Here is a 72,089-nt window from a genome sequence, read left to right as displayed (position 1 = left end):
AAGTGTTTTAGGCTTTAAGAGCAAATAAACTGAGTTTATCTTCCGTTTGCCGTTCCATATCAACATTTATTTTCAAGCAAAACCAAAAATGCCCGTTTTCTGCGGCATCGACAAAGCTGAAAAACACACATCTTTGCTTCCAACTTTTTAATTCAAAATCTCATTTTAAAACCAAAATTCCTTCATGACAGCAAACCTTAATCTCATGACTAAGCATTTATCTCCAATTTTGCCTCTCACGCGTACAGCTGTTCGAACATCAGCCATTTGATTCGAGCCACTTTTCAAAGCCCGTAATTTCCCCTTTGCCGTCCGAGTTGCATTCTGGGTAATTTTGATACAACGACGAAATGGAGGTCCCGCCATTCTGGGTAATTTCGATTCAACGACGAAATGGAGGTCCCGCCATCTTAATTCAGTAGTTTTTTTAGTGTCGAGCCACCCGGTCCTACTGGCAAAATATCGCACACATCGTTTTCTTTGCAAGTCAAATCTCCCCCAAATTGCCTAGGTAGGTCCGAGAATCCACCCACAGAACGGCCAGAGAGACAACTTCACTCGTGAGCCACCATGACTCGATACGAACACTTTTGGCGTCCCAGTCACTATGAAATCATCTCTCACCTCTGGATTCTTTCAGAGGATTGCCTCTACTCTCCATTCCAGCTTTATGATGCCAGCCTGGGAGCTTCTGCAGTGCAAAATGGCCCGAAAGTACACTTATAAACCGACAACTTACCGATTAGAATGTGTTTGTGCTCGCGAGCAAAACAACAACGGTTCAAATAGGTGACGTCACAAAAAAACTTGAGTCCTCGTTATTGCAGAGCAGCGAACATTTCAAAGGAGATCTTCATATAGGACAACTAAATCCGTTTTGGTCAGCTACATCGAGATAATTGTCCAGAGAGACCAAGAAATTTGGCAGTGAAAGGGTTAAACCCAGCGGTCAGCCAAAAGACAGCAGCCTGTGAGGGAAGACGTCATTGTTAGCTGTTGTTTCACCAGCGGCGGGTGAAACAAACCTGTTAAAGGCATCTGCTCTCGCAGTCTAAAAGACAGTAGTTACAGCTGTTTTCTGTCACCATATATGGTAATGTATCGCCCCATACTTGACAGGAGGTCTCGCTTGTGTTTGTTTTCAACTTGGCTCTCATTCAGAAACTGTACTTACCTGGTGATTTGAGCGCATACGAAATACCAACTAGAAACGTTATATCAAATTAAGAGGTTAAATCATTGTTTTGATCGAGAGGGTCATTGGGAAAAATGCTTGGAGTGATTGATTCAGTTTCAACAAGTTATAATTTATATCACTGTTGGTGATTCAAAAACTAAGTTTAACAAAAAAGGAGCAAACAAACAAAAAAAGAAGAAGAAGAAGAAGAAGAAGAAATGTCACTTACTTAGACTACTAAGCTTCGATTGAAATTTAAATAATTTACTATTCACATGTTCGAAGTGACATCATTTCATTTGAACTGTTTTAAATTTGACTTTTAAACAAAATTTCTGATTTTCAACATTGTTTATGGGTGAAGTTACCAACAATTAACCACGTCATATAGTCGAGCGGAATATCTCAGCCTGGGAGCTGGTACAGGGTTAAAAATCCCTCTCCAACCTCGTTTAGACTCTTGTTCACCCGCCTTCCGTCGAGATAGAAATGACCTTGTCGAAGCTGTTCGAGAATTTCTTGAACAAAATATCGCTAAGGAAACAAAGTTGTAGTGTAACGGTTTTGTGTGATTGGTCGTTGTCATTGAAAACAGGCTTGCGGGTGAATATAGAGCTGGACAATGAGGTTGTACACTATTGCCAATAGAAGCTAATAGGCCTTTTGACAAATCTTTCATGTTTTAAAAGCATTTGTGTGATTTCTTTGACATCCGCAACTACATGATAAACAAATCGTACGCGAGTGATTTTGAAAGTAGTGTGGAGTAAGTTTTCTTTTTAAGCAATCCTACGGCCAAAATCAAAATCCCTATTGTTCAAACGAGCGGTCAGAAGGTGAAGTGCTACAAACAGATGTGTGTCATGTGTGGCTGTCACATTTGCTTGACACAACAGACACTAGTTTCAACAAGTATGACCTAGTGTGACTGTACTTGGACATGTCCGAAACGTAGGATTTCTGGATGCTATTTTTTCGATGATTAACGAATATTCATCGTTCTTTCCGTTATCATCATGATAAAGTTTATTTAATCGCGGTATAACCTTTATAAATATTAGTACAGCAGTGACTTTAAAATTGTATGTCCTAAAAATTACAATAATAAATAATCACAAATCTTGTAACACATAGATAGAGTAATCGACTCAAATAAAGGTAGGCTATCAGGTCAGACTGAGGCTGCTGAATCGCACGTGCGGTGGATCAGGCATGAAATTAGCCTGTTCCAGGCCTGGAACAGGCCGTAACATGAAACCAGTGAAAACACATAGATACAGCTATTTCGACAAAGGTTGTCTAAAACAGCGTTAAAGCGTACGCGACAATGCCGAAAGGTAGTCTGAGAAATACCCAATAAATTTCAATAAAAGCGCAGAATCCATAATGTCTCGACCATATAGCGAAGACTTGAGATGGCGGGCAATATGGATTCTGAGCTTTTATTGAAATTTATTGGGTTATTCCCAGACCTCCTTTCGGCATTATCGCGTACGCTTTTACGCTTTTTTGGACAACCTTTGTCGAAACAGCTGTATACGTACTCAACTGTTTGTCGAGCGCGCATGTCTTGTGTCATGATTAATGCGAGGTCAATTGACTTCGACTCCATTGGGAAAAGGCAGAAATCTTCCCGATATTTCAATTGTAAGCACCAGCAGATGTGAAAAGTAAGTGAAAAACTAAACAATTGAAACTGCATGTTTATTGTTTATAAGCTCAGTGATCTAGTCTTTCACTGCTCTGAATTAGTGTATGGGATACGCCAGTTTACCAATTTAAATGTTGTGGAACTTGTCTGATCCTCCGCAAGAAAAGATTCTGGCTTCATTCAAGTAACAATTCATTCAGATAATTCGCGCGTCGACAGCCTGCAGTACCCTCTACCGTATGTCTAGCTCTTTTGGCTGGTCGAGTCTCTTCTATGCCATTCAATCTACAAAAGAGATGAAGAGATATTCAGAACATTTCTTTCCGCATAAATATTGAACGTCCGTCTAAAATATAAAAATAAGTGAAAAAACTGTATCTCTAAATTTAATCTTATTAGAAGGGGGGGGGGGGGGGTAACGTGAAGGACTTTAGACTAGTGTGTACTTGAAATGGGTTGTTTGATTGCTAAGTGACAACCTGACTACTATACAGGGGAATATTTGGAGCTTTATACGGATGCTTTGATGCTTATGTTTTTACCTTCAATTTGAAAACAGAAATCAATAGCAAACATGAGTTAAAAGTCTTTTCAAATTGCGTGCGTGAAGCCTACGTAATCTCGCGTCCTAATCGTGTCCATAAATATCTATTTAATTAAACGAAGAATTCGTTTGTACGTGCTAGTAAGTAAATTATTGTAATTTGTTTGCTAAATGAGCCGTTCTGTGGTATATGTCTGCTTTTCATTTATACGGGTAATACCCGTTGTATTTTTACTTTATTTCATTTCATATGAGTTGTACTTTCATTCAATTCTCATTGCTTCACGAGAACTTCTGCTTTTTGTCAAATTGCTGTAATCTTACCATATCATTGACAACTTATAAAATGATTGAAAATTTACTATTGAAAAGTCACAATCTTAACCAATCAAGCATCTCAATATAATAAATGTGGTGTTATTGGGAGATCGTGTTCTTTGTAAGCATATCTGTTTTCTGGAGGAATGATGGATGATGTCGAAAGTCAATCTGGGTACAAGGTAGTCGCCCTCCCAGCCCGTTTTTTGGGCTGTCACGCAACGCTCCCCCCCAAAAACGGGCAAATTTTGGAAATCAAGCACTCATTTTAGAAATCAAATGGACAAATTTTGGAAATCAAACACTCATTTTAGAAATCAAACGGGCAAATTTTGGAAATCAAACACCATTTTAGCAATCAAACGGACAAATTTTGGAAATAAAAAAAAATCATTTTAGAAATCAAACGGACAAATTTTAGAAATCAAACACTCATTTTAGAAATCAAAAACAAACTTGGGAAATCAAATATGAAACCAAAAAAATTAAAAAAAATAATTCAAGAAAAAATAAAATAAAATGAAAAATCAAATCAAATAAATCAAAGCGAATTTTTTGTAATCAAATTGAAGGAAGTTTGCAATCAAAATTGATATTTGCAGCAAGAAGAAAACAAGACAAGTATCAAAGGAGATAATTCATTTGGTGATACTCCTCGAACACCGTACTAGATATTTAACACGGCGGAAATTGGAGAGTTTCTGGCGAAGGAATCATGCATGCTTTGTTTGACAGTTGTAGAACCACGATGAGACTGAGAAGAGGTCATTTATATAAGCTTACGTAGCCTGCGTAGCTGGCGGTATTGTAGGCACGCGTGAACTGATAAAGTTTTGGCGGCGGAGCTGCTTAAAGCGAGCGGCGAAGCCACGAGAAAGTATTTAAAGACCCCCTCTCCATTCTCCTCGCGGTTTCGCCGCTCGCTTCTAGCGGCTCACGCGCGCCTACAATACCGCCAGCTACGCAGGCTAAAGCTTACGTTATCGTAGTCACTTATGGATTTCCAGTACAACAACAAGGGAAACAACATAACGCGATCATCGTGACTCAAACAAATTCCATTAGCAAGGATAGTTTTATCAATCTGCGAAGCATACAACTGGAATAAATGAATCAGCATCACGCGTAAATGCCAGTATAGGCATTTTGTTTTGGTCAACGCACGCGATTTCTTGCGTCCGGCGCCTACACGTTTCCCAGCTATTCTTTTCAGGATCCTATGGAGAGGCGATCCCTACTGTTTTTAACCAAATATGATAAAATAATATTGTAGGATGAGTAAAAGCATACTCAGAAACAGGTTTCCAGTAAAAGATTGAAAATCGAATAAACCACTGGAGAAGATTGAAGCGGATTTCTTGATGTATTCGCATATACTCACAAAACTAGTGTCCAGGTCAGCACCGTCCCAAAGCTGACAGTGTCCCTTTATGAGTATTTTTGGACTGGATTGTAAACCAAATATGCGCCTATCATTTGGTGTTACTTTCTCAGTTAATTACACTGCCATTACAGTAAAAACCCGCATGTAAGAACCTACATTTCTCAGTGAAGTCTGGCAAAATAGGTTCTTGTATTTTGGGGTAGTGGTTGGAAATTTAGGGTAAGTAGGTTCTTAATTAGGTTCTCAAGTGGAAAGTGGCCGCTTAAAGCTCTGGTCAGACGGCGCATGATAGTCGATGATAGTTGATGATAGTCAAAACCATCATCCACTATTATCAACAATCAAGTGGGTGGTCAAACGGCTCAAAGAAACTCGTGATAACTGACGACAGTTTACCGTGAGCCTCTAATGTCAGGCACCTGCCGAGTGTTGACATCGCAAACAAAACTTCGCAGGGATGGAGTTTTCGCGGCGAAAGAAAGCAGCTGCCTGCTTCGTTTTCCTTCAGTTCTTGGAAGAAGTAAAAATTGATCTTGAAAGCGCTGGTGGAGAAAACACCCGGGGGGGTACCTCCGAAAATTTTCGATAGGGGTGTGCCGCGAAGGTTCTCGAACCCTGACTGGTCCTATTTAAGGGTAAAGAAAGGGAAAACGGATACCCTTTTTAAGGACCGAACCCGAAAAATGACACCCTATTCAAGGGACCCAAACAACGGCTAATGTGCACGGATAAACACAAATCTCTATGAAAATCGCTTTTCTTATTTTTAACACTTCAGCGGACACTTCAGTTTTGAAAAGCCATTTCTTTTTCGTAAAACGTGGCGCTTAAAAGCTTCAATTTAACCGATACAATTTAGGTACCCTATCTAAGGACTAATCCAGGAACGCGTTGATAAATGAGGAAAAAATGATACCTTATTTAAGGACTGAGAACCTCAAAAACCATACTCTATCTCGCAGCACGTACCTACATAGCCCATAGAAACATGGACCAAGGCCAATTAACTGGTGCTGTGTTTATTGACCTTCGTAAAGCTTTCGACACTGTGGATCATGCGGTACTTCTGGACAAGCTTTCCAATTTGGGGATTGTGGATAAAGAGCATGGCTGGTTTACGGACTACCTGTCGAACCGCTCCCAGGTTGTCGAGTTTCAAGGGGTGACTTCTACTCCGGAAGCCATCTCTGTTGGAGTGCCTCAAGGTTCTATCCTCGGTCCACTTTTGTTTATTCTACACATTAATGATTTACCGGAGGAAGTGTCCGAATGCAGTATTTTGATGTACGCTGATGAAATTGTTTTATACTGCTCATCCTCTAAAGTCTCTATTTTTCAAGACAAGCTGATTGCTGATCTGTCTAAAATTGAACACTGGCTTTCTTTCAATAGTCTGTTTATTAACGTATCAAAAACTGAAGCTCATCGCGCAGAATGCCTATTGTTCTCGGGATATTTACTTCCAGTTCAACAAAGTTCGTAGTTCTGTCACATTACGCGCAATCATGCAGAGACTCTATGAAAGCGCTTCAGCCATTGGTTGCCAAGAACGCACGACGAAGCTCATTAAGAGTAAATGTCAGTAAAAATCGAGCAAAATTCAAAAAACGTGGCCACGGTCAAAAAATTGATTTTGCTCATACTTTGTCAGTTTGAAGGCCTAAGTAAGTAACTGAAGGATATGTGATTAGTTTTTTGAAATATTCCATTTAACGGCAGAAAACCATGAAAAACGGTCACCCTACCGGAAGCTCGGATTTCACCTAGCGGAAACTCGAAATTTTACACTTTTCAGCTTCTCGCTACACAGACGTTTACTTAGCTGTGAATCTTTCTTAAGTATAATTGAATACATTGATTCTTCCTTAGTCAAACCATGGCAATAATTTTTATCTCTACTCATTTGTGAGCGAACTGAGACCCGATTAACAAGACACACTTTTCTCATTTACGCGAAGGTGTAAAATAATCCAAACTCAGCGGCGAAAAAAGCTGACCGGTAGTTCTTCAAATCCTCTGATATTATAACCAAAGACAGTTCAGTCATTGATTTTTTGGTCTACGTTTTTAAATCTTTAGGATCTAGTAGCACTTTTGCATGAACGCCGATCAAAATTCGATAAAATTCCAATTGAGCGCCTTTGAAATCTACAACTCTACATAACAAAGCACTATTGAATAAATTAACTCCTCGGCCAAAGTTTGTACATAAAACATGAGGGTTTTACTTTTTTAGCGGTTTGAACCGTTTTAAAGTATTTATTGATGTTAAATATTGTCTACAAAGGTAAAACAAACCATGAAACGCCAAAATTACCACGAGCTGAAATTAAATCTCACAGGCTCGCTCCCTAAACTGTGTCACGCACGAGCGACTTAGCTACAATTAGTACAGTAACAAACAGATATTTACATCTGTTGATTTAAAACTACTCTTATTTTAAAATATCTTACTCAACGATGTGCCAGGTTCCCCAGTTAACTTGCTGAAATAAAAATAAAAGAAAATATCAATTCAAACTGAAAGGATTAGAATTCTCGGTTTTCACTGTCACGCCATTGAAAAAAAAAATCGAAACCATTCCATGAATGAAGTCAAGAAATTGACATGGTATAGAGGATAAATTAATAAGGCATCTGTCCAAGTCTCAGGTCTGTGCGGCATTCCGTACTCGAGTTATTTGACAAAATATTCCACATAAATTTATAGAGCTTAGTATGGAGACGCCATGTTTGTGTCCCTCTGCGGGGCACAAACATGGCGGCCGGAAATACGAAAAAACATCTGGAGTTCACTTTTGCCAGAAAAGAGGTTTGTTTGCCCTTGTGAATTTTCGAATGTTTAGATTAATATTTCTCCTCAAACTTAAATTGTTTAGAATGCTGAAAATCAGTCGAAGAGTCATTTTTAAGATACGGAAAAGCTCTGTCACGGCCGTCCTCCTTATGTCACGCACGATGGAAACTCGGAAATTGAAACTGTTCTATTTTCAAAAGGAAGCACGACATCGAGCTAAGAAATTGTGAACAGACATATTTTTAGGTAATCTTTCCTTGAATGAAGGTAAAAATTTTGTAGGCCTCCCAGTTTTGAATTCTAAAATTTGGTGACGTCACGTGAAAACCGAGAATTGATTTTATTAATGAGAAGCTTTATGCCGTCGATAACCAATCAGAAGTACCTGTTCTCACGAAAATTGCATCGTTCTCCAAATAAATAAATAAATAAATAAATAAATAAATAAATAAATAAATCGAATTAACTTTATCTGTGAAGCATTGCATCTAAAACCAGAGTTTATTGTCGGGGAAGTTCATAGAACAACGATATCTTGTTCGTTCTTGAATATTGTTGATGGGATTTGCGGCGCAGACGAACGCACAAGTTCTTCAACTTCCGTCACGCCAATCACGCGGTGTAACAGGGATATCAAAAATCACAAAAAGTCGTTGAAATTTTCCGGAATTGAAACGGAGGTAGAATTAATTTTGGCGAGATGTGGATGTTTTCAGAAGCCGGCGAATTTATCGGATATGACTATCTGTCCGGTTCATCGTGCCAAGTTAGGTATAGGTTGGCGGAGGACGGGTAATCTTTGCGCCATCCCAGAAGTTGTTTCTGGTCACTGCAAGGAGCTGAGGAAGGCACCCGCACTGGAAAAAGGAATAAATTTATTCCAATCCATGAAGATATTTGAGCTTTCAAAACAGCTCGTCCCTGTGGGCTCAGGTAAGCAACCAACTATTTGATGTTCTACCAAACAGAAACTGTCTCCAATGAATTTTTTTTAGTATATTCATTCTGATAACTTAAGATTATATAAAAGAATTATTTGTTTAAACGACGGAGAGAAATAAGTAGGGGTGGTGAGGGTCATTTCATTACTTATCTCTTCATTCAGTTATCCAATCCAATATTTTTATAACAACCTTTATTTCATGCCTCTCATTTTTTTTTTTTTATGGATTGCGCTTATATTAGTGTGTGCACTGTTTAGTGCCCTACCCGCTTTGTCGCCAGGTATGTGAGTGAGTGAGTGAGTGAGTGAGTGAGTGAGTGAGTGAGTGAGTGAGTGAGTGAGTGAGCAAGTGAGCGAGTGAGTGAGTGTCCATAACAAACAGGTCCGCAGCGCGTGCACAGCACTACCCACATGTACGCAATGTGTTTTTTTTTATCTCTCAGTTCGTACGCGCAGCCCGCTAAACTTTAACTAGTTTCCATTCCCGCGCGCCCGATTGACCTCACACACATAATAAATATCTTACTAGCCTCGTTTCACGGTCTGTAACTTACAGTACGGACCTGGAATTCGGTTAGTAGGAGTTAATGTACTTTGTTCAAATATCTTCATGGATTGGAATAAATTTATTCCTTTTTCCAGTGCGGGTGCCTTCCTCAGCTCCTTGCAGTGACCAGAAACAACTTCTGGGATGGTGCAAAGATTACCCGTCCTTCGCCAACCTATACCTAACTTGGCACGATGAACCGGACAGATAGTCATATCCGATAAATTCGCCGGCTTCTGAAAACATCCACATCTCGCCAAAATTAATTCTACCTCCGTTTCAATTCCGGAAAATTTCAACGACTTTTTGTGATTTTTGATATCCCTGTTACACCGCGTGATTGGCGTGACGGAAGTTGAAGAACTTGTGCGTTCGTCTGCGCCGCAAATCCCACCAACAATATTCAAGGACGAACAAGACATCGTTGTTCTATGAACTTCCCCGACAATAAACACTGGTTTTAGATGCAATGTTTCACAGATAAAGATAATTCAATTTATTTATTTATTTATTTATTTATTTATTTATTTATTTATTTATTTATTTATTTATTTATTTATTAAGAGAAGGATGCAATTTTCGTGAGAACAGGTACTTCTGATTGGCTATCGACGGCATAAAGCTTCTCATTCTTAATAAAATCAATTATAATCCTTTCAGTTTGAATTGATATTTTCTTTTATTTTTATTTCAGCAAGTTAACTGGGGAACCTGGCACATCGTTGAGTAAGATATTTTAAAATAAAACTTGTTTTAAATCAACAGATGTAAATATCTGTTTGTTACTGTACTAATTGTAGCTAAGTCGCTCGTGCGTGACACAGATTAGGGAGCGAGCCTGTGAGATTTAATTTCAGCTCGTGGTAATTTTGGCGTTTCATGGTTTGTTTTACCTGTGTAGACAATATTTAACATCAATAAATACTTTAAAACGGTTCAAACCGCTAAAAAAGTAAAACCCTCATGTTTTATGTACAAACTTTGGCCGAGGAGTTAATTTATTCAATAGTGCTTTGTTATGTAGAGTTGTAGATTTCAAAGGCGCTCAATTGGAATTTTATCGAATTTTGATCGGCGTTCATGCAAAAGTGCTACTAGATCCTAAAGATTTAAAAACGTAGACCTTAAACGCAATGACTGTACTGTCTTTGGTTATAATATCAGAGGATTTGAAGAACTACCGGTCAGCTTTTTTCGCCGCTGAGTTTGGATTATTTTACACCTTCGCGTAAATGAGAAAAGTGTGTCTTGTTAATCGGGTCTCAGTTCGCTCACAAATGAGTAGAGATAAAAATTATTGCCATGGTTTGACTAAGGAAGAATCAATGTATTCAATTATACTTAAGAAAGATTCACAGCTAAGTAAACGTCTGTGTAGCGAGAAGCTGAAAAGTGTAAAATTTCGAGTTTCCGCTAGGTGAAATCCGAGCTTCCGGTAGGGTGACCGTTTTTCGTGGTTTTCTGCCGTTAAATGGAATATTTCAAAAAACTAATCTCATATCCTTCAGTTACTTACTTAGGCCTTCAAACGGACAAACTATGAGCGAAATTGATTTTTTGACCGTGGCCACGATTTCTTTGATTTTTACTGACAATCACTCTTAATATGTTGTAGGTGGCAAACTAAACAATGAATGCAGCACGCTATTGTTTTCTCCTTTTAGCTCTTTTGTTTCGCAAAATCGCGAATATGCGCATATTTCACAGTGAACGTTCACATCCAGAAAATACATACACTTTGCTTTATTTTGCGGGAATTTTGTTCAACAGTTAAACCACAGAAAGAAAGATGAAATTTTCCATTTATTCTAGCGCGTGCGAGATCTCGATTATGTCGTAAATAAACTCGCTGCGAGGAGAGCAAAATTTAACGCGGAAGCCAGAACGCTCGTTGCTGGTTGTAATGTTTTGCTTCTCATTTCGAAAGATGTTAGCTCTTCTTTAGAGCCCCAAAAGCAATTTTACCAAAATGGTGGGTAATGCTTTTCGGAACTGCCCCTAGATTATCTGCCGTAAACTCTTTTTCTATTACTTTAAACAACAATGTTATTAAGCGGGTTTTTCACTTCACTTATCTCGGCATAGTCTTTGATGACCGCCTTAGCTGGAACGAGCAAATTAAGCACCTTATTTCAAAGGCGGGAAAACGCGTAGGAATGCTCAGCAGGCTTCGTAGAAGCCTCACTAGAGAGAGTGCAAATATAGTTTATTGTAGTCTGATTAGGCCAATTTCAGAATACTGTGTAAGTGTGTAGGGCTGCTGCGGACAAGGTCACAAACAAAGCCTTGAAGCCCTCTTAAACCGGGCTGCCAGAATAGTTGCAAGAACTGTGCGCAGCAACCCGGCAATGGACGTTCTGAATTGGCCCGCACTGGAGGAACGCCGTCGTAAAACTGTTTTTAAACTTGTTAAGAAATACCTGCAAGGTCAATGTCCCCAATATTTTAAAGGATATTTTAAACGAAATAATACAATCCATGCGCGCGCCACTAGACAAAGCAACCTTTTACATCCGCCTGCTGTGAGGACTGAGATCGCAAAACGATCTTTCTACTACTATGGTTGCACTCTTTTTAACGAACTATCTTGATGGTATTTCGTATTTATTTGTTTCTAAATTTTTATTCGTACATAGTTTTCTATCTATATTGTTATCGGTATTAGTTTAATGTATATGTATATTATAGTTTTAGAACATTGTTGTGCTCAGGGCTCCCATCGGATAACAGACAGCTCTTTGCATCTGAAGGGGCTACCCTGAGCGTCATAAATCAATAAAGGTTCGTATTCTATTCTTATTCTATATATGGAAGTACCCCCCCCCCCCCCCGGGGAGAAAACAGCTGACCGAAGAACTATCATCAACTATCATGCGCGTGATCAAACGAGAAAAACTATCATCAACTATCATGAAGATTTTTAACATGCTCAAAGTGAATGATAGTTGATGATAGTCGATGATAGCGCATGATAGTTGGTGGTCAAACGAGTGCGCGCGCTTTAACTATCATCGACTATCATCAACTATCATTGACTATCATGCTCCGTTTGACCAGGGCTTAATGGAGAGTGGTCGCCTAATAGGTGGCCGCTTAATAGAGGTCCGACTGTAGTTCCTTATCTACACTGCAAATCACTTTGCCAACGAAAAGCAGAACCTGCCATGCGCCGCTGTAAATTTAAGTCGAGTGAAGTTTGTCAGCACAATCGCATTGATCCCTGGTTTCCAATGGAAGAAGTATTCTAGAAAGCAAGCTTTGCTTTACTCGGCTCTTTATTGATGTTTTTCGTTGATTATCACCCAGTCGTAACGAGAAATTCTGATAGCTTCACTAAATACTTAATCAGCTGAACAAAATTTAAATCCAAGGAGTTTCTTTTCTCTTGAGAATTAATAAAAGATCAAACGTTTAGTGTGTAATTTGCATGGCTCCTCATTGATTGTAAAGCCACACGTATATGTTGTGTTTAATTTCTTAGGCGGAGCCAAAGGTATAAAATAGGATTTCTTCGTAAGTCTCAAGCAAATAGGGGTCTACTGCGCGTGCGCTAAGTATTGGGCAAGTCTGGGCCTATTAATCTCTGCTGTATCCGTGGAGGGATCGCGAACGTGACAAAGTTTAAGTTGTCGTTCTTTTAAATGGTATGGGTACGTAGTAATGTTCATAAACTTCGCAGCAAATATTTTTGATATGTAAGAAACTGGTGTTCCCGAGTGGCGGTGATAATTTTCTGGAAAGTAAAGGATGATTTCAGCCGTTGCGAAATCTGGTGCGTCAGGAGCTTCTTGGTGTTGTGTGATTCAACCAAGTTACTAAAAATTTACAGTGTTGTCTAGCTGAGTGACATTTTAAATGCGGCAATGATTTACGACTTGAAACCGTAAGGGGAATAATTTAATGCCTTTGTTTTGGTGGCAGAGATGACCACGTGACTATGTTTACACTTCATTCGCCGCTCGCTGTTTTCAGTTTCTCAGAAGTAATGCGTTCACATCAAAGGTGATCATCATTTCGCACTATTCTCGTCTATATATGTACTCAATTTTTCAAGAAAACAAAACCGTAAATCTCACGTTTGCTCTCTACAGCGAGCGAGCACGTAGCAGCCAAATACGGTATGAACGGGACGCTTTTGCTTGTTTTGGTGAATTGAACCTTTGAGGATAGTTATATCCTAATATCGCATCGAGGGATACCCATAACACAAGCGTTGAAGTAAGTTGAAAAAACGAATGAATCTATGAGACAAAATTCGATCAAAGCGTGATTTCTGGAGTGATCACTAGTAACGATCAAGACACTGTTTATCTTGCGATTTGAAGCGGCCTCTCATTGGTGACTATAAAATGATGGTTTTTGACACTCAAGCAAGACAATATTTCGTTGCTGTTTTGTTTAGAAGTAGACTGCAAGCAGTCCCTTTCTGGTTAGTCGAGAGGGTGCGCTCACAGCGCGGCGGGAGAAATAAACGAGATGAGACTCCGCTCGTTCCCTCCAGTTTTTTCGCGCTCGGCTATCGCTCGACTATCCAGAAAGGGACTGCTTGCAGTTTAGCTTAGAAGGCGGGACTGAGTTAAAGTGACAAGAAATGTCGTCTAGTACGTTCATTCCACATACAAATACACACGCCGTATGCGGCAGACCCACACTAAAACAGATGTTGAGTGCTTTCGGAACGGGTCGGTGCGCGAACTCAAAGAAAAAGCAAGAGATATTCAATGATACCAAATGGACGAATGGACAGATTGTCAACAAAGCAAAATGGAAAGCAGTTGCTCTACTTTCGTACCTCTTGTGGTAAATGCAGTGATTTTTCTGATTTTTGTGTTAGTTTATTCTGTTTTTTTTTTTTATATAATCGTGTAGTTTGGCATGTTCCACAAGCGCAATATTCGCGATGGTGCGTCATTAGCAAAATATTTTGTAATTGTGTTTGATGACTATGAAGGTTACTGTACTTAGTCTACCACAGGAAAATGGTGCTCTAGTGAAAATATACGCAACTTTATCGAGATTTCCTCAAGCGAATTTATTTTTAGCAAAAATAATTGTGTTGGATTTCACAGGTGTGTGTTGCGACTCGATCGTGCGCCCAGATCGTGTTACCAGTGAAAAAGCTGAAATTTCTTTCAGAGCAAGCCCAGAAATAAGGGTATTAGGCTGCATTAGCTCAACCATTCCGGTCAAGGAAACACCCTTATCTTTATCCAACAGAGCACAACTTAGTTTATGAACAAACTATTCAACTGATATTGTCTCAATCCACCGAAACGCTGTTTACTTACGCCAGACATCATACCGCGAGAGTTCAATTAGCCACTTGGGTCGCTGATATATAGAAGTATTTGGGCTCAGAAACAAAGCAACTTGAATACGACAAAATGTCAGTATGGAAGATATGTCTTTAATCTATAATCTTTAATTTTTATTAAAAAAAAAAAAGACAAGCCGCTGAGGGAGCGTATACTTGGGCGTCGTTGTATTAGGAGTATCTGAGCATGCACGTTAGTTCAGCCTTTGATGACAGGTGAACGAAGAAAGACTCGCTGAGATTCTAAAGCATCACTTTTTATTTGCAATAAACGTGATGTAGTTCAACCGAAAATGTCACGCACAGGATGAACAAACAAAATAAAACATTACTCCCTTACTAAACACGTCGGATTTTGTAACCATGAAGTGTATCTAAGATAATGATGGATTTTGGCGACAAAGGAGTATTTGTGGTTCCAGTGGTAATGATGAATTTTGACAGAGGAGTATTTCTGTGAATACCTTTCCATGTCAAATTTGTATTTCAATGATATTAACTTTAGTCTCAACGATAATGAGTCATTTATTTTTTTGAGGTTCTGGAAATGACTTATCTTGAAAGTAAATCAATCTCCAATAAGAAACATTATTTTCGCATTAGTCCCAATGAAACTACTCGAACCAAATCGAACGTTTCATTAATCGAACTTAATTGAACGATTGGATTCAATTGAGTTTGACAATCGAACACAATCAAACTCTCACAAAAAAAATTGAAGCAATCGAACCCAATTGTCCTTTGATTGAGTTCGATTAGCTTCGATGGTCCAACTTGGCATACATTCCAGTAAAAATGGGAGTATATAGGGAATTTGCGAGTGTTTTGCTCGATGCTTCCTTTTTCTAGGGTGTCTTACGCAGTCTTCCGGGAGTGCTGTCACACTTTTGCGCTCCCCCGAAAAAAAGAACGCCTGATCGCAGGTTAAGGCGTAACTGAACTAACATATCATGTATTAATCGTCGTATTGAATAGCTAGCTAGCTCAGCGGCTCAACAGTGACTTGCGTACGTAGCTCGACGAAAATGTAAAGTGAGAAAACGTAGAACAAATTTTTACCATGAGTAATTACAAATTGTTTATATTCGTAACATTATGTAAGTGTTTAATGTTCACAGAGTCCCATAAATGACCGAGTTTAAATTTAAAATTTCGCACATAATAGTTTTGGTATTGGAAATGGTATTTCTCGAGTATTTCTCTAGTTTGCCGTTGCTTTTTGTCCAGGCTATTAACCGCTGCCACGTTCTTTTTGCAACTTTAAATTTAATTTATTCATAGTTCTTTAAATGCGAAAACTATAAACAGTTTTCATCGATTTCTTCACTCTAACTTCTTCCTAACCAGCGACCAGACATGTTCTATCCCAGGCCTTTGTTTTCTAATCCTCGATGTGTTGTTTAGTTGTTTAATGTTTGGCCAGAGTCCGCAACATCGAAAAAAGTGCTGCTCTTATAAAATTGGTGCGAAAACACTGGACGCGCGCTTTATTTAATTTATTTCTTTAAGTCATTCCACATATCTCATATTTCGCATAATTATGCCATTTCACACGTCGTGCCACATGCCGTTCCGCAAACTCATTCCTCCTCTTACCCTCGCCGCAAAATTACCTTGGCTCTGTTGATAAAACCAAACATTCGTCTCCACTCCCCAACGGACGCAACACCATAGTTTCTTAAGAAATTAGCTTCTTATCCACACTACAAATCACTTTGCCAATGAAAAGCAGAGCCTACGCGCTGCTGTGAATTTTTAAAACTCGAATGAAGTTTGTCAGCACAATCATTTTAATCTCTTGTTTCCAACTTAAGAGGTATTCTAGAAAGTCGCTTTTGTTTTGTTCGGCTCTTTATTGATGTTCTTGGTTGATTATCACCCAGTCGTAAGTAGAAATTCTGATAGCCTCACTAAATACTAAATCAGTTATTTAAATCCGTAAGTTTTTTTTCCCCTTTAGACTTAATGGAAGATCAAACGTTTAGTGTGGATAGACAGATTTTCCATGCCGAAATTTTGTCGTATTTGAGTTGCTTTATTTCCTTAGAGGAGTCTAAATACCTTTATTGGTGTATCAGCGACCCAAGTCGTTAACTTAAACTCTCGCGGTATTACGTCTGCCAAAAGTAAAGCGTGGATTGAGACAATATTGAACAGCAACAGGAAACAGCAAGCTTCAAAGTGATCGCCCAAAAATCCTCATTTATTCGTTCACTGGCGTGTTGGTTTTTCGAATCTTGGCAAACCTTTTTGAAAGAAGTTATTGGTCGTCCATGGTAACCGACGTAAAGACGTGACGAAAGAATTGTTACACCCATAAGCAATGCCTAGTGCAGTGAGGCATTTTAAACGAAAAATCAACAATGACACGCCTAAACCTTTTCTATTCCTCTATGAGTTAACAAAACAGAATCTCAGATCACTACCAAGCCTCGCTTTGGATGTATGATGATGAAAATTTGTGACATCATCACGCATATGTAGTATTAGCTAACCCTGATTACGACATCAGTTAATGAATTATTAATGAGTTTGAGAATTCTTATTTACAGACCGCACCAACCATGAGTCACGAATTAATAATCAACGAATTACCCGAAGTCTCCGATGATGGAAAAGATTTGTGTACCGAAGAAAGGAAGACCCCCTCATCAAGGCAAGATTCAGGTACCCAGCAGTCACGCCTGGAGGTCAGCGATAGCAGTGAAAAGAAACCGTTGAAGCGCCAGAAGACAACTAAATTGCGAGTCCAGAACATTTGTTGCGCAAAGGAAAGAAAACTCGTTCAAGAAACCTTGGAATCACTGGAGGGCGTGGAGTCTACTGCAGTTAATGTTATCGGTCGCGTGGTGTACGTTCGTCATGATCCGGAAGTGACATCACCCACCGAGCTTGTTGGCAAACTCAACCGCGTGCACCTGGGATCGAGCATCATGGAAACCGGTTTCATTCAGCCAGATGGCCGGAGTGAAAGCCTTCCTTTTAAGTTGTCATCTTTTTTAATCTATATTTTGATTCAAAGCGTCTTTTTCATAGTAGCTGTTGCTGCTTTCTTTGCTAAGACATCTTGGTATCAATGGGTGGCCATCGCAGAAATCGTGTTCGGTGTTGCTCCAATGTTAAAAAAAGCATTCATGTCTGTCAAGACTTGCAAAGTAGACATGAACATCCTGATGCTCATAGCCATTGCAGGAACACTGGCCCTTCAGGAGTGGGTTGAAGGTGCCGTTGTTGTATACGTGTTCTCACTTGCTGAAGCTATGCTGGAGTTCAGCATGTACAAGGTTCAACGGACTATCTCTGGTCTCATGCTCGAAACACCTCAAGTGGCGATATTAGTAAGCACAGGTGAATGTGTCCCAGTAGAAGCAGTTACCATAGGCACAGCAATCGCCGTCAAACCGGGTGAATTGATTCCATTGGATGGTGTTGTGGTGAGTGGCCGAGCTGCAGTGGATGAGAGTTCGGTCTCTGGTGAAGCTGTGCCTGTTGACAAAACAATGGGTTCAAAAGTTTTTAGCGGCACTGTCAATCAAAATGGCTACCTGGAAGTTGAGACAACAACTGACTCAACTTCTTCTACACTCTCCAAGGTTGCGAAACTTGTCCAAGAAGCTCAAACTGGCTCAGCCAGGACCGAAATTGCTATAAACCGGTTTGCCAAGTACTATACACCGGCTGTGGTGATTGCAGCAGCACTAGTTGTAGTTGTCCCCGCTATTCTTGGAGCGGCAAATGTGGGCACGTATTTGCAAGAGCTGAGAGAGTGGGGCAGGCGAGCGCTTGTACTTCTGGTTATTGCTTGCCCCTGCGCCCTGGTCATGTCCACCCCGATTGCTGTGGTTTGTGGCATCACTGCGGCTGCCCGGAAAGGAGCTTTGATTAAAGGGGGAGTTCATCTGGAGACGCTTGCTCGGCTTGAAGTTCTTGCGTTTGATAAAACAGGAACTCTGACTGAAGGAAAGTTTCAAGTAGTTGGCATCGAATGTTCTTTTGGGGTGCACGAACGAGCTGCCCTACGCTTGGCCGCAGTACTGGAGAGCAAGTCCAGCCACCCTCTTGCGGCGGCCATAGTAAGCGAGTTTGTTGGTTGTGCCACCGAAATGGCTTATTCGCAAAGCGCCGGTTTACCGGAAGTGTCACGCTTTGAGCTTCACGAAGGCCAAGGCATTTCCGGTATCGTTGATGGTCATCTGGTTCAGATTGGCAACTATGAATTTCTTCATCACATCGCTGGCAAAACACTGAACAGATACATGGAAGACAAGTTTACCATGTGGTGCAACGAGAGTAAGACGGTGATCTTCGTGTGTGTAGACGGTACACTGGCATTGATGATCGCTCTTGCTGATAAGATCAGACCGCACAGTTATGGCACACTTGCTTGGCTGAGGAAACTTCGTGTCCAGTCTGCTATGATCACAGGTGACAGCACGCGGACAGCCATGGCTGTGAAGGGTGAATTAGACCTGGACGAGTGCATTGCTGAAATGAAACCGCAGGACAAGCTAGACTGGATCACAGACAGACAAACGGGATTAAAAAGCACTGGTGACGCGGCGTTTGATAATGATCAGCCCAGAAGGTGTTTTTTATGCAGTTGCTGTTTTTGCCGCCGCTACAATGTTATCAAATCAAGTGATAGGAACAAGAGCATTGTGGGTATGGTCGGTGATGGCGTCAACGATGGTCCAGCTCTTGCTGCAGCGAATGTTGGGATTGCAATGGGCGCTGGAGGAACAGCTTTAGCAGTGGAGGCTGCGGATGTAGCTCTGATGAGTAACAACTTGGCCAAAATTCCAGAACTGGTTAAACTTGGTCGCTTCGTTCGCCGTGTAGTGGCTGAAAACATCGCCCTCTCTGTGGCTGTCAAACTAGCTATCGTGATTACGGCGCTTGCTGGGAAAACTTCGTTGTGGATGGCTGTTTTGGCGGACATGCTGAGTTTGTTGTTCGTGATATTAAATGGTTTGAGGCCGCTTTGGTGGAAGGGTGATGAAAATGGTCGGCGTGTGCATGCTTATGAGTCTCACGAGGAACACGACTGATCACGAAGCGACTGTTTGCCACTATTCCAAGTTCAGATATCGCTGTATTTCTCTTCAAGGTGTACGTTAGAATAACATGACGTAGATCTTTAGCATCACTGGACAGCGGAACACGCCTACTCAACACAACCTATAATCTCTTTCAACAGCTAAAATTTTAACAACTTGCAAAATCATATTTTGACCTATGCACTCTATTACTATCTGGTCCTCAGTGGTCGTCATTAGAGACAGTTAAGCACCCCGATTACGGCAAACGGTAGAGATGACCATGTGGCCATGCTTATCCTACATTTACCATTCGCTGTTCTTAGCTTGAAAGAAAATTTGAGAAGTCTTGCGTTATCATTGAAAAGCCAGAATTATTTTGCACTATTGTCATATATGTACTCATTCATTGAAGAAAGCATAAATGTAAATTACATTTTTCCGTTTGCAGTAATCGTGGTGCTTTTCGTTACGTGACAATCATTGCTATAAATACGTTTTCCGGGCACACACCGTGTGTTTGTGTGCGCCCGCGATCCCTCCTACTCTTTCCCTCTTTAGTGTTTACAATGCATACTTAAACCCAGCGGTCAGCTAAAAGACAATAGCCTGTAGTAGTTACGACGCTGTTTTCTGGCACCATATTTTTGGCAATGCATCGCTCCTCGCTTGACAGGAGGTCTCGGCAACCTCGCCCTCATTTAGGAACTATACTTGATTGATTGATTGATTGATTGATTGATTGATTGATTGATTGATTATTTACCCATTAATAAATCATTTACAGCGTGAAATGTGACAAAATAAGATAACTATTCGGGAGGGAAACTTAAGAAATCCTTTGCAGGATTTTACAAGGCAGTCCCCTTATTAAAAACGCATAATTTTAAAATTAATTAATAGGTATCGGTACGTACATTGCTTGTTAATGGTATTGTACGTATACATTAACTATAAGTAGCCAAGGCTTAATCTAATCATTGTTTCAGTATTACCAGTAGAGAGAATAATAAAGTAAAATTGTCCAACAGCGTTAACCACCAGAAATCAATAACTTATTCTTAATATTATTTGATTGCTTGCTTGGTGTAGGAATATTTTTCCAAGTATGATCTGCTTTGTTGCGAGTTGAATAAACACTATAATTTGTCCTAGTAAAAGTTTTATGTAGCTTTCTTGAACTTCTTGTTGATAATTATGAAGTTCTGCGTTAATAACACAAAAATTATTAAAATTAGGTGGTAGGGCGTTGTTGACCATGCTATATCTGCATGAAGAAATCAAGAGATCATTTATTTGGTGTATGTTTAGAATTTCCAACTTATTAAAAAGTGGAAGAGATGGTGTATTATAAAGAAAAAAAGTGATGATTCTTAAAATTTTCCTTTGGAGCTAAATAATTTTTCCAATTGTGTAGGACTGAAATATTAGCCAAAACTATATTCCCATAGTGTAGGCAAGGGTATATTAAGCTATAATATAATAATTTTAGTGTTGATTGGTTAAGAAGAAAAAGAATTCTTTGGAGAATTCCACAAATTCTTATTATTTTCAAAGTAACATAATCAATGTGATTTTTTCATGTCAAGTGTTCATCTACTATGATTCCCAAAAACTTCGTTTGTTTAGCTCTTTCCAAAGTATTGTTATTCAATTTAATATTAAGCTCCTTTTTGAGCTTTTTATTACGAGATTTAAAGACAATAAAATTTGATTTCTTAACATTTAGAGTAAGTTGATTGCTTTTAACCATTTTGAGCCTTAATTAATTCTCTATTAATGTTTGATTCTATCTCTGATATATGTCTTTCCCGGAACTAAAAAGATTCGTATCATCAGCAAAGAAAATTGTAGATAGGTCCTTCGTACAATTAGCCAGGTCATTGATGTATATAAGAACAGTAAAGGCCCATGATCTCTATCCCACGTGCGCGTGATGCAACCAACTCATGAACTTCCATGTCGGACCGAACGCCCGGCCGAGGCCACGATTCTTGATGATAACCAAAATTATTCCCGCCTCTGAAAACTTGATTGACAATATCTATGAAATTGTTTTAGTTATTTGCTGAGCTTCAGACAGTGAAATGACGAAACAAGGCAGGTGTATTTTCCCGTTATGACCCCGTTATCATCAATTTATTCCTTTCCTTTTATTTTGGCGCAGAGCGTTTTCAAAAGCGTGGAAACCGATAAACGCCGCTAAAAAAAAATATCTTTTCCGCATTATAAACAATCTAAAAAAAAAAAAATCCCATTTTCAATTTCCCATCCCCCATTCCTCATTTTACTGACATCCTTTACCAAGGACAAAAGTACCGTTGTCTACTTTAGCGCACTTGCGCTTTCGCATTAGTGACATTAGCTAACCTTTAATTAAGCATATGTCTTCATCCAGTAAAAGGAGGGCAAGTGGATCACGTGTCCCTCGCCTGCATGCAAGTACCCAGGCTGAAAACCAAAATCCACCCCAGGGTTCCTCGGCTTTTTAATCCATCGCTGTCCGCCGGAATAAAAACAATCACAAATTCAAATACGCCGTTAAATGAGGTTTAAACTTTTAACTCGTACTGATTTCGATTGGAAATGAAAATAGTGAACTGAACTGAAGCAAAACACCTTTTGTTAATCATATCAAGAAGCAGGAATCGGTCAACTTATTAGTTTTGCCTTGTTTCGCTTTGTTAGAAATGGCAAATATTCTTGTTTGTATGGAAGACAGCAATTTGTTCGGTTGATGAATGGTGATTTGATGAGGTTGAAAAGATCGAAATAGGTATTTCATTCGCCATCAGCGACTAAGCAAATTACTGAAAAAACGAACAGAACAGGTTTGCCTGCCGCAAGACAAAGCGACGAAAAAAAAAACTTGCCCGGCTTAGAAGAGAAATGCCCCAAATTTGTGCATTAATCAGTGACAGGGTTGAGTGTGTACAAAACTCAGTTGTAGGATCATAAATGACAGAGGCAGTATAAAAATGCAAAGTGGCTCGTGCTTAAACACTTCAAGTCCGGAAACGTTTCGTGCTGTCCCGTTAAACATAGCTGTCCCGCTAGAGTTTCGAAAGGTGGTTGTTTAAGGAGGTTCGATTTTATTTTTAAAATCCAATCTAACCATATGGAGGATTGAGATTGATAGAAACGGAAATGCCAGTTTCTTTTTACCATAACGAAACCTATACGTCAGCTGACAAATAACAGAAAGGTGTTTACGGTGAGACAAGCACCAGGAATGCATTTTTTGTTCAATGGTTGGTTGCTCCGGCCGTATACATCTAGAGATTAGTTTGCTTATCATTTAGAACTCATTACTGACATAATGACAGAGCTAAGTTTCAATATGATGTTTTACGAAAAAAAAAAAAAAGAAATTTTTAGACGCTTAATTTCGACACGCCGATGTGGCGTGTTTTGTGTGGGCGGCGGTAAATTTCTTTTCATACATCACAGCGTGGAATTTCCTGAATGCTTTGAAAGGTTGAACACAAGTTTTTTACAAAAAGGTTGCTGACGCAAATAAAATCAAGCTCTTCAGAACGATGGAGAAACAAGTATGCAACTCTGACCAAAAATACGAGTATTTTCAGTGATATTTTGAGAAAAAATGCCGTTTGTTTTTCATTAATAGCAAACAACCGACCATCAGATTTATTTCTGGATCAACGTTTCCCCACCGGCTATTTAAAAAGATAGACCGCTGTGAAACAATCAGTATACATATGTTTAGGTTCCGAGTTTTAGCCTTTTTAAATCATTATCGGCAACCGAAACAGCCTTTTCAGATTGTAAAAAAAAAAAATGTGGACTTGGATTCAAATTCAGTTGTGTGCCAGCCATAATACTCGCTAAAAACATCCCAAAAGTTAAACCCTTTTATTATTCCTTATAAATAGAAGTTATCTTAACAACTAACCGTTTGATCGGCTCTCTGTCGCTGTTAATAAGCAAGAGGAATGGCGTTCAGTTTATCATTCGCACAGCTCGTCACGTTGAGTCTTAGACGTCAGTTTCCGGCGTTTTTGCAAGCGAAATTTACTGAAAATCCTGGCTTTAGAGCGAGCTTCGAATAAAATTATAATTATTTAAGACACCATTTCCGGTGAATTCTCTTTTTATCAGATCCAAATTGTTTTTTTCCGGGTTTCCAAAATCATGAACGCACACCGAATGGTGATCATAAACGGCAAGGCAGGCTTTTTCTTTAGAAAAAGCTTTAATAGTATAATTTGAGTCTTACATATCGCAACTACAAGAGATTTTATTTGACATCCAAGATACACCACTCCGCGTTGGTATACTAATGTGATTGTCACATAATAACAAAGAGTTCCAAATATCCGGCGCCTATGAAAAAGTCAGAAAGATATGTAGCGAAAAATCTTCGCGTCCGTAGGTTTATTTGAACAAGATGGATTGTTCAGTTCAGTGCTGTAGACCAGGAAATCACCTGCCATGTTGAACTGACAGCCTCGAAGACTTATTTGAAAAAAAAAAAAGAAAGTCGATCCATAGTTCCCTCTAGGGCTCAGTGAAATTACAGATTTACAACATATAAGATCCCGGCGATCCGGGCATTTTTAAAATCATTTATGTTCAACTAAGCTGTATGATTTTGCTGTAAGAACAGCTGTTATCCAGTCATTTCTCTCCGCTTCACTGTTACAACTTACAATAAACGATTCCCTGTTGTTCGCTCGAAGTCGCAAACCAAATTTTTTTCGTCGAAAACCGAAATCTTCTGCCATCAGCGAAACGATGTCCAAGATCTGAATAATTTTTGCCGAAACGGACTCCTCGCTTTTCTCCTTCAAGAAATATAATTTGTCCCCAGACAGGATGAAATACCTCTTCTTCCATCGACGTTTCAACGGAGTGGACTTGCTTTGTTTCCAAATGTAGCCTTCCTTGATCGAAGGATCCTCGTTGCCGGTAAATTTTTCGCTGTATCCAGGTCGACGAAAGCGCCAGCTTCCCGAGAATGGTGTGATACGAAAACGAAGTGTGCCGAATAATCTTGACAGCCCCATAGGCACAAGAAATATTTCTTCGATAGCGTAAGGAAATCGTTACTGAGTTCTTCTGTGTTCCTTTTTCAACTACTGCATTTTAAGCCTGGTCGACAGGAACAGAGGATTGCGTAAGTACATGAATGGGCTGAAATTTTTCCAAGAAATGTTCGTTGTTCGCTGGGATTAGTCCATTGTATTACACGGATGAAAATGCATATGTATTCTGGCTCCCTTGCATGGCCTTAATATTTTATGTCCCGCCTCCCACGCACCCGAATATCAATTAAAATTCGGATGGCAAATTTCGAAGAGACAGATCGCGAGCGGAGAACCTCGGGAAACCTATCCTGAATGGCGGACAGCTGGTTGGGTCTCTGAGAATTTCGAAATCTTGGAAGAAATAAATTCAAATATTTAAAACTACTGACCTGAAATACGACGTTGAATAAACAAAAAATAAATAAATAAATAAAATTAAAAAAACAAGAACTGTTCGTTTGCGTTACCAGTGAATATGTCCTTATCTCAGATGATTCACTGACATAAAATACTCCAACCGAATGACGTCATGCATTTAATAAAGGTCTTGTCGCATACTGAACAGATTGAGCAATAGTCACAGGAAAATAACTCAAGTGCGCTGATAAAAATAACAAAAAAAGCGATGACAAATTCACACCATATTTTCAGTGTATGTAGGCTTATTTGGTTCACTAAAACGATGGAATAAACTATGAAATCTGAGCGTAAATCGAGAGCAAAAACGATTGTTATTAGGAAGCCAGTTTGAAAATTTAAATGCAATCGGCTTATGATAATTTTTCGGATGTCTAAATACACTTTTGGCCACAGAGAAAAACGCAAAAATATATTTATTCCGGTATAAACATATTTTTCCAGAAACCCAATTTCTCAGTTTTATCTTCAAGCGAAACGAATCCAAATCGAAAGTGAAGTAACAAATATTATTCTTTGACTATAAATCAGTGATAGATGCCGATTTGTTTAACTGTATCACAGTAATCAGTTGGGGTTCTCTGAAATTGAAGCACCATATTTAACTGACATCTTGCCAGAGTTTTTAAATTTTTTATTGAAAGATGGGATTGGTAAACACGTATTCAAGGTAGTGGACTGCGATGCTACGCTCGAGTAGCCTGTGAACAGGCTCCCAAGTGGGATATAAGGTGAAGACAAAAATCGAGCTCGGAGCGCGCTCCGCTCGCCCAGCTCGCCGATTTTTCTTTTAGCGTTATACCCCACTTGGGAGCCTGTTCACAGGCTACGCTCGAGACAAACTAGTACAAGGATTTATTTTGTACGAGTATTAGGAAATTTACGCGCGTCACCAAAAAAAAAAAAAAAAAAAAAAACAACTTAAGGCGGGGGTAAACCTTAAAGCCGTTTTCATGCCGATTAAAATCGGTTTCATGGAAATATCTCGTTCACGTTTCAAGCAATCCAAAAACTCTCTGCTTATCCCGTAAATCTATGTTGTTGGGTGTTTTGTGAATTTTTAGGTGAATTTTGGGTATATTTGGGAGGAGATAGTTTTTCTTGAAGGATTGGTAAAATTAAGAGAAATAAGAAATATTGAAGATTTAGTGAGGTTTTAAAATTAGAATTTGTAGTTAATAATTAATAGACGGATACCCAGTTAGTCCACTAGCAACCTGGGGTGCTCTTGCGTGGTTATCGACTGTCTGTTGGTGTTTTAAAAATCATTTTCTTTCTTTTATCTCTTCTTCAAACCTCTAAAAATCCCATTCAAATTCACGTTTACCCCCACCTTAATACACTCTCCACCTCTCGTTTTTAAGTGGTCACTTTGAGCAGTATCAAAGGACATCTCAGCGATCGAGAGGACTCTGGGAACTACAGAGGATCCTGAACGTGAGGTTAGTATCATGCATCATTACGTCACAAGATCAAAACATAAGACCGCACAACAAACACAACCGAACAAAGTTATCCGTTCGTAACACCAATGCATTAGGCGAACGTGTTATACTTATTTTCTTCTGAATCAGGCTGAACCCTCGAATAGATGTTTCCGCTCACTCGACGATCTGTATTGAATGTGTGGACTGTCTAAGTACTGAGGATTCTTTTAAAACGGGTCATCTCAGAACTGAGTGCACTAAAAATTATTCTCAAACTCATTAATAATTCATGCAGTCAAAAGCCAATAAATGACCTCCATTTCGGTCAGGTGGATGAATCTTGATACCCCAATGAAACACCAGATGAAACACCACCAGGTTTTCATCTGAGATGAAACATGTTTTTCATCTGAGATCAAACATTTGCATTTTAATGAGATTAATTTCTTATTGTTTCATTTGAGAAGACATGTCAAAAACTCGGGCTTCGTGCTTTATCACGGGTTCCAAATACCTCGAAACAGATGAAAGCACTCGGCCGCTTTCATCTGTTTCTCAGTATTTGGAACCCGTGATAAAGCACTCGCCCTCGTTTTTGGCATATTACGTACAATATCGCTCACTGGTGAATGTGCCAAGGTCACATTCCCGCTTGCTTGCCACCGTTTTTTTTTTTCGGCTTTTACATTCACGTGCGTCAACATTTTGTCGACCAATCCTTGTTTTGAAAATTTGTTTGAAAGAAATAAGCGGCATTGCAAGTGCATAAGATTGCGTTGTTATTTACAGCCAACCCAGGTCACGCGTGAACGGTATTTTCGAAATTTGAACGGAGTTTTGAAATTTACATGTCAGCAGGGGGGGCCAGCAGCGAGGCCTGGATCCGAGTTTGCATGATCGCCCCAGTTAAGAAATTTGGCCGAGCGAGACTAAGTACTGATTTTTTGATAAACAAACATGGCGGCGGTTTTATGTGAAAGCGCGTCTGCGCGGATTCGGAAACAATTTGGCTATTCGACGTCCAAACCAATCTCGTCCCCAGAGCCCGCTTTTCTTTTGGTCAGCACCAAGAACGCGGACCTCTGGGCTAATCCAAATGAGGCCACCTTTGATTGGCTGGTAAAAGCATGTCTATTTCACGGACCGGAAGCTATTTTTCGGCGCGAAATTGAAATATTAGGCAGTAGCGGAGTTTACGACTCCCGACACGACTTCCACGAAAGTTGCGAAAAAAAAAAAAGAAAAGAAAATTGCTATCGTTGTTGTAATGCGGTTGACACTCACCGCATTTATATATACGGAGTAAAAGCAAAATCAGACGGAATTTTAATAGCGCTTACCGGGTAAGAGTAAATGTCAGTAAAAATCAAAGAAATCGTGGCCACGGTTAAAAAAAATCCATTTCGCCCATACTTTGTTAGTTTGAAGGCTTTAGCTAGGTAAGTATGTAAAGGATATAAGGTTACGTTTTTGAAATATTCTATATAACGGTAAAAAAAAAAAAAAAACGCGAAAAACGGTCACTCTACCGGAAGCTCGCATTTCACCATGCGAGAACCCGAAATTTTACACTTTCCAGCTTCTCGCTGCACAGACATTTACATAGCTGTGAATCTTTCTTTAGTACAATTTAATACATTGATTCTTCCTCAGTCAAAACATAGTAATTATTTTCATCTCTGCTCGTTTGTGTGCGAACTGAGACGCAACTGAGCTCGGATGAAGTAGAAACACTTTTCTCTATCACGCAAAAGTCCAAAATAATCCAAATTCAGCGAGAAAAAAAGCTGACCGGTGGTGACTCAAATCAACTTATACTTTGACAAAAGACAGGACAGTCATTGAATTTTAGGTGTATGGTTTTTAATCTTTAGGATCTAGAAGAACGTTTGCGCGAACGCCGATCAAAGTTTGAGAAAATTACAATTCAGCGTCATTGAAATCTACAACTCTACATAACATGGCATAATAGAATAAATTAACTCCTCGGCCAAAGTTTGTCTAAAAAAGGCTTTAAACTATTTTCAACGCTTAAAAGGTTTTAAAAAATATATTGATGTTAAATATTGTTTTCTCTACACGGGTACAACAAACCAACAAACACCACAACAAACAAAAGATAAAATTAAATCTCACTCGCTCCCTAATCTGTGTCACGCACGAGCGACTTGGCTACAATAACAAATTCATATTTTAAAATATGTTACTTAACGATGTTCCAGATTTCCCGGTTAACTTGCTGAAGAAATAGAAAATAACTTGATAGCAATACAACCTGGAACAATTATTCGTCTTGAACGACGCACAACGGAAAATAGTTTGTCCAGACGGATAATGCTTCTTGTGCCCGTCTTTTAATATACTAGAGACGAATAACCAGACGAGCAACAAATGTTTGCCCAAGTTCGTCCAGACGGATAACGCGTCCTCTAGTATAAAAACGGCCATTAATTCTATCAAGGATGAGAAGCTTTATAATCCTTCGATAGCCAATCGAAAGTAACTGTTCCCACGAGAAGCAAATATTGCATTGTTCTCTAAATAAACAAATCTACTTATCCATATCTCTGAAACATTACATCTAAACCGAGTTGATTGTTGGGCAAGTTCAGAGACATACAGAACAACGATGTTTTTTGACTATTGTCGGTGGGATTTGCGCGGGGATTTGCGGCGGAGACGAATGCACTAGCTTCTCAACTTCCGTCAAACCACTCCGAAGCAGTGTAACAAGCATACAAAGCATCACAATAAGTCCTTGAAAGTTTCCGGAGTTGAAACAGAAGTAGCATTGATTTTGGCAAGAATGCGTTTTTTTAAAAGTTAACGAATTTATCGGAGATGGCTGTCTGCCCTGTTCATCGTGCCAGGTTCAGCATAAAAGTAATTTTTGCACCACCCGGAGGTTGTTTCGGGTCACTCTGAAGCAGCTGTGGAAAGAGGCCGCACTGGAAAAGAAATATATTTATGCCAATCGATGAAGTTATTAGAACTTTCAAAACAGCACGTTCCAGTTGGCTCAGGTAAATAACCAGTTATAAGATGTACTACCAAGCAGGAACTGTATCCAATCAGTTTTGTATTCTCTTCATTCTGGTGATACGAGAATATATGACCATATATGAAAGAAATCATTTATTCGAACGACGGAGAGAAATAATTAATGTTGATTATCGTGAAAGTCATTTTGTTACTTATCTCTTCATTCTGTTGTCCAATCCAATTGATAACAACCTTTATTTCATGACTCGCGTGTGTTATGGATTGCGCTTATATTATATAAGCCAACATTCCGGTCTTTGTTTAAAATAGTTACGATGATCCTTGAGAATCCAGACATTTAAGTGTCCTCTGAGCCTATTTATTTGATCTTGCATCAACGCATACAGGGGCAATACCAAGATAATCGATGAAGAATCTTCTCTTGACAGAAAATAGTCAAATACATGCGGTAGAAGCTGATATATGAGTGATTTCCCATATCCTGTAGGAAGTATACAAATGGTATCCTTTCCTTCAAACACGACACTTTTTAAAGCTTCATACTGCGCTTCTTTCAGAGAAAACTCAGCTTTGCCCAACTTCTCTAAAGCGAACTCTAAAGCACAATGAAAGTGATCAATAGCAGCCGCCATTTTCTTTTTCCATCAAACCTCACGCAGGCGCAATCAAACCGGAACCAGGATTTGGTGGTTCCGGTTTTGGATTCTGCCAGAGCGTCCGTTTCCCGTTCCGCTGGACAAGGGTAACGAAGGCTCTGGGTACGAGATTGCGTCCAAACATCACAGGAAGGTTTCGGTCGCTTTTTTACCTGAAGTTTGGTCATCAAGAGGGATCACGGATGCAAATTCTGCAGCGAAAAACGAAAATACTGCAACCAACGACTAGCTGACCCCGGAGAGGATCAGTACTAGTTAGATCTGACACATAGTTCACAAGGCTAGACCTGCTCCTGTAGAAATTGACACTCGAGAGAGGTAGTAACACTTCCTCCATTCCACTTTATCGTTACCTTCCCTATTTTTTCATTTATGTACACTGTATAATTTCCTCTCTTTACAGCAACTACATACTAGGAGTCAACAAACTGGAGGTTCATCTAATTTTCTGTTTTGCTGAAGTTAAAATGTTACTATCATACTCTCAACAACAGATTTTTCTTTTTCAATCTCTTCTAAATGGTGAAAAGTTGAGAGGTGATGTAAGCAGCGCTTTGCTCTTCAACTTTGCCAAGTGAGCCACAAATATTGACTTTTGAATTTAGTATGTGTGCTTGGTAATAAATCTCATCATTTTAAAGAAAGAGGTGAAGTTATCTTTCATTATTTAAGATTTTGTCTATCATACCTCTGGGGTGAGAACTGAAACATAAAAGAGGCAGGGTGCTAAACAGCAATACTCCAGCCAGTCATTACACTGTGCAAGTGTGTGAAAATGTGCAGTAATTGCATAATTTACAATATGCTAATTGCACTTGACTATGTTACACAATATGTACCAATTAACCAATATTGCAATATGTTACAGTTCTGATGTATATTGTCATGTACTGATGACATAATTATACTGCAGAGTAATGTGGTCAGCTGGGTTAATCCTCGAGTTGCTACAAACATTTCAGTAATCAAGGGGTGATAATTTAGATTTGTCTTCTTCGAAATGGCTGTTGCATATACATAGAGAAACCATGGTTGATTTGCCATCCCGGGATCTATTTGTTTCTGTATCTCCCTTGCAGCTGGGCTTTAGGGTGTATTCCCAGTAGCCCAATTTTGACATCCACCAATGGGGGAAAACCACCATACCGATACAGGTGGTCATGGACATCTGTAAGGGTGACAGGTAAAACAATAATATTTACGTGTACCTTCCAAGGTTTCTGCACATGCATGTGGTTTCTGCAGGATGTCAGTGTATCAGTACATTGTTCACCCCGTACTACTGAACTCAACTTCCCAATTTTTGGCACAAGAGAACAAGGACCTGAATGTCTTTTCACGTAACTTAATCTCCCTGTACAGACAAGAGACAAACACCCCTACATCCGCTCATACAAACCTGGTAGCTCTATTCACAACAATGTTAAGCAATCTTCTGAGATCTTTATAAGCTATCCTTTTCAGTTGCAAAATTTTCTTACCTAAAAATTTCTTAAGGACTCAAGCCGTTTTCCTTGTGTATGCATTTAAACCATTTGTGCATCAAAATTAAACTTACAGGAATAACTGTCGTCTCGCAACATTTAAACAGAGGGAGAATTCCATAAAATAGGCATGTTGTTTCATACGTAACTACGCTTTCAACAGTTAATACGCATAAAATGTGGGACAAATACTTTTAATAAGTTTACATTAAAGTTCCAAGCCGATCTTGAGAAATAAGCTTACATTCTGGGCTTTCGCGATGACAGTCGTGAAACACTGCGTGGTGGCTTCTAGTTTCTTCAGAACTGAACAAGAATCGAAATTGAAACCTACTATTTTGTCGACGTACAATATCTTCCTGAGACGACGAAAACCATAATCGTTCGCTACATTACAAATCATATTCTTCACCACATACACTCGCTGGTAAAATCTTAGCTCAGCTGAGAACATGTCGCTCGCAATTTCAATGCTGACGGCTCTACTAACCTAAAACAAAGCTGGCACCTCATTCCAGCGGTCTTGATTAATCGTAGTGTTCAAACTTCGTACTACCGCAAAAAAACATGCTAACAGTAAATAAACAATAACTAAATACGACTGCGTTTTCCACCGTCGAGTCGCCACGGACAAAATAGCACATGAATCCTTCGCATTTCGCGCATGCTCGTTACGGTTTTCGAATGATTGACAGATTTCTTTACTGGGGCGATCATCAATTTCCGAAAAGCGGCAAGATCAAAGGTAGCTGCCAGCCCCCCCTGCATGTCAGTTTTGAAAATCGCCAACTAGATTTCAGAGTTCCCGTATAAATTTCCCTATTTTATTGACAGTATAAAGCTATGCATTTTTCTTTACATTGCAAAATTGAATATTTCAAGAATAACAATTGTTTTCCAAGTATTTTGAATCTTTTTTTCAGTTAATGCGTCTTTTTCGGAACGATTTTTAGAGAAATGTCCAACATTCCATTCACACGTCGGACATTACAAAGAGAAATTCGAATGTTCATTTCATTCTTGGAAATACTGTTCACGCGTGACCTGGGTTGACTGTAAGCACAGTACAATCCCCATTTCTTCATTCCTTCTTCGATCCTCAAGCAAAAGAAGAAAGAAAGCCTCTTTGAACAGGATGACCATCGGTTGATCAAACTCATTTCTAACTGTTCATGTATCAAAATGATTTGAAGCATGTTAGTAACGTAGTGCAGGCAATGTTTCAAGCTCTTGGAAAATTCCCAAAACAGTAGTGGCCTGCGAAGCCTCTCCAAGCGAGCGCGAGACCATTTTTTTTTTTTTTGTGCTTCTCTGCGCTCTTCTCACTACCCGCCTAGATTAGCTCTAGCTACTTGCGGGTTAGTGTTGTCCTTAATTGTATATTATCATTTTTGAATAAACTTGAACTTGAACTTGAACTTGAACTTTGAACTTGAGCTCTCTCTTCTCCGCTGCAGAGGTCTCTTTCGCTCGAGCGGAAACAAATATGACAATTTTGAAGCGAATTTATCGACCCGTGCGGGGCACATTTTTCAAAATTTTGCAAAAACTGTCCGGAATATGAATAATTGGTCAATTAGAATAGTATTTCAGTACAACTTCACAATCGAACCTGTTATACCTTGTGAGTTGTATTCCTAGAAAAACTCGAACATTACCAAGAGAGTTTGTGGTAAATGTTGATTTGAGATGTCCACGTCGCTTTGATAAAACCACAATTTTCCCTTGAGGCATAATTTCTTCGCCGTTAATTCTCGGATTTCCGCTGTTGAAACTGTCAAGTATTCCTTAGAAGTTCTTTCGATTTACCATGTCGAAAAGGTGTGTTTTCCTTCCGAAAACGCGAAATTGGCGTCTTGAATATTGCTTGAAGCGCGTGGCCGTGTATTTTCGGTATTACGGATCACTTATCGATTGACCGACGATCGCTTATCGATAAGTTAACAAACTTTTTCTCCCATATCTTTGTGTCTACCTGCGTATGCACAGTAGACATAATAAGGGACTGGAGAGAAATAACAAGAAGCGAGGGGGAACGATCTTCCCGTCGTCTTCCGCGCCACCTTTTTTTCCATTTCCGTTTTCCTTCCCATTCCCACTTCGCGCTCCCGTTTGAACTCGTGAATGCGCGCATGCGCAATGAATAAGTTATCGTAATGTGGTCTGAATTTCACTCGCTCGCTTGATCAGCTGAATTTTATCGGAATTTAATCAAAATCATAAATTATTGATGAGTCGTATAGTGCATGTATTCACCATCAGCCGCTATTACGGGACAAAAAACAAGGACGTAAAATCAACTCAACGAATAACTAACTCTTTAAAGAAAACAATAGTAGGTGTCAAGAGCTAACTCCTTCCATTGACCGAAACTACAGTGAAACTAAGGGACAACTTCTTATTTTGGTGACTGAAAGCTGCGTTGAAAGCCGCTCAAGGCCGAGATTGTCGTCCAAGTCAACAGGGATTTCGCGCAAAATGGAAGCAGAAAATATATGATGGAGAAACGTCTGAGGGTGTTCCCAGGTCATTATCGCACTCTTTGTTGGCGGTCCGAAGTACTTTGACCGTCAAAATCGAAGCGCCAAAGGTGCCAGATAATTCAAAACGCTCAACAACTTATAAATACAAAATTAATTTCTCCTTCAGGAGTCGTGGACAATGTTGTCCAGTGGCGTATTTCGCTGATTTAGAAGCAAAGGGTCCCGGAGAAAATTTTTTTTTCTTTTCTTTTTTTTTTTGGAGGCCCCTTATTAAGTCTTTGTGGCTTACATTGCGAGTCCTGGGCCAACTAAACACAATGCAAACAATGTTTTATACCTTGCCACTATTTACTTCTAGCATTCACGAGTTGGCTCACAGGAGCCTTTGATTTTATGACTTAAGAGCCTCTGGGGAGGGGAGAGTACCGCGCTTATGAACTTACGCATTAGTCAATTCCAGCAGCACCCATCCCACCCCTCTCCCCCGGCCGATTTTCCCATTAAGATTTTGTAAACAAACCAGCCAATGCCCTACGGCGAAGACAAACAAGCTGTTCAAGTGCCTCGTGGTTCTGAGCTAAAAAATAAGGCCAAACAAAGTCTCAAATAAAAATAAGGAGGTTAGTCTCTAAAGAAACTGTGATCGCAAATCTCTTTACTTGCGGTAGTCAAATTACGGCTTCAGCAACTCTGTCGATAAAACAAGCGTAAGCCTCAAATAAGTCTAATTTCTCTGTATTGGTCCAGTAGCTGCTCGTTTTGTGGATCTATCATCCCATTTCGTCGACCTTCGTCTCCTTAAAGCAAAGTTCATCGGCAAAGATCATGATCAATTTGAGAGGAAGTGACAGTACTGTCAGACTGTCAGGTGAAAATCACGAGAACGTCAAATGCCCGGCGGGGCCCCGGTACCGACAATGTGCACTGAGAAAAGGGCCCACTAATGCCCGGAGGGGAGGGGGATAGGCAGTGCTGGAATTCACTGATGCATCGACACTAATACGTCGACAGTTGAAGCATAATGATCGTGAACCCTCTCTTGAAGAAACGCAAACTGACCCATTTTAATAATCCCCCTATGCCCCCCCCCCCCCCCGCCCTCACCCATAGAATACCATGACCTTTAGAAGCTTTTAGAGATAACGACCTTGAAAGCCCTTTTTAGCCTTTTTAGGGAAAAATGAAGCAGAAACTGAGATGGCATTAGCTGTCCGAGCCTGACTAGTTTTTTTTTTAAAGATCTCATTCAGTGGCACTTCCCAGTTGTGGTTCCAGGGCGTCTAGTATTATCTTTGTTTATTTTAAGGAATCTATCACGACAAATCGGAGGAATGTGGGTGGTGTGACGTTGTTGGTGAGGAATCTTTGTACTGTGTTGGCTTTACACATTTCCAAGGGCCGTTTTGAAATCAAGCCTTTTGACGTTTAATTTGTTAACAGTTTTTGAGCTATCTACAAGAACAGGAGAGTGTATAGGCAGTGGTTCCTCATCATCATAATCATCATTATTATCATTATTATTATTATTATTATTATTATTATTATTATTATTATTATTATTATTATTACTATTATTATTATTATTATCGCGAGCTACAAGGAGGATCCATCTAGAATTGACGGACATTGACTTTGACATCGAGAAAGGACATGTAAACATTCGTTAAAAACTTTGAGAACATAATTTTATTTCTTAGTTTTTTTTATTTTTCTTGGTAGCCTTCCATTTGATGTTGGTTTTTATTCCCTTTTTTTTAAGATTTTTAACTTTGTATATATGATTGATTTTTTTAATAAGAATAGTATTTTATTTAAAAAAAATATTATTATTATTATTATTTTGTTTGTTTGCTTGTTTCTCATTACCCAGCTGTATCAGAGATGCCAACCACTGGAAACTCTGTATTCTAAAGATTTTTTCTTTGTATGCTCCCCCGCCATAATCAAGCCACTCCTCTCCCCAGCACATGGCCCACAACAAGATCAACAAAAAACAAACCAACAAATTGCTGAAGCCGGTTGCACAAAAATACTCGGAACCGATATATTGTGGATATGGGGAAAATTTGGGCATAAAGTAGAGTGCGGCAAAAACTCACTTTTGTCTGGGAGATTTGGTGACCCGGGACACTCCGGTATATGCGTATAATCCGGGAGAGTTAGTATTAGACTTGCTTACAAGTCGCTCAGAGATCAGATCGTTGGAGCTCGGGCGCGAAGCGATCGTAGCGAGCGACTTTGAGAAAGTCTAAGTTAGTATGTCTGCATAAATAAATTAATATAAAAGCTAACTTTTGCCAGCACGTACAGGCCTACTGAGGTATATGCCTTCGATTCTGTATACTTCTTACAGTAGACAACATTAACCATTCGGTTGATTAGTTCGAATTCGGTAAGTTTAATAGTTTTGTTTTTGAAAAATATTAAACCAGCCCCATAAACAGTCTATACCAGGTCAGAGAGGGCCCGTTTCTCGAAAGCCCGGTAACTTACCAGGCCCGAGAAGTGTCTTTGGTGATAAATGTTTCTTAACAGAAGTAAATTTTTGTTAGCCTTGAATACTAAATTTCAAAATCCTATAATTCTATGAAAACATTTGCCAAGTACCATGCCTGTAATCATGGTGTAATCGGAGAAAAAACGTTTCACTGACGTTTAAAAGTACACTCATCGGGCCCGAAACGGGCCCCAGGAGAATGTGTTAAGCATGAGTCATGCTGGGTACAAATCTCAAGGGGCAAGAGGTACGACTGCCTGCAATTTTAAACAGTTTCAAGATAAATACGGATAGAAGTTTAAAACTTCTGAAACGGCTAGCTTCGGGAACTGCGGAAGACGCTCGTAATTTTTCTCGGGTACCAATTCCCCAAATAGAGTATGCGCAAACACATATCCCGGATGTTCTCGTGATATTTCCGTTCAAGGCTGATGTGCTAGAGGTTGTGTTTGCCTGTCTGGTCTAGACTTACAACGTTATCTGTGGCTGTTTTGTCGTCGTTTTGTGATTTCCCAGCGTTTTCTTTGTGTGTAATGCAGTGGAAAGAAAATCCCGACACTGCGCCGTAAAGAAATTCCCCGTAAACTGGCCACCATTTGGAAGACTCGGAAGGATGTCTATCGAGGAAGAGAGGAGTGTTGGTACTCGCGAAAGAATTGGTAATTGTAGCGAATACTTGTATTATAATTGCATTTGATTTCACTGCCATGTCGAATAGGCTTGAAAGACACGCTGTATCCTGTTTGTTTTCATTGCGTCATATTTTTCAATCAAAATCTAGCTTCCCTCAAGATGGACGGCACATGGATCTGTTATGTTGATTTTTGCTTCTATTTCTTTGCGGAACTGTAGAATTAAGACTTTTTCAAGCGCACTGGTCCTTTCGTTTTTTGAAAGACGGTGAATTAGAAGACTAAGCACTGGGCTAGGAGAGATCGTGGCTGCATTTTATGCGAGCTTCAGGGAGACAGACTTCCGTCTGTATACATGTAATGTCATGAATATATATGTATATCTTGTTGTTAAATCGACGTGAGCACGTACGGCATTCCAAAGTTCGAATGGTGTGCATGTGCGATCTCCGTACCTTAGCAGAGGAATGAAATCTTTAGTTTGATGGTTTTATTATTTGGGTAATTAAAATAGAGCTCTGAATGTCTTACTCTAGGTGAATTTACAAGATAAACGAAGATTGATTTAAACGCGACACGGCTTTTTGTATTTGTTGATCTGTCTTGTATAGTAATCTCTTCCTTAGCTTATCGAGCGTTGAGGTGTACTAGATTTATATTTGAATGACAAAATGTTGCAGTCAGTCGGTGCTGTGATGGTGGAAGTCGTTACGAATACTTTCAACAAAGAAATAAAGAAACGGATCCTTCAGACACTTGACTTGAACAACACAAAGCAAACCTATTTGGTTGCTTTCTTGATTTAATTAATTATGGATTTTTGAGAGTACAAGTCGCTTCTAGCTTCTAGATCAGCACAATTTTTAATTACTTTTGGCATCAAAACATCTGTATGCATTTTGAATCTGTTGGGGCCTGAAATGCAATTCATTTGAAATTTCTCAGAGCCTGCATCTTAAATACTCTTCGTAATTAAAGAATATTAGTCACTTCACTTATTGCCACTGGAGCGTTAATCAAGAATATTTGCAACTTTTTTGTTTAATTTGTTTCAGTTTTCTCCTGTTGTTGTTGAAAATGTAGGAGTGGCTATTCATCCTGGGATAAAATCTATGTACAAGTAAACATATACAAAGTGAATATTCAAGCTACACTGTAGCATGATTTCCCTTTTGGAGGCAATTTTTTAACCTATAAGATTTAGATGAATCAATACACAAAATTTCCACCAAAACGATACAATCCTATGTGCACGTACACTGAACGAGTTGTGGTTATATTGTGCTTCAGAAGTACACATTTGGCCTGTTCTTGTTTATTTTTATTAAAAGAAAGAATCTTAATTTTTTTTTGGAACCCAACAAGGTGACACTTCAGAAGGAGAGTTTTTTTAGAAGAGCAATTCAGTGCTACGTATTTACTATGTTTAGTATATTATATATGCAGTCTAGGTTCTGTCGCCAAGTTGATCATCCTTTATTTAATCAGTTGGCCAGTGTTCACCCAAGATGCTGTTATTTTGCATATAATCCATAATCATTACTTGTAAGACTGTAGCTTCACCACAAAGTAATGTAATTGAAATCACGTACGGTGTTGTTTTGACCCAGATTATCTGTACAGACTACTGGTGATTGCATGACGGTTGCCTGGCCTAATTCAATCCTAGATGTATAACTTAAAAGATGGATGTACCCCCTGGCAAAACTAAACAGCATGATCCATTCAAGAACACCAAGGGGTTGCCTCGTTTGACGCAACTTGGCTAAGATTTTCTGTCATTAATAGTTTTGAATCTTCTTGGACAATAGTTTTGTTGAAAAATTATATCCATGCACCTGTTAATGCAGTTTTTTAGGATTTTTTTTTTGACATGTTGATTATATGAAAAATGACTGACCATGTTTGCCACACAGAACTTGACATTGCGTAGTTTTGGACCAAGTCCTTCAGTTGACCATAACTACCAGGATTGTTCATCTTTTCTACTCTTGAATGTATCAATTTATAAAAGCAATAAATATTGCTATTTCCTCCTCTCTGGATTACAGAATTTGAAATTGAAAAGAAAAGAGAAATGAATTCTGTTTGTCATAGTCAATTGATGCCATCATGAAGATGACCTATTGCAATGATATGTCATTAGGAATTAAAGGGAAATTATCGTGGGGATTTTAATCTTTTATCATTAAAATGGTGTGACAACACCTTCACTTAGTTACAAAATAATTCTAAAACATCAAGAAAAAGAAAGCAACTGAATTCTTGAAAGGAACAACTCATGATGTGCTCTAGTGCATTTTGGGAACGAAAATGCGAGAACTTGAAAACAGTTGGCCTAACTATTTGCAAGTTGTGCAGTCCATTCTAATGTAATCCATCTGTGGCTAGAGATACTCTGGCTGCAGAGATACCCTGGCCACAGATAGTACACTAGGGTGATAATTTACGACAAATTTGAGCAATACTTTTCGGTTTCTGTTGATAAAAAACAACAACAAACAAAAAAAAAAAAACGTTTTGGTGTTTTTGATATCAGAGCAAATTCCTGTGTTAATACTTCCCCTTTAAGTAAGTATGCAGCCAAACTCTTGGCTTTTAGTAATTCTCAAAGTGTTGTTACAAATGGTTGTATAGTCTTTCACCAAACCCAGCTCTGTGAAAAGGAAACATTCAAAACCTGTTATTTTATCATAGTGTGTAAGTGCTTTCATTATAATTTTATTTGCCTTATTCTCGTTTGGCCTTTCTATGACTACTTTAAATAGAAGAAAGACCCTGGCAGTTATTTGCGCAACTTAAGCAGTTGCAAAAAGAAAAACTGAAAAAAATTCAGGCTTGAATCGGATTCGAACCCTTGACCTCTGTGTTGCCAGTGCAGTGCTCTACCAACTGAGCTATGAAGCCATCTGGCAGCTGGTCATATAATTTGTGAATGCGTAATATACCTGTGAATGATGAATAAATCAATATGAATATATGAAACATATATTTGAACTGTGGGTGAAATGTTACAGTCAACTCCCCCTATTGCAAACACCCTCAGGACCGCGAGTTAGTGTCCTTTAATAATGGTGAGAGTCCTTAATAGTGGAAATTTATTTCAGTCAAACGTCTCTAAATTAAATATATTTTTGCTGGGGATTTAGCTGCTGAATGTATTATCGGGGTGTCCGTAATAGCCAGGTGTCTGCAAGGCGAGAGTTGACTGTATATAGAACAAAGATCCTTGCAGTTATTTACGCAAGGATCTTTCTTCTAAGTAACTTTTCACCCACAGTTGAAATATATGTTTCATATATTCATTTATGTAATGTTTAAAACACAAGCAGCAGTGTTTTATCGGGATTTAAAACCATGAGGCGCAGCCGAGTGGTTTTAGACCCGTTAAAACATGTGCTGCGAGTTTTTTGAGTGGCGTCAAAAACATTCCTGGAAAAGTGTGTGTTAAGAGAGTTCATGACAATGATGCTTTTGTGAACGTTGGAAATTAGCATACGAGAAAAACATTGAACACCGCATACTAATAAGGAGGAGGTTTTATCGGGTTTTAAAACCACTGCAGGTGATGTTTTATCGACCATTTGATAGGTCAATGGGCTTATGAATTAGTAATGAGTTTTTTGAAGACTACTTTATTAGCAGTGCCTGGGTGACCCCATCTGACGCTCTGTGTTTCTTTTTCCCAGGAAAGGTCTTCAAGGTCACAGTTTTTTATGGGGATGGGGAGAGAGGGGGAGAAATGTGTACACCTTGTTTTACCTGGAAAGAGGTTCATTCTAGGTTATCTCAATAGTCTGGTTATGCTATCACGTACTCTATACATGCAAATCTTGTTTCTTTCGTTTCAGTAAAAACTAAGTGCTTGACAGTAAGGAAGAATGCTTTAATATGCTTCTGGTGCTTTGTGTTACCAATCCTTTCATTATTTTTCAGTCAATAATTATGCCATCTTATTATTTCTCTAGGTTCAAGTCCGCATGTTAGTGGGTTGTTGTCACCTACAGAGCCCAAGCTCTTTTCTCCAGCCGCTGTACTGATGACATCAAGTGGCCAGCCAGTTCTTGTTCCACAGCCTTTAGTTCAAAGTGAGAGGGGTATCATTACCTCACCATATTTGGCCCAAGCGAGTGTTTTCTACACTCCACATATCATCTCTGCCCAGCACTTGGCTGCAAGTCAACGTGCCACATTGCACCAATATGCTCAGGTTCCTCCACTCTTGCAGTTACATGCAAACTCTTCTTTAACAAGGGAAAACCATTCAGGTATAACTCCACAACAAGGACTTGAAGAGACTCCCAACCTGTCTCCAAAAGCTAACGGAAAGGACAAAGTCATTATGGGCCACTGTTCAATGCAGGAATCTGTCATAGTTAGTAATCCATCAGCTAAAAGTCAGGAGCAACCTTATTCAGAACCTGACTTTATTTCTGGCGCACCCTCAATAGTGATACCAGCACTCTCACCTTTGACTCCGAAGACGCCGTCTACCCCCGGCACACCTCAACATGTTCCTTCACCCGCTGAAGATGACATTTGTGTTATCTGTTCTGATAAGGCCACTGGTCACCATTATGGAGTGACAAGTTGTGAAGGATGCAAAGGATTCTTCAAAAGGAGCGTTCAAAATAAGAAAGTCTATTCTTGCCGCAACTTGACTCAGGACTGTCCCGTCGACAAGCGTCATAGAAACCGATGCCAGTTCTGCCGATTGCAGAAGTGCATTAAAGCAGGAATGCTGAAGGAAGGTTTGTGGCTCATTGGTTATATTAGTTTTGTTTGAGAGACTCTTTTCGGTGATTTTCCTTGTAGTCCCAGTGAAGGTGGGGATTAATCGTCATTATTGATTTATGAAATGAAATATGGTCTGTGTGATGCAAAAACAAGGGAGAGTTTTGGAAAAAGGATTTATCATAGGCTTTCCCCTTCACCGTCAGTGGTTTTTGGTTTTGCAGCACACTACTTCAGGCCACATACATGAACAAGCTCTGATCCAACGGAGATCCCTACTAGGGCCATTACTCAGTGGGAAATTCGTGGGTTCACCATAACACTTTAACATACACTACATCTACAGTTGACTCCTGATAACTCGAACCCTCGCTAACTCGAACCTCACGCTAACTCGAACCAATTTTCCTTTCCTTTCAGGTCATTTTCTATAACTCCCTCGATAACTCAAACTCCCAATAACTCGAACCTTTATAATTGCCCTTGAGGGTTCGAGTTATCGGGAGTTGACTGTAGTTAATTCTTTGATCCATCGGAGATCCTTACTAGGGCCATTACTCAGCAGGAAATTCATGGGTTTCACTTTAGCACTTTAACAAACACTACAGAGTTAATTCTCCAATCCATCATTTGTTCATGTCAGCCTTAGGCAAAGTTGGGGGCTTTGATCCATATCTTGTCATGTAATTTGTGGGGCCACATGATAAAGAAGCCACAATATGATCATGTCTGACGAAGTTCCTGCAATGGGAGCAAAAGCTTCAGGTTTCTTTACAGTTGCTTATCTGTTGGGGAAACTATTTCAGTGCAAGGATAATATTGTTATTTCTGACAAAAAGGATCATAGTGTTTGACAGTAAGTGTGGCTTTAATTTGATATCTTACAGCTGTACGGGAAGATCGGACCCCTGGTGGCAAACACAAGAATGCATCATTTTCTCTTAACGCGCGAATCAAATCTGAACCAGCAGCCAAACAGGCTCGGACAAGTTCTAGCAGTAGCTCGAGTTCGGACCGCATAGACGCATCTCCAACTATAAAAACACCTGCAAGAACTTTTCCACCGTTTATTAAAGAACTATTGAACCATGAGCCTCCGCCTGAAAAATACTCCGAAGAGTGTGCAGGATGTCAGCTGGAGGACACTGGGCAGAAGACATTAGCGCATGTCACACAGCAAGCTGAAGCACAGATCAAGAGAAATTTAGAGTGGTTCAAACGCCTGCCATTGCTTCATAAAATCAATGAAAATGACAAAAGAGTTCTTTCAAGAAGTGCATGGATTGAGCTCATGCTTATCAACCTGACCAAACAATCTCTGCAATTAGATGACAGAGTGCGACTTTGTCAGGGACAGGTTTTGGACTTTCAAACCGCACAAGAGACGGGCATTGGTGACATCATGCACCGTGTAATGCAGCTTACAGCAAAGTTCAAGGAACTGAATTTAGATGATGCAGAATTTGTGTGCATAAAAGTAATTATTCTTTTAAATCCAGGTAAGGAATTTTAACTATGATGGAATGGTATTGTAATTTAAGCTTCAGCATTGCACGATAATTTCTTCACTATACCGTTGATGAAGCTAGTCTGTAGTCTATAGGTAACTTCAAATCCTGTATTGCGCTCAACGTTTGGGGATGTGGATCAAATTCTAAAGCACTGCCATCCAGTGATTGCTATCTAACAGTGCTTTCCTGTATTGCTGGGCATTAAGCTGTGAAAGGTGGTTCTACCTTTTGGATTTGTGGAAGAATAGGCCATTTTCATGATGGTGTCATTTTACTACAACTACCAGAATTCATTTCGTTTTCCTTTTCAAATGCAAATTTTGTAATCCCAGTGGAGAGCAAAGAACAATAGCTCTAATTAGCATGAGAAAAGAAAAACCAGAAGGATTCTGGTAGTTGTAGTAAAATGACGCCATAGTGAAAATGTTCTATTCCTGAAGTGTGGGCATTCAAATGAAACCTACAGTCATGTGATTCGTGAGCTACAGTGTGCTACATTTGTTTCAGCAGGGAAGTAGAGCACATGTATTTTCCCTGTGGTTTCTTACAATCCTACATTTTGAAACCCACAATCACTTTTTACAGTCTTCACAGCCAATAACATTACAGCTTACTGACAAATGACCAATAACATTTCATTGACCAATCAGGTCAATAACCAGAGACATCTATACCATCTTCTGATGCTCCACAATTTACTTGACTTTGAAGGTGACTTCCACTCAGGTTGTTGAAATGTCAGTCAATGTCACCTCAAACAGTCCTTTTCAGGACTACACTCACCCGGATTATCATAATTTATGTACTTATAACCAAATTTTGAGTGCCAAAGATCATGTGCTGGGCTGTTAAAATTCAAATATTCAGTGGCAAAGTGTGGAACGAAAGTGTGCTGTGTTTGTTCTTGACGTGCAGGGGTTTCATTAAGATTTTGAGTGGGTGGGCAGGAGATTATTACATCTGGTATGTGGTCTTTTTTATTGAAAACGTTGGTTGAGATGATATGTTGAAAGCAGCTGGGCAAAGTCATGTTCACAGACAGTCTATTTGCCTAGTGCCTGGCCCATAATTAAACCCCTGGATACGTCTGTTTAGATGCATCATACAGTAGATGGTTAACAATAAAGTATATAAAGTAAGTGTGATAATATACCTATGTACCATACATAAAATCTATTGTAACTTACGTATATACTTCAGAATATCTTGTAAAACGCTACTGTTTATATGTACTTTGTATAGTTTACTGTTACTGTTTCTTGTAAATACTAACTCTAATAAAATATTCTAATAATGATAAAAATAAAAAATAAAATAAAATAACAAAAAAAAAAACAATAAAGAAGCAAACTTAGCATTTTACGGCTTGCATAAATTTGAACTCCCAGGACCTTTGATCACTGCATGAAAGATACCTAAGTGATGAAGCACTATTAATTGACATTTCGATACATAACCAACCAATAGTGCATTTTAGATAGCTTTTGGTTGTTTTAGCTCAGATTCACCGGAGTTTTTGTATGTGGCCTTGAATTCCTATGGGGAAACATTGCTCCAGTGTTTTATCTGTTGCTTACATTAATTTTTATGGGCAAAATTTCCATTTTTATCACAAAATGAAGTGCAAAATGCCGATAAAACATTTTGCTTGAAGGAATTCAAGGCCATATGCAAAAAGTTTGGTGAATCTGAGCTAAAACAACAAAGAACGATCTAAAATGCACTCTAGCCGGTCAGGTATGCACCAATCCCTTCAATTATATACAGTTAAAGCTCTCATAAGCGACCACCTTGGAATTGGAAAAAGGGTCGTAGTTAGAGCTGTTTGCTTACGAGAGTGCAATCTCGCAAGCTGAAACAATAGAAGCTGGTCACTTACCAGAGCTTTTAGCATAAAGCTTTCTACCTCGGTCTCAGGGTAACACTCTTGATCCAGCCGTAAATTATCTTGAATTTTAGATTCAAGATCTTAATGAACAAATATTATTAGGTTGTGATATATTACTGTAAATGTGATCACAAAGTTTATACTTTTGTTGCCGTAATTAATACGTATCAGAATCTTTTAGTGGTCGCTTACGAGAGCTTAAAAACAAAGGAAAAGACCAGTTGGTAATTTCCAACAGTGGTCATGGTCGCTTACGAGAGCTTTTGATTACAGAGTTGAAGTGGTGACAATTCAAACAGGGTTTTTACAATGGTCGTTGTAACTAGAGCTGGTCGCGAGGAGAGCTTCGACTGTATATAGATCATAAGTGTGATGGACTTTAACAAATATTCGGTTTATTTGCATATTGACATTTGTACTTAGCTTTATGATCTGGCTGGCAGTGATGTTGAGTTATTGTGTCTTAGTAAAAAGTGGAATGTATGTTTTCCAAAGTTGTGTAGTGCACATCACGTTCTGCTGGTTTTACATTATGTTTATTTGTTTTGTCTTGTAGATGTCAAAGGACTTAAGGATCAACAACTTGTTGAACAACTGCAGGATAAAGTCCATGCTTCGTTACTGGAGTATAACAACAATTTTCACCCTAATGAACCTAACCGCTTTGGAAACATTTTACTGAGGTTGCCAGAACTGAGGTCGATCGGGACAAAGAGTCTGGAACGTCTTTTTATGTTGAGTCTCACGGGACAGATTCATGCCAGTAATTCTTTGTCAGAACTTCTTCACTCTACAAAAAGATGACTTGCACAGTGCCATGGGCTCTTGTCTCCACCAATGAGATGACTTGCACAGTGTCATGGGCTCTTGTCTCTACCAAGTGAGGTGACTTGCATAGTGTCATGGGCTCTTGTCTCTACCAAGTGAGGTGACTTATGAAGCCATTGTCCATATGACTACAAAGATCCATAGTGAACAGTTACAAAGTAAAGTGATCCCTTCTCCCTGCATACAATAATAGGGAGCTTTAGCAATGATGATGGTGACGTCAACCACAATAGGTTTAATGAGTAAAAACAATCGCTCTGCGCGTGCGTTTTGAATTTTAGTACATTTCTCTGCCATCCCCTGCAAAACAACGATGTGAATTGAGCAAATTCAAGGTCTTGTGAAAATCGTGAGTACACAACGATGAATTTTTCATTCTCTTTCTTAACTTGAACGCCATGTCTACCAATTTGGTTCCTTTGTAGTTCACTGTTTTTGTGCAAGTTGGACGAGTCGAAATATTCACAAAGTAGCACAAATAAAATGAAGTTACATTTTCAAGTAAGGTTTTCGTTGCTGTCGCCATCATTGTTGCTAAAAGTCCCTAATATAATTGTAAGGCCAGCAGTATTGACTGCATATGAACATTTTAATCACACCATTACAGATATTGGTTTCCATTATGATTGCATTGTTGACCATTCCAAGTGATCGCAGAAGTTTGTCTCCATGTGATCAAAGAATTTTTAACAGTGAGACAATCTTGCGCTCATTTACAATCATCATCATTTTTACTGTGCAATTACATGGAAACCAACCTGAAGTCTGACAAAGTAGATATTAATCTTCCAGGGCCTGATCAGATGCCCCTCCATGCCATTTTGTGGCACAACTTGCTAAATTGAATTTTGAAACAGTGGCTGCTTTGGAATAAGACGCAGTGTACTAAGGCCTAGTTCAAACGACAAACTTTATGTGTGCCAAACCCAAATGATTCAAATTAGCATAAAACAATAGCTTGTTTACATTAGGTTGGACATTTGAACTGGGCCTAATGACTCATCCACACAAATGTAATTTTGTTTGAAAACACAGTGGTATGTTTTTGCTTTCCATATTTCAATGATAAATTAAGGTCTTGTAAAAAGGTAATACATATTTTAATGTAAAGTGTTGATAGGAACATGAAAATGTATTGTTTTGGTTTGGGTGGGTGAGGACAACAACCTGAAAATGTTGATGCAGCTTTCGTATGGTTTTAATGTGGATGATTAAATTAAAACATACAAAGTAGTATTTGTAAAAGCACGTTTTGTGGACAAGTGAAAACGGTTGGAAAACATTTGTGTGGAGAAAAAAAAAGATTCCCTACACTTTGGCCAAATGAATTAACTGGGATTTAAATAGTGTGTTTTGAATCAAATCACCTTTTTTTCATAATTTTTTAAGCTTTTAAACAAAAAGCATCTACACCCTTACTGCATCACCTCTACCTGAGATGGTGTGCATTGGCTGGCAAAAGTCTATGCCAGCAGTTTTTGGGAGTGCTCCTTTATGGACAGGAAAATAGTTCTTTGCTTTCTTGGACCAAGTAACTTGATAAAATACCCAAAGGATTTAGGTCTTCAAGACCTTGTGAGATTAATCAAAGGGAATTGAAAATTCTCTTTGGTACTAGTAATAATATTATTATTACTTTTATACTCTTTCTTCTATGAAGTAATGATCTTAATTATATTTCCTCAGATACTGTTATGAACTGTTATATCAGGGAGATGTATAATGTACAGTGACATGTTAGACACAATGCAAAATCTTAAAAACCTAGGTAAATATATATTTTTGAATATGCACTGGGATTTTTAGTCCAATTTCAATGTATAACTCAGATATTAACTTTTTGATGCAAACAAAAAATAATATATAACTTCTACTTTCTAAGTAAACAGTTTTCCTTATGGCCAGTTTTGGAGTGCAGTTGGTAAAGGTTCCAATAATATTATTGATAATTTCCAGAAAGAAACGAAAATTTGCCAAAAGTATCGTTAAAAGTGGATGGTTATTAATCAGTTCTGAAAGTTGCAACCCTCTGAAATCAATGATCTTAACACTTTACTCTGCTAATGGTCAAGGCATCACAAATGCTATGTTGTGACATGTGATGAGACAGTACGAAACTGCCAGGGCAAAGACTGTGATTTTTTTTACTATTATTGGACCAGAAATCCTTATGGAAAACTTTTTAGTCTAAATTGAGGGAATGTTTTCAGGTGTTTATTAACTGATAAAGATAAATTGGCACATGCTATACATGTTACAAATTTTACCTGCTCAAATGTAGGGACCTTTTTAAGAAGCAGTAGGAAACGGCTGCTAGAGTAAATCTGGAAATAAAGAGAGTTATACTTTCAGAACGTAATTTTCTTAATTTTGGTATTCTGTTTGTTCCAGAAAATATTCATACCAACCCCAACGAGGGTTTATAGATATATAAGGGGGAAGGGGAGGGGGAGGGCATCTCAAAGCCAAAAGTTTTCCAGGAAGGTATGACCCTCAACTGGAATTTCAATCTAGTGGTGGGGAGGAGGGGAAGGGGATATTGGAAGTTTTCTGGAACAGCATATTTTGAAATTTTATGCCAGAGTTTTTTCTCCAACCACAGTGTGTTAGAAATAAATTATTGTTGTTGTTATTCCAGGTGATCTTAGAGTTATACTCTGATATCTTGCACCATAAAAGTTTCTTAATTTTTTTTTAATGAAACTTGGTTAAGAGTTATTGTTGGGATGTGAGTCAAGTCATTAGAAGGGCTTGGCATTTGAAGTGGCAGTTTTAGAAGTGAAAAGAAGCTTGTGAAGATTTAATTTACTGTGAACACTGACCATTGCTTAGGCATTTTCTTCAAAATTTAGTCTTCATGCAGATGAACAGCGGACATATTGCCTGTATGTAATACTGAGCGTTTTTTAACATAATTTACAGTTGACCATCTGTAAGACAATCACATCCTTGTTGGAAAGAGTTCATGCTCATTGAAATTACTGAATCAGTTATGGCAGAGGCCATTAGCCTTACTAGTGACCAGAAACTAATTTCTCCTTGCAATAGCACTACTTGGTCAGGTATAGAGGTAAGGAGAATAAATGACTTGATCACCAAAGATAAAATGCTTTGATCTTTAAAGAAATTCCCTCAACTTGTACCACAAGATTTGTGTGGAGAACAGTGAATAGGCCATTTCTGAGTTGTTGTGAACCTCATTACGAAAGCGAGGCTAAGTGCAAAGCTTGTCATGTGAAAATGATTTTTGTTTGCATATAAATGAAAACTAATTTTCACAATAACAACTACGCACAAAGTCTCGCTTTCATAATGAGGTTTAAAGCAACTCGGAAACGGCCTTTTGGGGCTCAAAGGGTTAGTGTCCATTTCACAGAGGTGAATATTTGATCAAAAGACTTGAAGATTTAACATATCTGGTAGTGATGGTCATTGACACAGAATAGCAAGTATGTTTATTGTTTAAATATTTTTTTAAGTGTTCTACACTCTAAAGTAAGGAAGTATGGTAATTAAACTCTACTGAGATGAATAAACTCGTGTTTGGAGTGGGGTACCTAGCTTGTTTTCCATCTATAATGTGCATCAGAAAAATCAATTGTACATTGTTTTACTTGTGTCCATGAAATGTATGACTGGGTCCACGGTTTTGATCGGAGAAGGAAAAGCAGAAAAAAATCTACTTTCATTCGATAAATTAATCACTGACTTGTTATTTAGTAATATGAGTTTCCTTTTGAGGATGGTAGCTGCTTTTGCTACTGCACATAAGTTCTGCTGAAATTGGGGTGGCCTGAGAAGCTCAAATTTGTTGTTAAGGACGGTGCTTACTAATTCAAAGGTATTTTGCGCGGTTTATGAATATGCGGGAAAAGAAGATCTTAGCAAGTGTTATTGAAGAGAAAATTGGGGGGTAACCATGCATTTTTCAGAGATAATTAAGTTTCAAGTTGGAAAAAAAACATTCCATACATTGTTATGAATTTTAAAGCATTTTGCAAATGTTTTTCGTTTAGTAATATATCAAACACAATAAAAAGATAGTTGCTACAATCGTGGCTAAAAGTGGGGATACATTGAACACCATTGCAAGACAAATACTAACGTTCTTCGAAATATACACGCAACGCAGTGTAAATGGTCCATAGTTCTGTGCAGTAGATACAAGCACGGTAAATAAAAAATAATCGCATTATAGTTGTATCTTTCTTCGCTTGGTGTATGCCGAGGTATTAGTAGATGGGAGTGGCAGTCAGGGGGAGGGCCAAGAAAGAACAGACTGGATAGATCCTATCTTATATTCTAAATATCTCAAGATTGGAGAAATGGTCCTCGTGGCCTTTTTGATGAAGAAAATCATTTTTCTCACTGCTGCCTCTGGATCAAAATCCAGAACTGATGGACCTTCCAGTGAAATACCCATGAGATCTTCAAGGGTTTCTCCACCAAGGTTAGGGAGGAACGCGAATCATTCTTGATTCTATTTTGCGTTGATTATGCCCTTTCACAGCTAAGCAGCGGAGATAGGAAGAACCAATACGATTTCAACCAAGTGGAGTCCGTCTTTGAGGTCATTAAGGGCCTTCCGAACAGATAATTTACCGAAACGATCCGTTGGGTGCCCCTGCAATACGCGAGCCAGCGAGGCATGCGAGGCAGACGTGCAAGGCATGAACAAAACATGCCAGGCAAGCGAGGCATGAACAATTGGCAGTTCGAATTGACGAGAAAATGTCTACAGTCAAAACAAAAGGAACTGAAAAAAGCAAGACGAGTCGTAGACTTTCTCAAAGTCGTCTCGAGCTCTAACGATCGCGCCTCGCGCTCTCTGAGCTCGACCTGTAAGCAAGTCTAGACGAGTCGGAAAATCGAAGACCCTTCGAAGTCATTTACGATAACAATTTGCGTGGACTTTTCGGCTGAATTTTTGCATAATACTGTTTAGCTTCGGGCGGCGAGGTTGTCAGGAAGACCAGGAACACATGGATTCGATTTTTTGGGCTACGTCAAACTTGGCAAGGATTCAGGGCTGCGAGGTTCTGCGATTGTGTGCTCGCTAACTAAGATATATTGATTTTCACACCTCCACATTCCTTTCTCCCAACTTCCTGTTCTTTGTGTGGAAATAAAGCGCAAACTTAAAACTTAAAAGTGTGGAAATAAACCGCAAACTTGACTTTATATGGTAAAACTTGGCAAGTATCCAGGGCAAGTATATAGATATATAATAAACGCAATACAGCATGAAAAGCTCTTTGTACAGTATTTAAACAGTGTATTTACGCACTCGTCGGTCTGTATGATAAATCTCACTCGTTCGAATTCTCTCGGCCGGCCACATTACCTCGCGCACTTTCCATAGTTCTAAAAAGACTCGGGTTCTCTTGCTCTTGCTTTTGGCTGAGAAACAATTTCCATAATCCGTATCAGTGAGCGTGATTGGCTGCCTCATTGACCTGACCCCAAAATGAGTGACAAGAGTTAGCTGTCCTTGACTTTTGATTGGATGTAGCAAAACAGAAGTTATGAGATACAAGTCAAGACAGTTTTCCTTCCGCAGTCAGTCCACACATCATCTCGATTGGGAAGCATCACACAGATTAATGAAGCGAAATGCCCTGGATTTCTTGGGATCGCGCTCAACGATTGTTTCGACATGCATCTGCACTTCTAAGAAGAGTTGTTTCAAGTGTTTGGGATTTTCGCGAGCTGATCGCAACTTTTTATGAAAGAGCGTTGAGAGCTGGTGACTACATGAACCAAGAGCAGGCTGCAATGCGGCAAGGAGGTAAGGCACAGAGATGGTGTGAACAGGAGGAGACAATGGGTTCGTGGTATGGGTAAAACAGTTTTGCCTCATTGTGTTTAAAAATTTTTGCTTAATTCTGACAGATCGAAAGGGAAAAGGTACACCACGAGACATAGATGCAGGAAAATAAGTCATTTTAATTTTAATATCAATGATGACTGCGTGAGTCATCATGCATTTAGTCAGGGAGTCAGACAGCTACTAATCATGCGTTGTCAAAACAGAGAATATCATTACAAGAGAAATAAAAAATATATAAGTTGATTGCAAGAGATTTGGAATAATGAAATTCTTATTTATCGTAAATGGTTATTCAAGGAGTACAGCGTTCCTTTTTCAGTCAGGTTTAGTATTCCCCGGCCGGCTATCGTGCGCCGTGAATAACAATCAATTATTCAGTACAGTGATTAGGAAAAGCTTGCTCGCTTTTGAAGTTATATCCACTGTTTTTTAGCAATACAGTCAATACGGTAAAATCCGAAGACAAGAAATTAAGGGAAAACTATAATATTAACCTTATAACTGTGAAATTGTCGTACAGTGATTCGACAATCGGCGTTTAATCGCCTTCTTCTTTTGTTAGTACAATTTCTTCAGTACGGTGATCCTGACTTTTCAAATCCATCCACTGGTTTCTATGACTTAATCAGCGTTCGCAGCAAAGACAACTTGGCGATGCGCTTATTACTGAGTAAGGTAAAATGCGGAGACTCAAAATAACACAAGTGAAATTAGTACAGTTCCCACATTTCATAAAAAAAATTAGAGAAGAATGTGAACCTGAAAACCGTAATATTAACCTTGAACTGTAAAATTGTTTACAGTGATTTCACAATCGTAGTTTAATCACCTTCTTGTTTCGTTAGTCACAGTGATGAACCGTCCGTACAATCCAGTCGGAGAGGCGAGAGGATCCGGACGTCACGTGCCACTGAGAAAGAAAGAGCCAGTTGAACATTACTATGAGGATGGTAAGGCGAGCACATTTTGAACAACATCAGAACTATTCGACTTCTTATGAACTGAAACAAAGAAAAAAAAATAAAACCTAAAGCCCAGAGGAAACACTTGAGGTGGCAGCCTAAGTATTGTGGTGTATCGGGTTACACTTTCAAACTCAGTCATCGCCAATTTCTGTTGGGAAGGTTAGGAAACAAACCCGGTATAGCAGTGTTTATAAGTTACGTTTGTTTACGCCTTGTCGTTTCCCCATGCACCCCTCTGCTCAATGTTGAATTCCCCACGAATGCGTAAAGGTGTACAGTTGAAACTCAACAATGATATGAAGGCAAGGCAAAACTTAGCAATCTTCCCAAGAGTTTTGGCTGTAGCTTCGGTAGTTTCAAGAATCATATCACTGACATTCATGTAATTCGGAAAACTGATCAAAATGCAATTTCCCCCCAACAGTTTTAAAGGGAGGAGAAATAATTACGTTTAGCCTGCGAACAGAATAAATATGGTCAAAGCTAACCAATCGTTCTTTTCTCTTCTTTTCAGAGAGGTTTCCCATTCAGTGTACTGAGGCAAACTGACCTAACCACAAACAAGCCATATTTCCTAACAGTACTCTCCATTAGAATCATTTGAGACATGATTCCTGTTACCCTGATTTAGCACAGCACCTTACTGATAGGCAATGGCTGTAAATACAAATCAATTTCGAGATTAAATTAATTCTAGACATCCTAACATTATATGTAATCACTTTCGAGAAAGAATATTAATTAAAGAGTAAACTTCCTTTTCTGATGTTTTAGTTGATAATTCTTCTACTCTTCAGTGAAGTTTTCGGGTTTGCTTTTCCTGACTTTTTCCTTTCCTCCCAGTGATTTTGGTTTTCTGTATATATAGTTGGTAGACCGACACGCGCGCGAGCGTTAACTTTAATACGTATTTTTATTTGCATACGACCGCTACAAATAACGAAATCAACTGTACTAGTTTGTTTGTACCCTGAAGAATACGGTAGTTCAAAAACGTGGGGGTGACTTTGACGTTCCAGCGCTATATAGAACAATTACCACTTTTTTAAATAAATTTGGTTTCTATTAACCCATTAATAACATCGCTTTCATTCGTGAAATTTTATCATGCATCAGCTATTGCGTGGTCCATTGGACTGAAGAAAGTTCATCAAGAGATGGACTGTGCATTTGCCTCACCGACTACAGATACACTTCAATGCACAATACATTACTAACATAGCGGGATCTAAACACGGCAGACGAAAACAATCGATCTGAAAGGTTGCAGTTTAGGGTGATGTTTTTTTTTGTGGTTTAATTGTTATGAATATTTTTTTTCTGCAAGAGCGGTTCCACAAGTAATAATTTAGATGCATAATTTACCTTGGTTATGATTTCTTCAAAGAAATGTTACCACAATCATCTTTGTTGTACAAAAAGTAGTCTTTCACGAGTACATGAATTGGGTAAGCCGGAGGGGTGAAGCAGTGTCACCGGTTTTTAGTATGCTTTGGAATAGCAAAAACGAAAGCCAGTCGGCCTTTGGAATAGCGAAAAAACATATTTGTGTCGATGAAAATGTTAAATTAATGGTTCAGTATTGTTAACAATTTAATTACCCTACGAGTATACATAAGCTTGTATTTTTTTTTTACCTTTTGCTGCGGATGGCTTGCATGGAAATGGATTACAACTTGATAAAATTGGCCAATTTTGTCACTTTTAGTTTATTCTTCACTGGAGAAATCAGTTAATATTTTCCTTCTCACCTGGTGCTCTACGAACAATTTCACGTTAAGGCTGGTTTCCATATGATCGCGGATCGCAGATCGCAATAAGGTCTGCGATCGTCTGCGATCATATGGAAACCAGCCTTTAGATAGAACATGGTTCTATCTTCTGCGATCGTCTGCGATCGCGATCGCAGGATCTCAGACGATCGCAGAAGTAGTTTCCATATGATCGCAGACGATCGCAGACCTTATTGCGATCTGCGATCTGCGATCCGCGATCATATGGAAACCAGCCTTTAGAGAAAAGGTTCTATGTTAAATGTTTGAGTAGCTTAGACAAAAATACAGCAAAATCTCCGTAAGCGGTGCCCCTTTAAAGTCTAAACGATACCGCAGGCTTAAGCAGATATTTTGTGTTAAGAAGCGACTATAACAAAACTAGCCCGAGTAGCAGGCGTAATCGGGGAGGGGAAGGGGGAGCGAGAAAAAGTCAGAGAAGAAAGTCCTCCCTTTCCTCTCTCCCTTTTTCTCGCTTCCCCTTTGCGATTACACTTGCTAGGCAGGCTATAAAAAACTTTAATTCGATCCTGTGCACTGCGGAGGGACTAATAACCGTCATTCATTAATTCAGCGGACACCGTGTAATACGGACAGCAGCTTAATACCCGGCTAAAATAGAGTACGGACGTTTGATTGAAATAAATCCCCGCTATTGCGGACTCTCGATATTAAGGACACTAACTCGCGGGCCCAAGGGTGTCCGCAACAAAGGGAATTGGCTGTATTAGGTAGCGTAATTTGAAAGAAAAAAAGCTTCTTCTTAGACCTTGTTTATAGATCTGAGGTTTGAATAAAAAGAATACAGCAAATGTTAGACAGCAACCTTGCTTGAGTTCTTTTCATCTAAAAAGAAATGGTAATTCTGCCCCCGAGCTTTCGGAAACTTTTTCTTCAATTCGCCCAGTTACTAGCCTGCGTGACAGGCGCGTGAAAAATATATAGGGCACGAAAAAAAAAAAAAAGAAAATGCGTGGAGCCCGAGGGAGGGAGACACGCGAGGGTGAAAGTATTGTCTCGCGCGCCCTGTATTTTCCCAGTTTCATGCGCCTGCTGTCTCGCGCGCGCCCTTTATTTTTCATGCGCCTGCTCTCTCGCGCGCCCTTTTCTCATACGCCTGTTACGCAGGCTACCCAGTTACAAGCCACCCAAGCTGGATGATGAAGGATGGATGATAAAGCTACAAGAGACAGCAATTTTTTCATGCGTCGTTTAGTCTTTCATTCATACTTTCACATTTACAGTAAATACCATGGAGTGAGTGAGACAACTCAAAAAGAGCATGTGGTAATTGCGACGAACCGAATTACAAATTAAATTAGATAGCGAAAAGGTAAAATATAATCATAGACTGCAAGCAGTCCCTTTCTGGATAGTCGAAAGGGAGTGCGAAATAGCTGAGCGCGAAAAGCCTGGCTCTTCTAGTTTATTTCTCCTCGCTCTAGTCTCGCTGTGCTTTGAGCGGAACCCTCTCGACTAAACAGAATCGCAGAAAGGGACTGCTTGTAGTCTAATATAACTCAAGTTGTAAAGAAGTGCATTTCTTTTCACCAGAAGTAAAATATAAGAACACCGTTTGCGTTTCAAAAATTGGGATTTTTTTCCAGTTAATGATTTGTATGCTCTGTGAATGAAGGTCGGCGAATTTGTCCTGTTTGATCAAATAACGTAGGATTAGTGAACAGGCGGAATTTTGTAGTGTGAAGTTAACTGATTACTACAGAATAATATATTTCCACACAGCACATCTTGCTTCCCTGCAAGCTCACGCTACCCCCTAAGACAAATATACATAACACCGTATTTTAAAGCGCAAACTACAAGTTGTTCTCCTCTTGATATCATCGCAGTTAAGCATAACGTGTGAGAGATAACAGAAAACAAAGTGTATTACATGTACGAATGTACGAACCCTTAACTTACACGAATGTGTTATTTATTGTACAAAAGCACGTTAGAGTCATGACCCATTCCCACAATGTCAAAATACCAGTTGCTCTCAAGCATTAAACCTTTTTTGCAGTAATTTTTTTTCGGAGGGGGGTGGGGGGTGGTTTCCCCCTGTTTGGCAATTTGCCATGGAATTTCCTTTGTCAGGAGCTGGCGATTTCTGTACATCACTAAAATATTACATTGCAATAATTGTTTCGTCAGATGGAAACTATTAAAAAAAAATTGTCACAGAAACTATTCTACAATTACATTGCTGATACCTATCATTACAAACGCAGTGCTATGCCAGCAAGCGCTAATTAATTATCATAAATTCCTTGAACTCTAAAATTCTTCGGATCAAATGGTGCTTTTATGTGCAGTTGTGCTGGAAACAGTTCTCCCATTGATTCAATGCTGTATTTTCCTGTCTTTAAGAACTCTGTTGTCACTGGCTTGCCACTGGGATCTTTAACGTAACCGTAAGCCATGCTCTTGTCCAGCGCAAAGCTGTACTCCCCTCGACGGATAAAGCCGACAACTTCATCATTTCGCCATATTGCCTCTAGCCCGAGAAGCGATTTGTGACTGGAAAAAACAATTCTGTTTCAATAACTTATAAATGTGAAATACAATTTAACCCAAACCCAAGTCAACACGGGTTGATTAAGATATTTAAACCTGCTGGACAATTTATCCTTATCGCCGACAAAGGATTCTGTGTTTTATGTCGATAATATAGGGGAACCTAAAGGATAGGTTATTTCCTGCATTCCCACAGCAATTTTTTTGGCCTTTCAAAAACTCATTAATAATACATAAGCCCATTGACCTATCAAATGGTCCATAAAACATCACGTGCAGTGGTTTTAAAACCCGATAAAACCTCCTCCTTATTAGTTTGCGGTGTTTTTAAATGTTTTTCTCGTATGCTAATTTCCGACGTTCACAAAAGCATCATTGTTATGAAGTCTCTTGACACACGCTTCAATCAATCAATCGACAACTTTATTTAAGGTGACTCGACCCAGTTATTTTTTGGTGGTACCACCCTACGTTGAAGCTCTCTGGTATCCCCACCTTTACTTTTATCGTAAGTGTAGCACATAGAATGTATAACATATAGATCAATCTACGATATAGCAAAAAAAATTTGGCGATCGGAGTAAATGTCACGTGGTTATAGTGCCACCCCCCTATGAGGTCTGAGTCGAAATTCTGCTGTTCAGCAAATTCTGCATTCTTGTTCAGCACGCGTGCAATGACCACGCTTGCCTGACTTCCGAATGCACTCATTGGACATTGAACGCGTGCTTAACAAGAATGCTGTATCATGACAGACTCGAAACAATAGAAAACTCCCAAAGCACAAACTCAGCCAAAACGCTAAAAATCTTCAATGTTTACTGAAGTTTGGGCGTATAGAAAATAATGTCACAGTTTTTCAATGACCATGGAATTCAGAATCCGGGTAGTTAGTCAATCAATTGTGGCCCTGAAAAAAATTGAAGGAAAAAAAACTACGAATTTTTAAGAAAATGCTTTTTTTGTGAGGAGGACTCTGAAACGCTGACAAGCGTCAACAAATAGCGAAAACTATAATTTCTATATGTTTGCATCGCTCGAAATCGCGCGCATTTACAAGGCCCTAAAGCTTTTTGCTGATTTGCAAGGACCCATCTGTTATAAAGATCCCCAAAATAAAGGAATAAATCTCATAGTTTATTAGATATAATCATGTAAAGTTTGCTTACCATTTTTACATAAATTATGACCTAAATTTGGAAAGCGCTAAATTTCTCGAATTGGGTCTTTGCGATTTTGTTGAAACTTTGTTCAGCGCAAGGCACTAATGCGCACTATGTGTAGCCGAGAGATTCTCACGAAAAAAAGCCGGCAACAGCAGAATTTCGACTCAGACCTCAAAGGGGCGTGGCACTATAACCACGTGACATTTACTCCGATCGCCAAAATTTTTTTGCTATATTATAGATTGATCTATATGTTATCCATTCTATGTGTTACACTTACGATAAAAGTAAAGGTGGGGATACCAGAGAGCTTCAAAGTAGGGTGGTACCGCCAAAAAATAACTGGGTCGAGTCACCTTAAGTCTCAATCTGAATAGCCGAGCACGAGTGCCCTACTAATTGGGGAGACTAACAAAAAATGTAAAGTAAAATCTATTCAACTAAGATTAAGTAAAGTTAAGAAAACCTACTAATTAATTATCATTAATTAACACCTGAAAAATTATTTATTTGACAATTAACTAGATAGATGAACAGCAAGAACAACGCATACATCCGTCGTCCAACAGAGAGCTGACGTCAAACTTTCTTATAGCGATTTTAAAGTTGTTCAAAGTTTTTGCGGATCTAATGTTTTTAGGCAGTTTTCCCCATAATTTTGGTCCAAGGTAGCGCAGGGAATGTTGACCATATGTTACTGTATTAAATCTGGGAATACTAAAATCAGTTTGTCTTAAGGAATAAGAAGTGCTATGAGTATCAAAAATGTTGCTAATATAGGCTGGACATATTTTGTGTTTGACTTTATACATAAGGGTGCATACATCTTGCAGGCGTCTGTTCTTTAGTGTTGGCAGCTGGGCCCTCTTGAGTAATTCTGCGTAGGTCGCGTGATGGTCTTTATACACAGCCCTTAAGCCTCTCTCTTGGAGTCTTTCTATTTTGCGCGAATCGCTGGCTTTACAAAATTGCCAAACTAATTGACAATACGTCAAGTAGGGTAGAATCGCTGTTTTAAACAGCACTAGTTTGGCACTTGTAGGAATTAGATTTCTTAGTCGCATAAGCACTCCTGTCCTTTGGCTGGCCTTCTTGCAGATTGACTTGATATGATCAGCTTTTCCAGGAATGTTTTTGAAGCCGTTCAAAAAACTCGCAGCACATGTTTTATCGGGTCTAAAACCACTCGGCCGCGCCTCGTAAAACAAATAAAACACTGCTGCTCGTGTTTTAAACATTACTTTAAAAAAAGTAAATTTGTGTAAGATAACACACTTTGATGTGTTCAGATCCATAACCCAGGTGATGTCTTTCCGAAAAGAGTATTCCACAGAAACGAACCATTGGGTACCCAGGAAAATTTTAATATTTTAAAAAAAGATGCACCATTTTATTAATACTTACTCATTGATAGTGAAGCACACCAATCTCTTTGCCAGACCTTGAGCTTTGTGTTTTTCAAGGGCTTCTCGTCCTAGAAATGGCGTGTCTGACTTGAGTTTACAAGTGAACCCGAGTCCTGCCTCCAATGGCGTGTCATCATGCCTCAAATCCTGATGCCAGTGTTTGTATCCTTTCTCAGCGCTCAATGAATCCAGAGCTCTGTAGCCACCGTTAACAAGGCCAAACTTCTTGCCCGCTTCCACGACTGCCTCATAAACAGGCACACAGGAGTCATTGGGAATGTGCAACTCCCAACCAAGTTCACCGACAAACGTGATTCTGAGCGCTCGGCAGTCATATCCAGCAACATTGATGATCTTGTGGGTGGAGAAAGGGAACGCCTCGTTGCTAAGATCTGCTGATGTTAGACACTGGAGCAGCTCACGGCTGAAAAACAAACAGAAAACATGATCATGGATTTATTTTTATGAACCACACTTGACAGCAAAAAAATAATATTAAGGACGGTGCCTACCAATAAAGAAGATTTTTTGTGGTGTGGTTTATGACTATGCAGGGAAAATTGGGGGTAACCACGCATTAACCACGTGATAATTTGGAATTTAATCCAAAGGTCTGTCCTCCTCTATTTCATTTTGATCTCGGTTCCAAAGCATTTAGCTACAGATCTTCTTATAACTGATGACTACATAGCCGGGCACTTCTGTATTACCAGAGATCTGGATATTTCTTTCCTTTTGTACCCTCCCACCACCCCCGTCCCTCATTATCAACCTAATCTCCCCCCCCCCCCCCGAAAAAAAAGGGAGCAGAAGTTGGCAAAAATCGACCCCCCCCCCCCCTCCCTTCCCTTCTCCCCTTAACCTGCTGGCAAAATTGACATCAGATGTCGCTTTTATCCAGGAGATTTGGTGACCCGTAAAGGAGACCGGGAGATTCCCTGATAGTCCAGAAAAATTTAGTCTGCAGGAGGCGGCGTGGCCCAGTGGTAAGGGTGCCGGACTTGAAATCCGGAGGTCCCGGGTTCAAGTGCCGCCTCGGCCACGCTTGTAAATAGCCAGCTGGTTTGCCTCCTGCCAGTTGGGATTTTTAACATGTTATGTTCGATTTGATTATCATTTGTTTCCCGTTATTTCTGAGTGGAATGCCTGTAAACTAGCTTTGGGTAGCTAAGTGCATTTCCACTATAAACAAAGCATTTATTTTATTATTATTATTTTTTTAATTATTAGAGACCAACAAAAAGCATCTACCCAGGCCACATTCGCTCCAATTCAGGCACTGATTCAGGTTTGATCAACTAACCTTTTCGGCCCTTGTATACTCAGCATTCCCATCTCCTCAGTCAGATCTTCAAGCTTAACGTTATATTGCTTGTCGTGAAGAATATTTTGGATATGACACCAACTATGCTGACCAATTCCGCCACCGATGGCAAGATAGAATCCATCACCTATGATAATTTTTACAATTTACAGTTAGCAAATAATTAATTAAAAAGAGTAAATAAAAATGAAATGATATTAACAACAATTAATATGTTAAACAAATGAAAAATGTTGTGTGGGTGACTTTATGACTGGACTGATGATCATGCCAGTGCTGTTTTTGTTGTGATCTGTCATCGCCATAATCATCATCATCGTCAATATTCTTGTGTGGTTGAGGTGAGGTAATGACTGGACTGATGGTCATGTCAGTGCTGTGTGTGTCCTGATATGACATTGTCGATGTCATCACCATCATCATCATGATTGAGGCATGATGAAGCATGGCTGAGGCGAGATCAGGGTAAGATTATGACTGGAGTTGTACTGGATGCTATGCCCACCCCAATTTCACCCCTCGGTTGTAAAACTGTTTCACAGGAAGTACGGACCACAAAACTTGCTTTATCTACCATTACCTTCAAATTGTGGCTTTATGACACTTGAACCATCTCCTTTTTCTAAAACGCTGACTGTGATATCAGCCTCTACCCCACCATCTTTGTTTGCCATACATGTGTAAGTAGTTGCTCCTACAACACAATGCATACCAGTCACTTTCATTAAACAGTTTATCCAACAATCCAAAACTCTACAATGCTTGACTTTTGCACAGTCAAGTAACAGCAAAACAGTGGCCCAGCGTCATGACCATCCCACCTCTATAGGGAGGAGGTACTAAGAGTGCTTTCCATTTGTCAGAACTGGTCAGCCAGACCAGCTTGTCTGTAAATCGAATGCATCATTTTGAAGGGATGGTGCTGCAAAATCTTAAAAAATTTAATCACTCTGGAAATAGTACCTGCTATTTTGAAGAAATTTGAAGGACCAGGATAAAACCTTTCCTTCAAATTGATACATATTTCAATTCGTGGCCTGACTGATATGGCAGGCAAGTTCTGACAAATGGAAAGCGCGCTGGTTAATTGCGTTTGACGAAAGACTGAGGAAGAACGAAATTACATGAACAGATAGTTACCCCAAGTCATCACTTCTTAGCTAATTTAGGCATATATACAGTACAGTAAGTACATGTATCAGGTCATTTCCCCCACTGCTGCGAAAAATATAATATTTAACATTAATTCCATATGAGTGCACATTGGATACAAGATGACTGAGAGCCAACGAGTCGCTGCATGCCTCACTGGTTATAATCATCTTGTATCCAAGAAGCGTGAGTAGCATAACGATTTTATTAAAAGCAACCTTGAAAAATCACTAATCTTGCTGATTTAGTGGTATTTTCTTTTCCCCCTGATGCCTTTTATACTCTTACCACATTTGAAGGGCAGAAAGCATAACCAACCTAATTGAATTTTAAGATAGCTTTTTGTTGTTTTAGCCCAGATTCACCAGCGTTTTTGCATGTGGATTTGAATTCCTTTAGGAAACGTTGCTCTAATGTTTTACCTGCTGTTTTGCGCATCCTGTGCAATAAAAACCTACGATTATGGGCAAGATTTCAGTTCTTGTCACAAGATGATGTGCATGCAAAACAGCAAGTGAAATATTGGAGCAACGCTTCCTGAAGGAATTTAAGGCCACATGCAAAAATTCTGGTGAATCTGACCTAAAACAACGAAAAGCTATCTGAAAAGTCATTTCGGTGGGTTATGCTCTCAGCCCTTCATAGATATAGCATAACCGTTAACCAATCAAAACTCTGGAACTGCATTATCCAATAGGTCAGTTTTAGGGATAGTATAAGATGATTGGTGGAGGAGGGGGCAGGTCAGGCCTGAGAAGTGGAGAGTGGAGCAAAATGGCTCACTTATAAACTAAAAGATACTGTCAATGACATGTACCAGGTGGCTTTGCCATATTGTTGGTAAATATCCAATCCACTGCCTTCTGTGCATCAGGCCCTGTCAGGTAATACTTCGCAAAGTATGACATGTTAAAAACAGCCACTCTTTCACGGCAACCAAGGCATTCCTTTCCAATCTGAGAAGAAACAAGATTGTATCTCATAAAATGTTATTATGATCTACACATTTTGCATGGCGGAAAGATTGGCACCCATATAAAATGTGCACTAACTGTTTTAGAAAAGGACTCCTTATAGAAACCACAATGTTTAATGTTTAGAGATGGCTCAAATTCAATGGAAACTTTAACTTCCAAATGCATGGTTACAAACATCAAGATGTAGTATGATTGAAGATGAGCTTCGACTTTATAAACCACAACAAAGTTGAAATGATTATAATAAAGCCTTTGACATTTCGAGTTGAAGTGGATCAATTGTTGCGAAAGGAGAATTCTTTGCAGTGCAAGATACAATATGTTTATACATCCCCATACCCTCTTAATAAGGCAGGGGAAGTTTCCATCTTTTGATTCAAGGTAAGCCTCACATGACTGCAACATCATGCAGCTAACTTACAGCATCATGATGTGGTGGAAAGTCAAATGTGTAATCCTGGCCAAGTAACTCATTGTACTTATAACTCTCATTCTTTGCTGTGTCATAAGCTCCATAGTAGTCATACTCCTTCACCTAAATAAATAAAATAATGCGGTTGTTTGTGAGTGACATTGTGTAGATCATAAGATGGCATGCATCACTAATTTGTTTGTCACTGTAAATGTCGATTCAGGCTCAGTTTTCATGAATATTTTGGAAATTTTGGTAAAATTGTATGCTCCAGGTTAAATTGTGTCCCGTTGAAAGATAGTTCTATTCTGACGCTCCAAGTGGATGGCTAAAAATGCAAATGTCGGTTCAGACTCAGTTTTCATGAATTTGGAAATTTTGGTAAAATTGTATCTGACTGTTGTTAAAAATTGAAACTTTGGGTCATGCTTGACAAGTATATTATTATTGTTGTTAAGCTGTTGACTATTGACTATTGATGTTTATTTGTTATCATTTCTGAACAAAAACAACAAAAAAAAGATAACATAGTAATGTTTGATTTGCAAATACACTGCAGTTATTTTTATTGGGAAATGAGACATTTTAAATAAGCACTGCTCTTGAATAAATGCCACTTTTATGAGTAAAAAAATTCAGTAAGCTCCATGGTACTTTTTCAAGTAAATATATAGGGTAGTAGTTTACTTCACCTCAGCGACTGAGTCAGGAACAAACCATCCCGGTCTCTCCCAGCCATGTCTCTCCTGATACACACAACCTCTGTCCAACAGGACCTGAAATCACAAGACTAGTGTCAATTACATCAGCGCCAAACACGATGGCTGTCAGAAACATGTTTCTACATTGGTGGCCTTCAGTTGGTGTAAATGGTAAAAGGTTAAGGCACACTGGAGCCTAAGTGGCCCACACAGCTAGAGCTTAACCTGGTTTCTATAGCAAGAAATCGAAGCAACAAGGAGTATTGCCACTATCTTGCTGCCAGCAATGTATAGTCCCAGAAAATATCCATACTTCCTCAACAGAAGGTTTCTTGTTTTACTTCCCTACCCCCGACTCCCCCCACAAAATATTATTTCTAGTTTTAAGCTTCATACTTTGTTGGTACCAAACATTTATGTCAGAACAAAGACATTTACAGTATGTCATGTCAGCTAGGATTTTATTAATATTCATTCAATAACAAAGAGAAAAGCATATGAAAAGTAAAAGAAATGGAAAAAAGCTAAAACTAGCACACTGGTCCTACACGTACCTTATGAAAAGGATCACGTCGCATATTCCTGCCAGCAAGGGGCTCATCATGAGGGAAAACCATGGAATAGTTCTTTGCGTAGGACTCGTGACTTCTTTCTCTCAACCATTTTTGATTGGGGGTAATGGATGAGTGGAACCTCCTACAAAAAAATACAATAACAGCAATTTACAAATTATGTAAATTATGTTTAAAAAACGAACAGGAGTGTTTTATCGGGTTTAAAACCACGAGACGCAGCCGAGTGGTTTTAGACCCGAAAAAACATGTGCTGCGAGTTTTTTGAACGGCTTCAAAAACATTCCTGGAAAAGCGTGTGTCAATAGGACTAATGGGGAGTGTTTTATCAGCTGATAAAACACCGCATGCTACTTCAAGGAGTGTTTTATCAGCTGATAAAACACCACATACTAATAAGGAAGGAGGTTTATCGATATAAAGTCACTACACATGTTGTATTTTTGACCATTTAATAGGTCAGTGGGCTTATGAATGAGTGTTTGAAAGGCCATTATTCCTAATACAGATGTTCTAGGTTAAAAAGGTGATTCTTATGTCAGAAGCATTATTTTCAAACAAGGGCTACAATGACAACTCAAGAACAAAAGGAAATTAAAAAATAGACTACTGGTAGTTGGAAATCATAGCCCCAGGGGATGGTGATTTAATTATTGGCACCCACAAATAACATCATTGACCAAAATGAACAATTTTACACAAAATGACCATTTCATTTTTGGCAACCAAGGAAGGTTTTAACCAAAAATTTTTTCCTTCAAGTGACAATTTCAAAATTTCAGGTATTTTGTCATTTCTAAAGAACATCTATGGAGCTGTAGTAGCGCAACATCTATATCCATCTACCCAAACAATCCCTAAATCCCTTACTCGTACAAGTCTTTGCACAGCTTCTGGAGTGGGGAATCCTACTCACGTGATATCATATCCATACATGTCAAGCTGTGGGCGTCCATTGACCACCCAATGTGCCAACTCGCGACCACATCCACCAGCAAGCATGATGCCAGCAGAGTTAAAGCCACATCCATGATAGAAGCCACGTAGCTCAGGAGCTTCACCCATCAGTGGCTTATGATCAGAAGTGAACGATTCAGGGCCACAGACGGTCGACTTAACACCAGTTTCTGCTATCACGGGTACCCGATTACATGCTCCTTCGATGTGAGCACTGAACACATCCCAGTCCAGGTCAAAAAGAGAAAAAGCAAACTTGTTGCTAACCTGGAAATATAACAAAGTAAAATGTAAGCTTTTCAAAGATCAAATATTGAGAGGACATCAGGAGCATTTTAAACTGAAAGGAAGAAAAAGTAAACCTGCATTTGGAGGTTAATTTGTGTACAGAGATCCAGTGACTGCATGGTACTATTAGCCATGATAGGATGGTGTCTGGTGAAGGAAAATGCAGAAGGGGCCCCTAAGTGTGTGGGAAGGCAAAAGAGGCAGGTGGAATGAAACAGATGGAGTGCCACAAGAGAATATTGATGATGATGATGATGATGATGATGATAAGAAGAACTGCTGAATAACTAGTAATAATCGTAGATTAGAGAGTGCATTCGATGTCACTAGGCCAATCTCGATCCCAGGCATTCTCTCTCTCTCTTTGTGATGTCATCCGCCCCTGCAAAAAAATCTGCAGGGGATGCCAGATGTGTGTCCCAAGATCCATCAACCCATCCACGACAAGTTCCATAAAAATCTTGACTCAAATCTGTATTAGGAAGCGTTCTTCCTACGTCCAATGCAATAACATTTTGTTGTGGTTGCTTTGCTTAGTTTAGAAAATTAGGTTACTAAAAGTGCCTGTTGCAAAATTGACCCCACGACTCACGGTAGCATTATTTTGTGAACTTCTTGCAGAATTAAAGCTACTGTGAAAAGGGGCAAGCACATGTACCAATGGCTTTATTGTTGCACAACTTTATAATTTTATCATAACTTATTAAAATCACTGGTACATGTGTTTGCACCTTTTAACAGTAGCTGCCTTTCCAGCATTCAAAAGCCCTTGAAACCCAATTGTCACACATAATCCTGTAATTATAAATAACCAATTAAGTATAATCACTGTACTGAAAATAATCTGTATAAAAAGCCAATAATCTCAAATCTCTAGCTGCAAAAATAACGGACTAATAAACTTGCTTACCTCATCCCAGAATACTGGGTTACTTTCATAGCCTCCTACAGAGAGTCCATCACCTTGGAGTTTGAGATAAACTGATGCATCATGGTCTCTTACATTAGGCATGTTTTGTATTCCCTCGATCCTCTCTGTTACAATGTAAGCATGGTACATGGCAACTAAAGGAACAGTGACACCACACAATGCCCCAATATATGGTGCCCACACCCCAGTGCAGTTGACGACACAGTTTGTTTTGATGGTACCACTGGAGGTCTGAACAGCTGAAACTCTCTTTAACCCTAAGTCATCCACTTTAGTTTCAATTCCACTCACAGGACAGTTTTCAAATACCTGGAGTTTAAAACCACAAAGTTAACACCACAAATTAAAGTACATTTTGCCATAAATGTCCTCACAGCATAGTTAAAGTAGTTTAAAGCTTAAAATTTTTCAAACCTGCCCGTATGATTTTTATTTCCTTTGATCCAGATTATGCATATGGTACTAATTATTTTTAATTATAATTTATTTTGAAAATTATTCATGATCACAACCAACTGGTCTGTTAGAAATAAATTAAGTCTATGCTCGTGGGGGGAGGGGGTGGGGAAGGTTGGGTACTTCCACATGAGACTTACAGTACATGCACATGAGCATGTGCTGCAATAGAGTTGTGATTTTGGGTTTCCTTATAGAGAACAGGGTATCCATTTTTGAGGCATTTTCTTGATAAGGGAGTCTACGTTCATTTATCTTTCTTGATGATGAGTTTTCTTGGTTTACATGTATCAGTTACCATAACATTCTGTCCACATTGCTGGCTTTGAAAACTGACAAAATAGTTTGGTTCCCAAGACCACCAATAATAAACACTAAAGAAATTTCCAAAACCGGTTAGAATAATATTTAAAAAAACAAAAGGGCAGAATCACTATCCAAATTGAAAACTGGCCTTCACAGACACCCTGGAGAAGCCCAACATCTAGGTGGAAGAAGCACACAGTGTATTCTCTTTACCTTGGCTCCATTCTTTGTAGCTGCTCTTGTTAGTGTAGTGGCCCAGCTAGCAGGGTCAATAGTACCATCCCCAGGACTGTGAAGTGTACCATACAAGTCATCCACATTCAGCAATGGATATAGTTCCTTGGACTCCTTGGGTCCAAGAACAAATGATTCAACACCATATACCTTGCCAAGCTGTTTGGATGATTAATAATAAAAGAATTTTTAAAAATTAACTTATGGATAAGTGGTTATCGTTTTTCTGGCACCTCAAAACTGGCCAACCATTCACTCTGTCTGCCACTAGCATTTTATTATTTTTATAGAGGTGACCAGAGTATTCTGGATGCAGGCTGGGGGTTGGGAGGAGGTACCCTGTACTAAGGAAAGTTTTCAAGTCAGGGGCAGGTATTTTCCATACTTTCCAGAGAAAATGGTTAACCCCTCTCACATACCTACAGTTAGAAAAACTGCATCTCATTGTGGTTGGTCTGTTCAGGATATTTTGAAGGCCCTTTTAAATACCCTAAATGACACTGAGGTTATCCTACCATTTCCTACGCTTCAGCTTGTGAAATCCCTATCCTTTTACAATGTATATACCTCCAGCCTGAAAAAGGTACCACTTTTGGGCGGAGCCTACTCGTATAGTCCACTATGGAGGACTGCATAAATTCATGCAGAAGCTAAAGGGGTGATCAACATAACTTTCCAGGTCTAAACTTTTTCATTTGGAACTTGTAAGTATCGGTATTTATATCTAAAATGTAAGTATTTTTTGTCTTCAATAAAAGTCACAACTTTCTCTTTTAGTGAAATAAATGCATGTACTGTATGGGCTCTAATGAGTCCCTCATCTGAATCTAAGAATGGTTCTGAGAGGTTTAATGGAAGAGCTGCGGTGGTACACATTATCATTTATGTTCTTGTATATTCTCCTCACTGTCCCCCATATATTTCTTATGTTACAAGTTGGGAGATTTTGTCTAAAAATCAAGGCATTTATCTTTGGTGATTATTTCCTTTATTCTCCTGACTTAAATGTTTAATCAAGCAGCGACATTGTTCCTCGCGAAGCGAGGTTAATAAATTTGTCGGGCCGACCCAGCCCGAGCGGAGCTAAGCCACGCGAATTCGAGCGAAAAATATATTTATATTTAACAATTAGATTATGAGCTCGAGATTTCTATCGCGTGATAGCTGATGAGGGCGCAGCCCGAATCAGCTATCATGCATAGAAATCGAGAGCGAATAATCTAATTGTTTTAGTATAAATCTACTAGTCGTTCAAAACTAAACAAGTAAATTAATTATATCCTCATCGCAGACACTTCGAAAACGCGACGAAGTGGCCGCCATTTTGTTGAAAACCGCTACTCACTATCTATCACAGAATAGATAGCGAGTAGCGTAGCCAATCAGAGAACCGCATTCGTGATAGAACACTAGTAGATTTATACTAAATATGTTTATATCTTTGAAGGTGTCTGCACTGTTGCCTAACAACAGTAAAAAACAAAGTATGAATGACGTCAGACTGTCTGGCGTCGTCTGGAGCAAAATTGGATACATCGGAAAAAATATGCATGCATGATCAAATTTCAACTGCAATGTCATCAATATTCACTGGATACAGAACTATCTCTCCACAATCTTTTCCCTTTCTTTTAGAAATCTTTTTTGTGAAAGATTGCATTGAAGAAATAACACGTTTTGTGGCCGCAGTAAAATAATTTTCTGTGGGAAATAAATTCCTCGAACACGACAGCGCTGCACGCCCGTTGTACATTACGTTGCATCAGAAATAGATTTTCAACCGCAAACTAGCCTGTAGTCTGCGTTACAGACGGACTATAACCACCGGGGGTTATAGTCCGTCTGCAACGCAGGCTAACTAGCCTGAGGAACTACGAAAAGACCATGCTCATCAAAAAAAATCCTATGCCCTTTTAATCTCCTCATTTGATGCTACAATACAAGTAAAGAGGGCTTTCCACCCAGCCCCAGCTTCGCGAGTCACGTATTTCTAGTAAGGAGAAATAAGATGTTGGGGCTCAAAGGGTAAAGCAAGCTGATACAAGTGCTAAACATACCGTCATCAGTCTCTTGTACTCGTCCAACCTTTCCTTATTGTTGGCAATAAACAAACCTCCATTTTCATTCCATCCGGACCACAATCCCGTTTCTTCTTCCAAAATGTCTTTTGCAAGTTTGCGAGTCCATGCTAGCAGTTCCACTTCCACATCGCTGGGTCGCAGCCTCCACACTAACCCTGCACTGTGCCAGGTTGTTCCAGATGTGAGCTGATCACGCTCTAACAAGACAGCATTTCTGACACCAAGTTTGGTCAAATGGTATAGGGTGCTAGTACCTACAGAACCACCACCGATAATCACAACGTCAGCCTCTGCCGGAACAGTATCTGGAGCTCTCTTGTCATCTGTCTGTCATCATACAGTTATAGCAAAGTATTTATTAAAATGTACCAACAAACGTCCGCTCACGGGAGGCTAGACTGTAACTAGTGAGTCCACATGTTATTGAAAGGTTCAGTAATTCAAAAAGACACCCACAACAGGCAATCATTGGAAAAAATCCATGATAAACAAAATTCTTGTTTACAACAATCCCAGGGACACACCTCCAGTACGCCCATCGTTTCATGAACTCTTGGTTTAATATTTAATAATACACCAAAAATGTCATGGAACATGATCAGAATTCAACAAATTGACGAAGGTTAATTTGAATATGCCTTTGATGCGTATTAACGTGCAGTAACAATAAGATTCAAGCCAAAATATAGATTCATGGCTGAAACCATATATAGAATCTACCACCATCGATATCTATCCACGGGGCATCTAAATATTAAAATATATCAAATGGTGCCCTTGATTAACACTGTGATTGAAAAATGTCATTAAGATCCTTCGTGTAAGCTTTTATACGTGACTTAAGACTTATTACCTGTAAAGTCTTGTAAGGCACTTCGGCTTTCACGTCTTCTTGAGATGAGCTAGATTCGTTTCGAACACATCTTACAAGAGGAGCCGCCGAACGATTCAGCGAGCTCCATTTCGTGTCCCTAAAAACTTTCGAAAGACGCCACATCCCTTCGTTAAACCTTTGCGTTCTGTGGCTAGATTTTTTCACGCGGAACGTTTACGAAACGAGCCCATACTTTCATTGATGGCAGATTAACAAGCTAGACTGGAATGGAAAAAGCCAATCACAAAGCTGCGTCCCTTGTAAACGAGTTTCCCGCGGACAGACTAGTTTAAGGCTTTGTAACCTCGCCCAAGGAGGAAATAAACAAACAGGCGTTGTACATGCATGGATAGTAAATCAGAGAAATGTGGGGTTTAAATTAATTAACTTGGCTTTCCTGTTATGATGTATCTCAGAAGCCCAGTTCACCATCCAGTAAAAGTAGTAAGCAGTTGTATAATATTGGGGGTGCATGCGCAATCTCCCGAAGCAGAGGCTCATGATAAACCCATTCTCAACTCCAGAGCTTTTCCCTTTTGTGCATGACTGACCGCGGGAACCGAGCGGCTCTGGGGTCGAGAATGATGATAAACCCGGCGTGATCAATGGATGAAGCCGATAATCGATAACAATCGATGGCAATCAATGAAAATCGATAACAGTTAATCGATTGATATCGGAAATCGATGACCAATCAATGGCCAAAAAATTTGTGCTTTTTCATTGCCAACCTCGTTCCCAGCGCCTTTTCCCTGACGGGGCCTGGCGGGGCGGGAAAAGGCCCTGGGATCGGCCGGTGAATTCTTCATTTTGATTGGTTGATTGTTTTACATAATTCATGCAAAACTT

General features: G+C 39.2%; 3 protein-coding genes and 2 long non-coding RNA genes across 7 annotated transcripts in view; 4 read left to right on the top strand and 1 right to left on the bottom strand.

Moving 5' to 3' along the window:
• Positions 1 to 1,934, top strand: part of LOC146461897 (uncharacterized) — a 1,959-nt gene extending 25 nt beyond the window's left edge. The window contains exons 1-2 of the long non-coding RNA XR_014857284.1: positions 1 to 356; positions 400 to 1,934. The exon at positions 1 to 356 is cut by the window's left edge and continues 25 nt beyond it. This is a non-coding gene — a long non-coding RNA (uncharacterized LOC146461897). The remainder of the gene's footprint in view (positions 357 to 399) is intronic.
• Positions 1,935 to 2,484: 550 nt separating this feature from the next.
• On the top strand, positions 2,485 to 21,433 carry LOC146461896 (uncharacterized). The gene is made up of 2 exons (XM_085086244.1): positions 2,485 to 2,847; positions 17,228 to 21,433. The coding sequence occupies exon 2, from the start codon at positions 17,240 to 17,242 to the stop codon at positions 19,721 to 19,723; it is 2,484 nt and encodes an 827-aa protein (XP_084942370.1). The 5' UTR covers positions 2,485 to 2,847; positions 17,228 to 17,239; the 3' UTR covers positions 19,724 to 21,433.
• A 15,678-nt stretch (positions 21,434 to 37,111) lies between these two features.
• Positions 37,112 to 49,875, top strand: LOC146461895 (retinoic acid receptor RXR-alpha-B-like). 3 transcript variants are annotated; one of them, XR_014857275.1, is made up of 5 exons: positions 37,112 to 37,385; positions 41,327 to 42,109; positions 42,980 to 43,591; positions 46,048 to 46,376; positions 46,420 to 49,875. XR_014857275.1 is itself a non-coding variant. In XM_085086218.1 (4 exons), the coding sequence occupies exons 1-4, from the start codon at positions 37,340 to 37,342 to the stop codon at positions 46,293 to 46,295; spliced, it is 1,689 nt and encodes a 562-aa protein (XP_084942344.1). In that variant the 5' UTR covers positions 37,112 to 37,339; the 3' UTR covers positions 46,296 to 49,875. The 3 variants fall into 3 exon arrangements, 1 of the variants encoding a protein (XP_084942344.1); XR_014857274.1 differs by having other exon boundaries at positions 46,048 to 49,568; positions 49,637 to 49,875; XM_085086218.1 differs by having other exon boundaries at positions 46,048 to 49,875.
• A 2,874-nt stretch (positions 49,876 to 52,749) lies between these two features.
• Positions 52,750 to 53,878, top strand: LOC146461894 (uncharacterized). Its single transcript, XR_014857292.1, has 2 exons — positions 52,750 to 53,099; positions 53,629 to 53,878. It is a non-coding gene; the product is annotated as an uncharacterized LOC146461894 (long non-coding RNA).
• A 2,582-nt stretch (positions 53,879 to 56,460) lies between these two features.
• On the bottom strand, positions 56,461 to 71,519 carry LOC146461893 (sarcosine dehydrogenase, mitochondrial-like). The gene is made up of 13 exons (XM_085086217.1): positions 71,220 to 71,519; positions 70,343 to 70,693; positions 68,265 to 68,444; positions 67,269 to 67,598; positions 66,030 to 66,337; positions 65,096 to 65,237; positions 64,533 to 64,616; positions 63,850 to 63,963; positions 63,269 to 63,407; positions 61,880 to 61,993; positions 61,279 to 61,426; positions 59,974 to 60,399; positions 56,461 to 57,406 (listed from the first exon to the last, which is right to left on the bottom strand). The coding sequence occupies exons 1-13, from the start codon at positions 71,361 to 71,363 to the stop codon at positions 57,139 to 57,141; spliced, it is 2,748 nt and encodes a 915-aa protein (XP_084942343.1). The 5' UTR covers positions 71,364 to 71,519; the 3' UTR covers positions 56,461 to 57,138.
• Positions 71,520 to 72,089: the final 570 nt, after the last annotated feature.

Source organism: Pavona decussata, unplaced genomic scaffold (assembly GCF_977016875.1).
Source record: "Pavona decussata unplaced genomic scaffold, jaPavDecu1.1 SCAFFOLD_193, whole genome shotgun sequence".
Taxonomy (NCBI): Eukaryota; Metazoa; Cnidaria; class Anthozoa; order Scleractinia; family Agariciidae; genus Pavona; species Pavona decussata.
The sequence above is the reverse complement of the archived record's forward strand: the minus strand, read 5'-3'. Positions and strand labels throughout refer to the sequence as shown.

Coding starts and splice junctions, on each gene's coding strand:
- LOC146461896 (XM_085086244.1), top strand. CDS start 17,240: ATGAGTCACGAATTAATAATCAACGAATTACCCGAAGTCTCCGATGAT.
- LOC146461895 (XM_085086218.1), top strand. CDS start 37,340: ATGTCTATCGAGGAAGAGAGGAGTGTTGGTACTCGCGAAAGAATTG. Junction 42,110..42,979: donor AGCAGGAATGCTGAAGGAAG/GTTTGTGGCTCA, acceptor GATATCTTACAG/CTGTACGGGAAGATCGGACC. Junction 43,592..46,047: donor AATTATTCTTTTAAATCCAG/GTAAGGAATTTT, acceptor TTTGTCTTGTAG/ATGTCAAAGGACTTAAGGAT.
- LOC146461893 (XM_085086217.1), bottom strand. CDS start 71,363: ATGTGGCGTCTTTCGAAAGTTTTTAGGGACACGAAATGGAGCTCGCTG. Junction 66,338..67,268: donor ACCCAGTATTCTGGGATGAG/GTAAGCAAGTTT, acceptor TTATATTTCCAG/GTTAGCAACAAGTTTGCTTT. Junction 61,994..63,268: donor CAATATGGCAAAGCCACCTG/GTACATGTCATT, acceptor ATTGTGTTGTAG/GAGCAACTACTTACACATGT.